The 72,089-nt window shown below is 43.0% G+C and overlaps 1 non-coding gene across 1 annotated transcript; it reads left to right on the forward strand.

Annotated features, from left to right (window-relative positions):
• The first annotated feature begins 42,976 nt into the window (after positions 1-42,976).
• Trnas-gga (transfer RNA serine (anticodon GGA)) lies at positions 42,977-43,060 on the forward strand. The gene is given in 2 exon segments: positions 42,977-43,016; positions 43,026-43,060. It is a non-coding gene; the product is annotated as a tRNA-Ser (tRNA).
• Positions 43,061-72,089: the final 29,029 nt, after the last annotated feature.

Raw genomic sequence — 72,089 nt, forward strand, 5'->3', positions numbered from 1 at the left:
GCCACTACTTAGTCGAGATGAATTCATCTGACGTTTGTATCATTACTCCCCGCCCAATTTTTCTGAGATAAATTTAAATAAAACGAGAAGAATGGCATTCATCTACCTCAGAGGTATTAAATGCAATGTACTCAAGACGTCAAACAGACTAGCTCCTCGACAACGGGATAGAATGCTACGACAAAGGATTATTGGAAGGGCAAAGAAACATGTATTTAAAGCGACATAGGGGAATAGAACTATCATCATTGGATTAAGTGCCTCCGTTGTCAAGAGATTTTGGATCTGGGAACACACACAAGTCATATAGTGTGTACAGGTAAGTCTCCGTTTATTATTACAAGGACAAAGTAGAAGTGGACAGCGTCACCGGCGCTAGGTGATTCTTACATTACAACTGATACATACGCCACAGATGTGTACACTGCATGCGATCAGGCCATAAAGTCTTAAACAACACATCACCTTTGTAAAATTAAATTTTAGCTAATACACTTGAATTTAGACCCAAACATCAGCTTTTACACCTAAATAAACGGGATGGAAAACTAATCAAATCAATGCCATATGTACAGGGTGTCCCTCCGAAGAGTCGTCAGGATCATTTTGTCTGGTGTTTTGATAAATACTTGCGATTTAGTTTTCGCAATGTGTAGCTGGAGTCAGCCCAAATAAAAATTGCTCGTCACGTCTTCCATACAACGTCCGGTGTTGGCGGAAAACGTCTGCCTGTTCCCATGTACATGTTCAGTAAGTATGGAGTCATCGTTCTGCAACATTCCGGTGATTTCATGTTCAGCGAACCTAGTGTCTGCCTGTAAGACAAGCGAGCCGACTAATGGGACAGCTTTGAACAAACTATGGAGATACGTTTACCTCTGATGTTCAAAATTAAATTTGATTAAAATCGTGCTTGAAGGTAAACTGTACGACAGCCCTGATTCTCTCCCTCCCTTCTCCACAAAAATAAAAATAAAGCTAGGACAATGTCATGTGCCACTGACAAAATTCGGAATCGTCTGAAGGGTATATGGTTCCGAAGCAGACTGTATCTGCGTTCATGACGATGCATCAGCGAATGAATATTCGAAATGAATCGACAGCATTAAAATCGGATTTTAGCTTCCATTGATGATTCAAGTTTCTACTGTATACGATATAAAAACGTCGGAGTGTCCACAGGGAAACATTGGAGAAGAAACCCTCTGCAGCCATTATTATAAGAACACAAGGCGGTGTAGATAGCGTTGCGGTTTAGCAAACGATTTCGAAAAAAAAAGAGAGCCGCGCGACCGCTACGGTCGCAGGTTCGAATCCTGCCTCTGGCGTGGATGTGTGTGATGGCCTTAGGTTAGTTAGGTTTAAGTAGTTCTAAGTTCTAGGGGACTGATGACCTCAGAAGTTGACTCCCATAGTGCTCAGAGCCCTTTTGCGAAAAAAGAAAGGAAGATCAGGGTTTAACGTCCAGTCAGGGAGATCATTATAGACAGAGAATGGATTCAAGGAAACGTCTACGGCAGTATGAAGGTATCCTTGAGTATCTATCAACAGTAATGCCGCGCACTTTCTACAATGTGTACTGCATACTCTGTGGAACAGCTGGGAGTCGCAATAATGTGACACGAGTGTGTAATCCGTTTTATTGAAATTACTGTTGAGCTCTTCCTACCTGCACTGCACTGCATTACACGTTCGTCGGCGTGCTGGCCACAGTAGGGGTGTCCGCACGGAGACAGGGGGACGCAGTCGCAGGCCAGTCCGCCGGCCCAACTTGTCCCACAAATTAGCGGCGCGCACGTGCTTCATAATGTGCTCCAACTTGGGCTATGCGCGAGCGCTATTCCGTGCTACCGCAGGAAGTAGAATTGATGAATGGAAAAGTTACTTCCACGATTCTGACCTGAGGTATTTGGCGAGTCTACAGAACTATTAGAAGGTAACTTACTAGGTGAGGCTCACTTCGATACCATATTAGATAATTCTGAACTGATCACTTGAAATGATAGAAAGATGGTTTGCCACTATCGATGACAGCAACGTTGCTGATAGTTAAGTTCTAGTACGTGTGATCAAACTTCCACGTTACCAACATAGCCTCAGCCAGAGCACTTTGCTTACTCCCACGTTTGATGTACGAAAATTATTACTGTGTGTTCGACGAGCCGGCCGGAATGACCGAGCGACCGCTACGGTCGCAGGTTCGAATCCTGCCTCGGGCATGGATGTGTGTGATGTCCTTAGGTTAGTTAGGTTTAATTAGTTCTAGGTTCTAGGCGACTGATGACCTCAGAAGTTAAGTCGCATAGTGCTCAGAGCCATTTGTGTTCGGCGAAAAATTTTGCCGTGTTAAGAGCTGTTCTTTCCGTGAGAAATTTGGGGCTACAAAGAGTTTCATTTAATATGAAAAGAATTATATTACACCTATATTCTGGAGTTCATTGCTTTCTTATTGAGAGCGTGGAATCCAGTAATAGAAATTACGTAATTTTGGGGATAGCTTTTAATTGAAAAGCGAGAACGGAAAATTAAAAAATTGAAGAATAGTGATTCAGTATTGATTAATAAGGGATGTCCTATGTTATCGGTTCATAGGATCGTACAAGGTTTAGCTTCACGATTAAATTCTGAACAGGATACTGTTACAGGCGCTCTTTTAACGTATATTAGAAAAGGAAGGCGTGGTGGTTTCCAGTTGGGGGACTGCTTTATGGTGTTTTCAGATCCTTGCGAAGCAATACCTCACCTCATCTCACAACACACGGCTGCTTAAATTCGCCATTTCTAATAATCACATCGACGGTACATTAAACGCTAACATTCCTACCTTCTGATCCAGTTTTCTTTGGTTTGTCTCTCTTATATTCTGCATGAAGAAAAATTTTCAAATTTTGAAAACAGAGGAAACGTAAGGACCTTCGGAACCATTGTAACGTTGTACACAAGCACTAAAAATGTGCAAACGATACAGAGTGTGATTTCATATTCGCTTCTGTAAATTCACAAGTTAATTTGGTACATATCTATTATATTAACAAAAAAAATTGTTTCATCTCCAGCAGACTATGTACAAACATTTACTGTCACTTTGTAGACACACATTTGCTATCAAGTCCGTCCTGAAATATGGCTCCAGAAATGAAGTAATAAAAAAAATTACTTTTGGACGCGTTCGCACTTATGATTGCACAGCACCCTATGCACAATTTACACCCTCCGAAAGTAGGTCTCAGTCCTCACTAAAAACTGAAATTTTCGTAGACGTCATCCCCGAATGACCATACGCTCTTAACGACAAATCTTATACCCCAAATGACCACTACAGCCGAGCTTTAACGAAATTGTCTGGAGCTCTGTGCTACGTGGCCTCTCGTTACAAAAACTGACGACGGACTCTTTCCGACTCAAGCGCCGCTCTCCTCTACCAGTACCAACATGCATGAAAGATCTCTTCTCCGATTGGCCAAATAACACAGCAGGTTATCAACTTCGTATTATAATTCACTTAACACGGTACTGTCCCTCTTTGGACCAAGCCCCGTTCGGAATTCAGTTTACATGAAATTGCAAAGTAACAAATTCCCAAAAGGCAAATTAAAACAAATTAACCGCATCCTTAAGCGCCTGAAGAAATCGAGTAAATTTGGAATCTCAAAAATAAGAAAACCGCCTGTTTTATCATTTTTCCCATGATTGTGGCATACATGAAGGTTGCATAATGTAATTCCCACACTCACACTTCCTTATTCACAATTTCAGTTGTTCATACTTCACATACATGACACATTCAGACCCTTATTTACTCAGACAACATAACAGATGAAAATAATATCGACCAGTAAATAAAATAATAACAGTAGCCTAAAATTGATACTATAACGTAACTTTTCAGTGTTTTCGTGAAAATTATGTATACTCTATTTAAATATGAGATGTTTAGTTAACATTCCTCTCTGACTTCCACACAAAAAATATTAACGTGTAAGCAAGTTGCTTCTCAAGGAAAATCATAAATTCTGTGTTTTAAGTGTTATTTTTTGTACCAAAAGTTACTAAAAGTGAAAGTCTGAAATGCATACTATTGTAACTGTAACCCTTACAAAATTTTATAGTAAATTGCACATCAATCCGGTTATTGTTCATGTTTTGAATAATTCGCAGCAGTGACTAATATTCGATAGTTGTTCAGTGTATGGGCACGACTTGAAGAGCTGGCTGATTCGCGTGCGAGCATGTGCCACTCTAGGCCTGCGAAAACTTTCTCTGGGGTCGTGACTACGGTTGCTAGGAGCAAAAATAGAAAATCCCGACAACGCGTTATGATTGTCCGAACCTTTACCCCTAAAAGCAGTACTAGCCACTATAAACAGAAGTAGTCAATTGGGCATTTTCAATAGTTTATTAATAAGCCTCAGTAAGTTTCTTCCTATATTAACCTGAAAAGTGTTTAAATTAAAGAAAAACAGCTAGCAGCGTCACAATTTGGTAATCTCGATAGGAACTAAGTAGCCAGTCTTTTTAATAGTTCAGTCTTTTTCCTAAGATAACCCTATGTCCAAATAAACGGCAACTTCTTCATCAAACAAAATAAATATCTATTCTTATGCGACTGAAAACGAAAAGATACTCAATACAACTAGACATTAAAATCAGAGGTAAAAGATATAATAATAATATGTAGTTAAATATTAATAATCTTTATCAGAAGCCATACTATCAAGATCGTTATTTCTCTTGCAAATCGTTTCGAGGAGCTCTTGACAGGATAATTTTAAACGATAACTCATCATATCTGTGTTTGGTTTCAGTTTAATGCGTTTCTTTGGGCGTTTGGTGTTTGTGAAATAGGTCACTCTTTTGGGGTTGGCATTGCAAAGCAATATTCAATAATTCGGAATAAAATTCTCCATTATGCTGCGAATTAAAATAAGCTGTCAACTTCTCGTGAGCCAAAAGTTTAATAAAGGCAGAGTCAGGTTTTCTTACATGAATTTAGTGAATATTTGCCAATGATCAAAAAATTTATTGCAGTCCAGTTTTACGTTTTTCCTAGACAAAATATCCATAGTTTCTGCTACTTGTTCCCAGGTTGGAACATCAGCTAGTGTCATCCATTTAACGTGCTTAAATTGGGAGCTAAATTCAAATTCCTAGGATTTTAAGTAGTTGTTCGTAATTCTGTGCAATTCATTCATGACTACTCTAAATTCTTCCGCCAGATTTTGATATGTCTCTGATAATCACTTTAAAATTCCAAGAACTTCGATTATACAGAAGTTTTGCTCCAGTCTTTCAGTTCTGTTATCCACGATTTGTGAACATTGAGCAATCACTTCATTAACAGAAATGTCTGAAGTTTCAGGGCATTTGTTTCGGCTTTGATATTTAGATTTAAAAGAGTGTGAGAGCCACAAAAGCAAAAAGTAACACTCAGAGACGTCGTCCTTGAAAATATTTGTTTTATAGGTGGGGTAATTAATAAAAGAAAGTATGCTTCGAATGCTTCGCACATTTGTAAAAGTATCTCTTAACAGATTACGAAGTCAGTTATCTACTCTTTGAATGCTAGGAAATCTGTTTAAAATAGACTTCTAACTTGGCGCATACATTTTTTTCAAGGCTTATGTTCGTGCTGTAAAGCTGGCAACGTAATTGTGCATTTGCCTCACAATGATTTCTTAGGAAATGGTAAATATTCAGTAGCGTGTACAGAACTGTTGAACATGTGAGCAACACATCAAACTCCAGTCATATTAGAGGTGTGAGGAACGGATATCAGTAGACTATAAACTTTGTTGGCTCCACCTTTGTCTCTGCCGCCAAAGCTACAATTCATGATGTCCGGGGAAAATGAAATTAATTTCTGTAAAAAGTTTTTCTCATTAATAACACGGTGTTGGTTTCAGCAGTGTCGTGGAATAGGGCCTGTAGTAAGTGAGCTTCAGTTCCCCCCTTCTCAAGGTTAAAATGTAGTATAGGTAGAGGAAGAAGCTTCTGTGGTGGTGCTCGCTCAGAGTGCTTCAGGCCCTGTTTGTTACGATCGTTCAACCTACAATGAAACAGATAGGACACAGACATAAGAACAGTGCATCTTATATAACCTTATCGTATATCTCCTTACCCACTTTTTCCTCGCGCTTACGTCATTAGCTTGGAACGGGCCTTAGTTGTACATTCTCTACCACATCAGTAAAATCCCTAACAAAAGCATGATAGCATGGGCTTCTATATATTAGGGCAGGCACGCTCATAAAACGCCGGACACCCTGGCAACTTTAGTCATGGCACATTGCGTGTGGCAAGAAAGCTACCGTCAGATTCCCAAGGGCCCATATATATTTCCGCATCTCACGTGCTCTATTTCCCCCCCCCCCCCCTCCCACTCTCTCTCTCGCGCTCTGTCACTACTTCTAATTAAAAAGAGTATCCATCTGTATAACCTCGTGGGAAAAATTCTACATAATTTACACAACCGCTTCTCATCGGGGATGTTAAGTTTTAAAATATTGCCTGCCGAGCAAGGTTTGACATTGGTTAACACGAAGTCACATTTGAGGGGAACAGGATTCGATTCTGCAACAGGCTATTTCATTTAGGTCTACGCTTGTGTACTCATGTCACTTCAGGTAATTGCTTGGATGCTTCCTTCGAAAAATCTCCACAATTTTCCACAACATGCTTCTCCATGCTGTTGAACATGTGAGCAACACATCAAACTCCAGTCATATTAGAGGTGTGAGGAACGGATATCAGTAGACTATAAACTTTGTTGGCTCCACCTTTGTCAGTATGCTCCATCTTAATGACCATGTCGTCGTCAGGTCGTTAAAGTGAATCATGCATTTGAACAACAGCTCTGAAATCGAGAGGATTTGATACAACTTTATATACTGAAATACAAATTACAAAAACTGAACTCTAAGAGTGCGCGCATCTCTAATGTATCAGGCCCTGAGAATCATCGATTTTGAGATTGTACCATGTATCCATGCTTCTGACATCTGTTGATCTTACGGTGAACCAGCTTTATCTGTGCTATACCACTATACAGGCATATATGAACATTTTCAAAAAGCTGTCTTCCCGATTTCTCTGATATTCGCTTCCATATGGGCCGAAAGCACTGATTTTAATTGCTGTAGGAATGCTCACTCGCTAAACTGCGATGATGAAATGATGAGGACAACACAGACATCCAGTCCCCCACGACGAGACTGAATGTCAGCTGAGGGTGTTGCAAAAATGTGAAATGGCAACGAAAATAAACAAGCGGAGCAGTTGATGTTCATGGTAACGATGTACATTTCCGAAATTCTCACAGTTTATCATGTCCCCATAATTTGTAGATGCCTTGTAAAATCTAGTGTTCAAACGCGTAGGTGAAAGGCAGATATAAACCTGGAAACACACACTTTAAAAAACTACTAGCTCAAATTTGAAACTCACAGACTTAACACAACTACTAGGTTTCGTGCCTGAAGTGAGCAGACAGTTTTATCTGAACCTTGACCCAGAGAATGTGCTTAATGAATGTGAGGACAACGAAGATCACGAAATGTTGGGATAGGTTATAATTGCATGTGTGGTACATTTATTACCTGTTCTTTATCTTCTGAGCCTAGTTTCGCATTAACTACACGCCTTACAACAGCCTGGAAAACATTATTGGCATTAGTCTATAAATGAAAATTTTGTGAATTAACATTAATAATAGTAATCTCAAATATTAATTAAAAATCATAACATAAAGTGTTTATATTATTTTTATAGGAAATAGAGGATGTTGAGACTTGGTTAAAAAACAAGTCCAACCTATCAGACTGGTGCTTTGCCTACAAATATGATTTTCACAAACGTATATTTGTCTCAAAAACTTTGTTTTTGTGCTTCGAGCTCTTATGGTTCTCAGCGCTTCATATACAATAACAATCTATGCCCTGCAAGTCAATTGTAGAGAAAAGCTGAGAGTAGTTCTGGTACCACAATCATGCACCGGTGAGGGAAAAGATGATAACCACTGCCCACGATGATGATGATGATGTTTGGTTTGTAGGGCGCTCAACTGCGCGGTCATCAGCGCCCGTGCAACGTCCAGTTTTTACGCAGTCCAGTTTTTTACTCAGTCCAATCTAGCCACTGCCACTCATGAGGAGGTTGATGATGAAATGATGAGGACAACACAGACATCCAGTCCCCCACGGCGAGACTGAATGTCAGCTGAGGGTGTTACAAAAATGTGAAATGACAACGAAAATAAACAAGCGGAGCAGAAACAATGGGGAATCATACGGGTCCCAAATGGTGCAATCCACTGATAACGCAGTCCAGTTTTTTACTCAGTCCAATCTAGCCACTGCCACTCATGAGGAGGTTGATGATGAAATGATGAGGAAAACACAGACATCCAGTCCCCCACGACGAGACTGAATGTCAGCTGAGGGTGTTGCAAAAATATGAAATGACAACGAAAATAAACAAGCGGAGCAGAAACAATGGGGAATCATACGGGTCCCAAATGGTGCAATCCACTGATAACGCAGTCCAGTTTTTTACTCAGTCCAATCTAGCCACTGCCACTCATGAGGAGGTTGATGATGAAATGATGAGGAAAACACAGACATCCAGTCCCCCACGACGAGACTGAATGTCAGCTGAGGGTGTTGTAAAAATATGAAATGACAACGAAAATAAACAAGCGGAGCAGAAACAATGGGGAATCATACGGGTCCCAAATGGTGCAATCCACTGATAACGCAGTCCAGTTTTTTACTCAGTCCAATCTAGCCACTGCCACTCATGAGGAGGTTGATGATGAAATGATGAGGAAAACACAGACATCCAGTCCCCCATGACGAGACTGAATGTCAGCTGAGGGTGTTGCAAAAATATGAAATGACAACGAAAATAAACAAGCGGAGCAGAAACAATGGGGAATCATACGGGTCCCAAATGGTGCAATCCACTGATAATGCAGTCCAGTTTTTTACTCAGTCCAATCTAGCCACTGCCACTCATGAGGAGGTTGATTATGAAATGATGAGGAAAACACAGACATCCAGTCCCCCACGACGAGACTGAATGTCAGCTGAGGGTGTTGCAAAAATATGAAATGACAACGAAAATAAACAAGCGGAGCAGAAACAATGGGGAATCATACGGGTCCCAAATGGTGCAATCCACTGATAACGCAGTCCAGTTTTTTACTCAGTCCAATCTAGCCACTGCCACTCATGAGGAGGTTGATGATGAAATGATGAGGAAAACACAGACATCCAGTCCCCCACGACGAGACTGAATGTCAGCTGAGGGTGTTGCAAAAATATGAAATGACAACGAAAATAAACAAGCGGAGCAGAAACAATGGGGAATCATACGGGTCCCAAATGGTGCAATCCACTGATAACGCAGTCCAGTTTTTTACTCAGTCCAATCTAGCCACTGCCACTCATGAGGAGGTTGATGATGAAATGATGAGGAAAACACAGACATCCAGTCCCCCACGACGAGACTGAATGTCAGCTGAGGGTGTTGCAAAAATATGAAATGACAACGAAAATAAACAAGCGGAGCAGAAACAATGGGGAATCATACGGGTCCCAAATGGTGCAATCCACTGATAACGCAGTCCAGTTTTTTACTCAGTCCAATCTAGCCACTGCCACTCATGAGGAGGTTGATGATGAAATGATGAGGAAAACACAGACATCCAGTCCCCCACGACGAGACTGAATGTCAGCTGAGGGTGTTGCAAAAATATGAAATGACAACGAAAATAAACAAGCGGAGCAGAAACAATGGGGAATCATACGGGTCCCAAATGGTGCAATCCACTGATAACGCAGTCCAGTTTTTTACTCAGTCCAATCTAGCCACTGCCACTCATGAGGAGGTTGATGATGAAATGATGAGGAAAACACAGACATCCAGTCCCCCACGACGAGACTGAATGTCAGCTGAGGGTGTTGCAAAAATATGAAATGACAACGAAAATAAACAAGCGGAGCAGAAACAATGGGGAATCATACGGGTCCCAAATGGTGCAATCCACTGATAACGCAGTCCAGTTTTTTACTCAGTCCAATCTAGCCACTGCCACTCATGAGGAGGTTGATGATGAAATGATGAGGAAAACACAGACATCCAGTCCCCCACGACGAGACTGAATGTCAGCTGAGGGTGTTGCAAAAATATGAAATGACAACGAAAATAAACAAGCGGAGCAGAAACAATGGGGAATCATTCGGGTCCCAAATGGTGCAATCCACTGATGTAAGCGACTTTGACAAAGGGCGTATTGTGATGGCTCGGCGTCTGGGAACGAGCATCTCGGCATCCATGAAGCTGCTCGGCTGCTGTCGTGCTACATCGTCAGCGTACAACTGTTCACTTCACAACGTCAGAATCGTGCTAATGTGTTGTGAGGGCATGATACTGATCTCACGTTGTGTCTTGGTCGCCAAATTTGCCTGGTCTGTACTTGGGATACAACTGCTCCAGTATCGAGGGGCCAGATCCGCTCGCAAAAAGAACCGGACTTACGTGACCTATGCGTAGACATCTGGTGCACATACTCGTACATCCGCAAACTTATCGAGGTATTGTCGAAACCATGCCACGCATAATTGCTGGTGTAACTACTCATAGAGGTCGAATGTGGACTGTAATTACCGTATGGCAGCGAAACTTGATGGAAGATAATTAAAGCGTTAATGCAGAACCGATTTACCCCAGAAAATAATTACTTCCCGTTTTCGCCGCCAGGTGCAAGCCTGGCGCTGCGAATGCAAGAAAGACGTGCAGAAATGTTTCGATATGTAATGGATTCCGAACAGAACGTGGGCTGGAGAGGGAAAACAAGTGAGAAAACTATAACTTCGATTTTATTATTAATCGCTGGCGCCATACCGTCATGCAAATAACATATTGCTCCACATTTGCACCTGACAGCCAAAATTCGAACTAATTTTCTCAGCGGAAATCGGTTCCACATTAACGCATTAGCATATCTACCACGTTTCACTGCCATACGATAACTACTGACCAAACTGGACGCCCGTGAGCAGCTAAACTTTAATTATAGCCTCCCAGTACAATGTGCATTCCAGTGCTGGAACAAAATGCTATTAACCAAATGGTCACAATGTTCGATTATCAGTGCAAGTTGTAACAGGTGCACGAGTGCCCTGTTAAAATATCGTGCAAGTAACTGTAAGGGGGAATTGAAATTAATATGAACTATATCACGCTTCGTGCTTTCAGAAAGGTTAAATATTCCAGACGATAAAGTTCAGAAAGAAAACGAAGCGTCTCCTCATGCCAGTCATGACTGATCCCTCGAACTCTTTTATTGTATTGTAGAAAAAGATAGAGTATTTGAAGTCTTCTCCTTCTAATTAAGGGGGAAGTAATTTCCCATAAAAGCTTCTTTAACGTTAGTACTTAAGTGGACTTCTTTTTCAGTTTGCACAATTGATGGGATCGTTGGAAGAAACTAGTAACCCTCCGTTTTGTAAGGATTAGTCTTATCACAAAATGAGTTTTGTTTTCGAAGGCGCCACATGTTGGTAACAAGAACGCATCTGTATACCGCTAGAAAGTATGTCCTATATAAGTCTATCTTATAGTCTTTATGTTTTTGTATTTGAGTTTATAAAACTTACAACATAAAAGAGCTCAAAATACATTCTTCTGGGTAAGCACTACCTTCCGCCGACTCCTTCAATTGATATCTGCCTCAGCACCAAAAAAAACTTTGGAGATTATTCGTACGAATGGTTTTTTCAGCGTAATTCTGTGTTATCGGCATGTAAAAGGGAGATTAACGCCGAACGAAACGACAGGTTTCAGTAGCGTGCTCACAGAACGAATATTGGAACTGGGGGAAGATTAATAGAGACCTGACTACCAAGATGAAAAGACGCGAGTCTCCGAAAGAGATTAGATTTGCTTTTACCGCTTTGAAGTATATGCTTGTGCTTAATAATGTCAAGCGGTTGCGTGGCTGCAGTAATTTCTGTCTTCTCGGCAGTGTGCTAACAAGATGTGGGGTACTGAGGCTGGCCGTTGGATGAAATAAGTCACACATCAGTTAAGACGTACATAAGACGACTCTCGAGTGACTAAACAACTATCGGTACTTTAAAAAGCTAAATGCATAGAAACAATGTTTTTGATGACTTTAAAAACATTCAGTTAAGGTTCGGAGTGCTAAGAGAGAGGCTGCACATATATATGACAACTGTAGTCAATAATCCGAAATGAAGTACGTTACTCGGTCTACAAAACAGTAGCCTAATTTTTCTGCTTTCTGTTTCAGTTTACAGCGGAACCACAAACATAATTCGTCCTTCCTTTCTGCAGGAAATTTTCTTTTTCATTGAATCGTGTCGTGTATACTACTGGAATCCTTTCTCAATGGACTCAAACTATACCTAACACGAGATATCTCACCATACGCTGTAGATTATCCTGTTTAGTTTACTAATTTTGATGCCGTTCTTCTTGTGTAACGTGGAAAACAAGCATGCAGTATTTCGGCAGAGAGACGATGTACTCTAAACTGACAAAGTGAGTGCTTTAGAATTTATGAGACTGCTGTCATTATCTAAACGTTGGTTTACGATACTATTTCTAATATTCCTTCATGTTAGTTACTTTCATTAACTTGTACTGAAATTCACGTGATATCAGAAATTTCAGTGAGATGTGAATGGCCAGGAAATAGTTTGCGTTTCAAAACAAATGTGGCCAAATTGTTAACATTTTTATTGCTATGTTTCAGTCCACCACTGTATCCGAATCTTCTTATGTAGAATATTTGTCACACTGTAAATACGGCCAGAATTTGCGAAGCTGAGAGGAACACTGTGACAGCGTGCAGGACGTGGGAATTGCATCAATCGTAACATCTAACGATGTAAAGAGTTTCAAATTTCAGTGTTATAAGAGCAGTGTGGAGAGAAGCTTTAAAACGCTGCTTGTCGTTCGTTGCGAAGTGGCCCATACTGGTTGGTTTTGAACAGCTGATGTTTGACAAATGCGCGAGAAATGTAAATGACATGACTGTTTAAAATACTCAGTTTCAGTTTCGAGCTAAGTTATCTCGGAATTGGCCGAAATGATCCATGTGTAAATTGTTAGGAAACTTGTGGAAGATATGTGATATGGAACATCTAATGAATCTGATTGCCATATAACAAAGAACTAATACTGATATGTCACGTATGGAAATTGTAAGCCGGCCGGAGTGGCCGAGCGGTTCTAGGCACTACAGTCTGGAACCGCGCGACCGCTACAGTCGCAGGTTCGAATCCTGCCTCGGGCATGGATGTGTGTGATATCCTTAGGTTAGTTAGGTTTAAATAGTTCTAAGTTCTATGAGACTGATGACCTCAGAAGTTAAGTCCCATAGTGCTCAGAGCCATTTGAACCATTTTTTTTTTTTTTTTTTGGAAATTGTAAAGTTGCGTTACAAAGAAATTGGAAATTTGTGGTAAGGGCTTATGGGACCAAACTGCTGAGGTCATCGGTCCCTAAGCTTACACACTACGTAATCTAACTTACACAAACTTACGGTAAGGACGACACACGCACCGATGCCCGAGGTAGGACTCGAACCTCAGACGGAGGTAGCCGCGCGGACCGTGACAAGACGCCCAAGACCGCGCGGCTACAAAGAAAGGCAGGCTCAGAAATCTGAATATGTGGCTTTTTACGCTTAGAGATACAACGTTTTTCATATATTTTGTGGCCCAGTATGTCAATGTTCGAGGCAGTAGGTTTATCTTTTGTGTTAGGGCTAGAAGCGATTTTACTGAAGTGCACTGTAGCTCACACAATACAAAGACACACGATTAATGGAGTAGAGTGTCATGTACCAGCGAATTTCGCTACTAATGACCTCATAATCGACAGGAGCTTACACCATGGTCTCCCATTTCTGCTGATAGTTTCAAAACGTTGTGGACATCAAGGTCAGGCGAAGTACACATCCAATCAGCGTGTAGGAAGGTACCGTAACTGCTGACCATACAAGAAGCAACTCCAGTAATTCAGTAGCTTATGAAAAAAACCAGCCATAATTCGTAAAGATTAGAAGATGGAGAGGATGGGGCACTGGTTCTGCACTTGCACATAAGACCTGTTGGCGTGGGCGCGCCCAAGTAACTGGTGCTACGTGTACAGAATTAGCGTCCATACTTTATGGAGAGCTGTCTGAGTCTCGATCAGACCTAATACAGTTCCTTCGCTAGTACGTTCCGTACGTCCGACTGCATTTGATTTATTTTTACTTTGATACCAAATAAAAAGTGTTGTCTACCAGACACACACGGAGACCGATGAAGAGCCCTTGTCCAAAAGATGTGAGGGTTGTGAAAATTGTTGTTACAGGACTTGGTGTGAACCTTAACAAGGCCGCGGTATGGAATAATAGCTAAAAGTAGAGCGAAAGGAAGACAGGGTTTAACGTCCCGTCGACATCGAGAGATATGAAAACTCCATATAACTCGACATCCGTTCATTTCATAAATATCTAATACTAAATTTGTGCGGCACTGTTGGCTGGAAATACCTAAACCGAGTCACTTTGTTATTCGTAATCATTGTATAATATTGTTTTAAATGCACATGCTCAGTCTAATTCACTATGACGAGTGTGTATAATGTAATTTTATTAGCTTGTTATTGTATGAGATGAGACAAAAAGGAGAATGTGAAGCCGGTACCAGTATATACTTACTCATCATTCTTGGAACCAGTGAGCCTGAAGTACCCGTACCACGCAGAGATAATCGGAAATGTTGCATATCTCCACTCTGTGAGACACGGCGAACATCTTTGGCAATCAATACAGATCAGTGGCGCACAGTACAACACAATTATACTATATGCGCACAAATTCTTCTTCCTCTGTCGGCGAAATACTGGGTGCGATAATGCCTTCCACGTTCAGGGTTCGAACAGGCTACCTGCGGATCGAGCTCATTTATACTTCTCTTCAGTTAGTGGCATCTGCCTACGGCGATTGGACAGTTTTAGAGAAGTGGAGGCACAGCAATACTTTTTACCGAAAGCAGCGTCCATCCAGTCCATATTAGCATAAATAATCTTCCGACTGCGGTAACAAAATACAGTTACTTGTAGTTTCTCTGGAGGGCTTCATAAGTGAGCTGTGTTTTCCTGTCTATAAGTCTGTAAGTGGACTACAGAAGAACCATGTAGCGTACACTTTTATATATAACATAAAACCTCGTTTCCTCAAAAACAGAATTTATGCAACGTGTTTATAGATTCTCTGTGATAAACGTGTTTGCCTGAAATATGTGTTGCCCGCGAGTTTGCAGTTTTAAGTTTATTTCACGAGTAATTCACTTATTGTTTAATAGTTTAGACAAGGTAAGGATTACCACGAATAAATTGAGAAAAGCCTCGTTACACTAGTATTTTGCGTATACTAGTAGCAAACACTGTTCCAGTGGTTCTACATACAGTCGCGAATATGTTTATAGGAAACGGGACGGTGCAGCGAGCACTACTTTGGAACCGAGTATAAATTCTGAAACGAAGCTTCCTTAATTTACGACCGAAATTCAGTAACCTCATTCCGAGGGAATATTGAGGAAACTGCAACAATTATTTGGCGAGCCTTGATGCCGCTGTGATCAACGTCTCCCCTGCGACGTGCTCGGAGCTCACGATATGTCTCATCTGATCACCTCCGCATCAGTGTTTCTGCATCGATTTATTCCTGATGGCAGATAACAGACACATCATATAAAGTAAAGTCTATTTTTCAGTTATCTTTGTACAAGGATGTAACTCTTCAGGCTTTCCCGGCGATCTAATGACATCTTGGGTTGTCGGGTGTTCTGCCGGATATCAGCGTCGTACTTGCACGATATTTCGGTCACGTAGCTCGTAACCTTCATCAGGTGCGACCTGAGACTGCTCCTCGAGTGGACCTGGTCCAGTATTTATGCCTATGGCCTTCCCCCTCCACCAACGGGTGCAGGCGCTTCCTCTGTGGTCCGCGCCCATTCCCTGCGACCTGCTGGAGCGCGGTTGCTCCGTTTTCGGTCCGCTGCGGTTCTACGTGTTCCCTCTGCGGTCCGCGCCCACCAAACCCGCTCCTGGGGGTTTCATCTACGGTCTGGGGTACCAAGCGTTCCCCCTGCGGTCCGCGCCCGCTCACCACGACATGTTGGAGCGTTGCCGCTCCGTTTTTCGTCCGCTGCGGCTCTAGATGTCCCCTCTGCGGTCCGCGCCCACCAGTCCCACTTCTGGGCGTTCCATCTTCGGTCTGGTGCGCCTGGCAGTCCGTGAGGGGCTCGTTTTCCATCTCCATGTCTCTGGTTCTTCTGTTTGTGTAGTGTTGCAGCTGGCCCCGTTGCTCCTTTAACAATTCCAGAGCCGGATCCCATGCTCTGCTTAGTTGGTACCCTGTGTCACGGTTCATAAGATCGTCAGCCATTTTAATTTCTATCGATTCTCTTATAACACTGTCCCAAAATCTGGGTGTTTGTGCTAGAATCTTGGTATCCTCATACTTCATGGCATGATCTAGTTCTAGACAGTGTTCAGCAATGGCTGACTTAGTCACCTGTCTTAATCTAGTGTGCCTCTGATGTTCTTTGCACCTGATCTCCACAGTTCTGGTCGTCTGGCCAATGTAGGACATGCCACATTGACAAGGTATATTGTAAATGTACAAGGATGTTTGCTCCTTAAAAGGAAGGAATGTTAGTTTAATGTCTCATCGGTAGCGCTGCCATTGAGGATCCCAGCAGCCGAGAAACAATGGCATGTAAAAATCTTGGGCACTGCTCACAGCGGCGCATAAAGCTATACGCCTCCAGTTTACCAAGCAACTGGGTTAGTTTAGCGTGGTTCATCTAATAGCCACTTTGCCTCTTTTAAAATGAGAGAAGGCGTCCACTGCGCCAAACCCACAGTCAGGCGTCTGATCCCCACTGAGGGTTCGTGACTTTCTAGGTGCGTGTTTTGTGCTCTGACTTGAGGCCACTTATTCACGGTGCTATGAAAATGATGCAGCACGTTTATTTCAATGTTTTAGGTGGCGTGTGTTTGTCTTTCTTCTAAATTTTCGTTGTTAGTATACTGTGAATACTCCCGCCTTCCAAAACAATAGTCGCGTTCGCAGGACTGCACGCATACGTTCCTGGTTTGACACTTACGCAGCTGTCGCACCTCGACTGGCCCGCTAAACCTGAAGAAACTTGATGACTCTCTTCCTCCTCTAAGTGAGGTCATTATCAAAGTTAGAGACGGTGTTACAGGTGAAGTCTCCTGTAGCTGACAAATATTTTGTTCGGTGCACTTATGATCACTTTGATCTGATAGAAACAAACCAAACATCTAAAAACCTATTACAAACGAAGTCACCACAGAAGAACCGAAAGACAGATTTAACTGAAGAGGCAATCAAATTGTTACTTGACGACGTTTTAATTTATTATAATCTACATGCCATGAAAGGACACCCGGGAATATTTATATGAAAATATTGGCTATGTATTATCGTATAATCTTCGAAACGTGTGGAACGGCGCAAGCAGCGGACCGCGGCAGAAACGAATAAGACTACTTTCTTCCAGTAGTGTATATGTTATCTGCAGGCTCATTATTAGAATATTACAGTTGGAAATTCCAGGGAAGCTTCCATGTCGCTCTCTCTCTATATTTGGAGCGTAAATTTTTGGCCATCGACGGAAAAATTTCAAAGCGAAATAGCAGTACAGTGTATTCCACATGAGCAGCAAGAGGAACTGAGGCCAAACTGCAATCAGGTGGTGCTCAGTTTCATAAATGCCACACGGGCTAGAGTGAAGCTCAAATATTCCACTCCAAAATGCGACGTACATATTTCGGTAGCTTTCAAGGAGCGCGTTCCGAAGAATAATTCGGGAGAATGTAATAAGTGCCGGAATTATTGAGTCAATAAGGAGGGTATACACCGCCGAACGTAGGCCAAACGTGTTATGTCGTCATAAGACGTCTCTGCGCTAATTTCGTACTTGAGTCCTGAACTTTAAAGACAGCGATAGCTCTGTTTTCTAAATAGTTTCTCTCCTACTACTGTGGTGTCCGCCCCTGGTAGCTGAGTGGCTGCCGACACGGTAGCTCAGCGTGTTCGGTCAGAGAGCCGGTTGGCCTCTGTAATAAAAAACTGAGTGAAAGGATCAACCACCGAACTTGAACAGAATATCTTGTGACGTCCGCAACGATCAAACACAACGATCTACAAAGAACAAAATGAAAAAAAGAAAAGAAAAAAAAAGAAGAGTGGTCATCGCGACGGACTGTCATACCTAACGACCCGGGTTCGAATACCGGCTGGGTCGGAGCTTTTCTCCGCTCAGGGCCTGGGTGTTATGCTGTCCTTATCGTCATCATTCCATCCCAATCACCATGCAAGTCGCCGAAGTGGCGTCAACTCGAAAGACTTGCACCAGGCGAAAGGTCTACCCGACGAGAGGCCCTAGCCACAGGGCAATAATTGTTACTACTGTGGTGGGGTTACTGATTTTACAGAATACTTTGTTCTATCTTCCTTTAAGTTAAACAGGGTACTTCACACAAGTTTCATCTTATTCCATAACACTATGGCTTCTATAACGATGGAGACAGACTTTTGGACTAAATTGTGACATACGCATAGCGCTACAAAGTTTTTGTACCCAAAAGAACTGTCCGATTGAATTATCGCATGTACAGTCGTGGACAAAAGGAGCGATACCCCTCGCCTTTTCGTTATGCTGATCCGCACAGCTTTAAAGTCTGCTACGCAGTGTAACAGGCAAGGCGACGAAGTGCTACCAACATACTATGCACAGTCGTGAAATTGACAAACTATCCGAACTTTGTCAGATTGTTTTCAATCATGTGCAAGACTATACGAGGGTTGGAACTTAAATAGTGGCAACTATTTATTCACAACCGATACAAAAGAGTTACATATTTGCACCTGTTACTGTCCTTCAAAGTAATCACCAGCGTTGTGTAGAATCCGGTTGCCATCGATGTGGAAGGCGTAGTATACCGTTAGCAGAGCCTGGCCTGTTGATGGTGCGAATGGAGAGATCTACTACCTGTCGAATCTCTGGAACAGTTCTGAAGCGAAAGCCACGAAGTGGTTCCTTCATCTTCGCAATCAAATCAAAGTCACAAGGACTTTGGATGGTACAGTACTTCCCAGACCCATCGACCGAACAGCGCAGCCACAGCTTGTGCTGTATCCGCCCGCATTGTCGTGCAAAATGATAGATAGGTTGTGCAGAAAGTGTCGCCGTTTCTTTCGCAAAGCCGGTCTCAGACGATGCTCCAAAAACGAACAGTAATACTGTGCGTTGACGGTCTGGCGTGGAGGGACGTAATGCGTTAGGATAACACCATCACAGTCGTACACGAGAATCACCATAACTTTAGACCGCTCCTTTAGCACCATCAGCAGAATAGGCTGTTAACGGTGTACTACGCCTTCCACATCGATGGCAACGGGTTCTACAGAACGCTGGTGACTACTTTGAAGGACAGTAACAGGTGAAAACATGTAACTCTTTTTTGTCGGTTGTGAATAAATAGTTGACACTATTTACGTTCCAATCTTCGTATTAATGCTGATTGGTGTGTTAAACACAGCACGTAAATATAAGATCTAAATAAAAGAAGAAACGCTAATTAATATGAACTGTACTAATAAAAATGAATGTCAGCTTATTGAGATAACACAACTGTTCGAGGAAGACAAAGTACGAATTAGAAAAATATTATGTGCATTTGGCCGCGAAACGGTTTAGGTCAACGTTCAGACCAGTCATAGTGGATTATCGTTGCTGACCTACCATGAAAGTGTGCAAATTTACCAATGCGTGAAGATTCATAACGAAATTCAGTTACAAAATATTCAGTGTTACACGTAAATCAATTCAATTATTGACAGAAGCGGAAAAAGGAAGGCAGTAACAAGTATGAAATTCTACAAGAGGAATTACAAGACTCTCAGAATCTATATAGAGGATTCAAGAGTCCAGTGGATTCAAAAGTTTGCTATAATCGCGAATAATTGCTTTGAATGACTCTTTTATGCCTACGTTTTCACAGTCAGACAGTGTTTGAAACTAGCACAAGCAAGGTAAAACATTTTTACACAAATTGTCAAATTGGAAGTCGAAGAGCAAGTTACATAAATTACGATGACAACAATAGTTTTTCAAGTAGACTGATCACTGTAGACATCCAACGCTTTTGTTGTGTGTTAAATGCGCAGTATGTAAACTGGCAACGCTACCAACACACAATACGACTAAGCTATGAAACAACTGTAGCAAAATAGATCAGCCTCGTTGTCCATGTGATGGATAAGACGACTAATTCGCAACATAAATGTCAATTTCTGTTGGAACGTGCTTCCTGGACCAAATAACATACATTTCCTACATTTTCAGTGCGAATCATGTAGCAAATGTAATTTAAACGACATAAAAATATCGAGTGGATTTACTAACATAACTACGAACGACTCAAGAACGTAAATCGATGGTCACATGGTTGTCAAACGTATTCTACGGTGTTGCCATTGTCCTTTAGACTAGTAGCAGGAAGAAACCGTTCGCTCAGCTGATGTGCTGAAAAGCTCGCGCTTCGAAGGCGCTACAGCATCGTCTTCCACCACTTCGTGGGAAACTAAATACCTCAAGTACAAGCCAATGTGTTGTATTTGCATATTTGTGACTATGACTTGATACTAAAGTGTTGTTATGGATAGTACGTATGCTCAGATTGCGAATCTCACACCATAAATAAAGAAAAGGGGAAATGACTTACGCGTCCTTCATATTTCGTAACATAAAATATATTTCAGTTATTCTATCTTAAATGAACTGCGCAGAAAATCATTCACCAGAAGTGAATAACTTTTTAGCAACACCAGATGATATTAACAGCTTGCCGGCGCCGGTTAGCCGTGCATTCAACGGCGTCATATCGCGGAACGCGCGGCTGCTTGCGCCGTCAGTTCGAATCCTTCCCCGGGCATGGATGTGTGTGATGTCCTTAGGTTAGGTAGGTTTAAGTAGTTCTAGGTCTAGGGGACTGATGACCTACGCAATTTGGTCGCATAGTTCTTAGAGCCATTTTTTGACCTTTCGCGTAAATTTTCTTTACATAAACGGCCGTATCTTTAGATTGTATTGGTACAGAAGCTCCCTTTTTTACACCACGAACCGATCATATACCGCCGGAAGTGCGATACATTTCTGCTTATTATGTCTACACGTACTCGAGCTAAACGGTTTTTAAGGATTGGGTAGACAGATGGACGGTGAAGAAACTGAGACTAGTAGGGTTCAATTTTTACCAATTTAGGTGACGAGATCCTAACAACGAAAATAGCTGCGACAGTTACTGAAGATGATGGCCGCATAAATAATCCTCCCTACTCTTTATTCGAAATGTTCTAGTTGCAGTCGATACAACAGCATATTACTCGTAGCTACACTTCACCCACATGACGTTTACAGGAATCCAAATAACATCCATCATCTTACACACGTGGTAATTCAGATCATAGTATTAATACACCGCGTTTTAGAAGTGCGAACATTCCCATTGCTAGCTAGCTTAAGAAACACTTCGGCTAGTGAACGTCTTCCGGCTGTGGCGAGTCTAATGGAGAATTCGAAACATTGTAGAATATGTTTGGCAGCTATGTAGCCGTTTATTTCCTGGGGTGGTGCAGAGTTATCCTACGATATTTACTTGCTAATAACAGTATTTTGTTATTTCGATAAACATCCCGAATGAATGTCACATAAGCGGTGACATAAAGATATAAAATTCATGTTGTAGAGTCCAGAAAGCTCTATGCAACACAAACTGCAGATCATTTTGCCATATTCATTGCGAAATTTCCAGCTTATTCATGTCTGGGGTAATAATAGAGGGCAGCTTGCCTGGGTTGTCTGCTAGCGTAGTGAAAGGTATTTGCTACTGCAAGGGAGGTCTGGTTTGTTTTCGGTTCCAATCTCGATGGAGGCAGATAGACTATCAGTAAAGCAATTTTAAGAAATTTTTGTGCCCCCAATACGTTCTATTGCCACCTTTAATCTGTACTGGCGCCCTGTGGATGTCAATATGAAACTGTTGTAGAATTTCATACTTGTTACTGCCTTCCTTTTTCCACTTCTGGCAATAATTGAATTGACTTACGTGTGGCACTGAAAGATTTTTACCTGAATGTCGTTATGAATCTTCACGCTTTGCTAAATTTGCTCACTTTCATGGTAGGTCAGCAACGGCAACCCAGTGTGACTGGTCTGAACGTTGACACAAAGCGTTTCGCGACCGAATGCGCAAAATATTTTGCTAATTCGTAACTATCTGGGGTACGTTGTCTTACTAGAACAGTTGTGTTATCTCGATAAGCTGAAATTCATTTTTATTAGTACAGTTCATACTAATTTGCTTTTCTCCTTTCATTTATATCTTACATTTACGTGTTGTGTTTAACACACTAATCAGCATTAATATAGTCTTACACGTGATTGAAAACAGTCTGGCAAAGTTCGGATAGTTTGTCAATTTCACGCCTGTGCATAGTTTGTTGGTAGCACTTCGTCGCCTTGCTTGTTATGCTGTGTAGCAGACTTTAAAGCTGTGCGGATCAGCATTACGGTAAGGCGAGGGGTCTCGCTCGTTTTGTCCACGACTGTACATACTCAGTACGGGTACATTTACATTTTCGTTTACGATCAAAGTTTTAATTCATCTCTCACAAATGTTCATTGTGTTCTCCACCGGACGTACGACAATCATTCGGAACTTCGTCATTGGCCCCGTACTTCTACGAGCAGTCTAGAGTTACAGCATTCTCTGTTGTTGCTGTGCCGTACCACAGTTCTCAAAAATGGTTAGAAGATGAGGCACATCGACGGAGTCTTTCACAAATCCGTGTAAATAAAAGTCACATTCCGTGAGATTAAGCAATCCTTTGAGGTCGCAATGCGATATCTGCAGGCCTCTTGAGACCCATCTGTCATTGATGCAGCTCATTTTTAAGCAAACGCTGTTACATACAAGTGCTCCGTTCCGTTGAAAAATTAAATTTTCGGCATGGTCTCGCAACTGTGGAAATAAGTAGACTTTCAAAATATCAAGCTCCAGGGACGAGCGAACGAGCAAGCTAGCTGCATCAGGGACACCCTCGCCTGAAACTCAGAGCTTTACATCCAAGTCAACATTTACCTGTATACTTTGCAATCTACTGTGAAGTGCATATCAGAGGGTACGTCCCATTGTACCAGTTCTTACGGCTTTCTCTTGTTCCATTCAAGTACGGAGCACGAGAAGAACGTTTGCTTCAATCTCTCTATGTGTGCTGTAATTAATCTAATCTTGTCTTCGCTGTCGTTATGGTGGCAGTGCGTTGGGAATTTTAACACATTCCTATGTTCATTATTCAAAGTAGATTCCAGGATCCTTGTAAGTAGGTCTTTACGCAACACTTTGCGTTTATCTTCAAGAGTCTGCCAGTTCAGTTCTTACAGCATCTTCTTGACAGTCTCCCATGGGTCGAACAAACCTGCGACCATTCGTCCTGTCCTTCTTTCTGTCCGTTCAGTATCCCTTGTTCGTCCTTTTTGATACGGGCTCCACATGCTTCAACAATATTCTAGAATTGGTGGCACGAGATTTGTATGATGTCTCTTTTGTAGACTGACTCATGGCATTTCCCTGATTTTCTACCAATGAACCACAGTCTGCCACCTGAGTTACCTACGACTGGGACTATTTGATCGTTCCATTTCCAATTGTGACCCATTGATATTAAAGTCATAGGTTACGATATTTAATTTTGTGAAGAGCACAATTTTGTTTTTAAAGGAAGTTGCCCGTCTTTGCACAACCTTAAAATGTTATGAAGATTTGACTGAATACTTGGACAGCTTCTATCCGGACGTACTTCACTAAATAGATCTGTATCTGTAGCTCCTATCAGTATTTTCCATTAGGTCATTAATATTCAGTATAAACGGCAAAGGTACCAACACATTTCCCTGGATAACACCCGAAGTTACATCTACAACCGTCGATGACTCTTCATCCAACTCGATTTGCTACGTCCTCCCTACCCAGAAATCCTCAACCTAGTCACAAATTTCATTTGGTATCCGATACGAGAGTACTATCGGCAATAGACGTAGACGTCGTACTGAATCGAATGCCTTTCGGAAATCGGGGAATACTGCAACTACTTGACTGCACTGATCCATAATTTCAGTATGTCAAGCGAGAAAAGTGCGAGTTGGGTTTCGCATGATCGGTGTTTTCGGTATCCACGCTCGTTAGTATGAAGGAGACCATTCTATTAGAGATACCTCATTACGTTTGAACTATAATGTGTTGTAAGATTCTGCAGCCCGCGGGTGTCAAGGGGTATTAAACGGCAATCTTGTCGATCACTTCTGCTATGCTTCTTTTAGATGCGTGTGATCTACGCTTTCTCCCAAATACAGTACATGGTTTTTTGATTGAGGGATCTACGGCAGATAATAGTTAAAAGATGAGTTAACTCAGCCGCAAATTCAGTATAGAATCAGGCAGGAACTTCATTGGGCTCTTGAGCTTTGTTCACTTTTAACAATTTCAGCTGCTTCCCAATGCCACTGACATTAACATCTATTTCACACATGTTTTTAGTGATGTGAGAATTAATTGAAGGCAATACTCCTGGACTGGTGCTAAAGTAAGTGTTTAGTTACGATGCGTAAGATAAAATACAGCCTAAGCTTCTATCTTATTACAAGTAGAAGATGTAGTCATTTGAAATCGGACCGATCTCCTTGAAGCCCTCTCCCTGTTTGCTAATAACTCCCGCAATGCGTGAATACCGAATGTTATGTAAATCGTAGTAGCGCATGGCTTAATACAATAGACACGTCTTACATGAAGGGTCTAAATTCTGATAAGGATATTCTAATTTTAGTTTCTTTCATGTTTTCTAAATCCCTACATACATAGTATACTTGCTCAGCTGTAACGTTTACCGTCTGTAATGAAAACTAGGAGGGTTGGAACTTACAAAGTGGCAAATATTTATTCACGACCGATACAGAAGAGTTACATGTTTGCACCTGTTACTGTCCTTCAAAGTAGTCACCAGCGTTGTGTGGAACCAGTTGCCAGAGATGAGGAAGGCGTAGTATACCGTTAGCAGAGCCTGTTCTGTTAATGGTACGAATGGAGCGGTCAACTGCCTATCGAATCTCTGGATCAGTTCTGAACCGAATGCCACGGAGTGGTTCTTTCATCTTCGGAATCAAATTAAAGTCATAAGGACTTAAGGTCGTGGAGTATGGTGGATGGTACAGCACTTCCCAGTCCCATCAACCGAACAGAGCAGCCACAGCTTGCGCTGTAAGTAACCGCGCATTGTCGTGCAAAATGATGGGTGGGTTGCGCAGAAAGTGTCGCCGCTTCTTTCGAAAAACTGGTCGCAAGTGATGCTCCAGAAATACAGTAATACATTTTGTTACGTTGGACCGCTCGCTCACAAGTGACTATGTTTCCATCCACTGTGCGCACGCCGGTGACGTGGGACGGGCGAGTCCATTTGCTCCGAGGTAAGGTAGGTATGTCAACAACGTGTGCTATGAGCGACAATAGTACATTCCATTACATAGTGGCGCCACTCTTGAGACGTAAAAGTTAAGAAATACCAACATACTCGTATGTTAACCATTATACCAACGATTTCTAATGAGATTTAAGTAAAGGTGGGAGTCTGTCTGTTGTCAGATGGTGCAGCGTCACCCAAGCACTCCATTCTTGTCGCCATCCCGCAACCCATGCACGACTGCGGCCATTTATTGATGCTAGCCGCACCTTAAATGCTAAATGTCTCCTATTTCGATAGTTAACTTTCTCTTGTACAGCTACAGATTAGGTGTTCGACAGATGTGTGTCGGCTGGGTTGTTGACGACATGGCATCTATACCTGGACACTCAACGAAACATTTCATGCATATCTAAATAAGCACAAACTATCGATGAACACACTGCTGTTCACGTCTTACTACAAAAACTACATGGTTGACAGTAATGCACACTTATTACAACAAATGTAACATTCTTAAGGAAAAAAAGTACGTCCGGTTTCAATTACTGCCGATATACGTATAATATCTGACAGGTTGGTCGATGTGAGAACAAGTCTAAACATAGAAAGGGAAATACAGCGTGTTAATAAAGTCCCTTACTATTGCTGCCATAGAGCTAAAAATTTTGACTTTTTTGCAGGTAATATAAAAGAACATACAAGAGAGAATAAAGAACAGCTTTTTCTGTTGATCGACTGCGTTAGGCACTACCTGAATGCGACTTTTGCTAGGAGATGAACTGGCGGTGCGTCGCCAAGACCTCCGCCATCGCGCTTGTCTGATGTGACAACAGCGGACGTTTTCGTTGGGGAATTTATCAGGTCCGAGGCGTATGAAGTGAAAATCAACAATCTTCAACAACTGAAAAGCTACAGTACACAGGGGTCACATCAGGCGAGCGAGAAACCCAAAGTCTTGACAGTTCACAGGCAATCGATTTTCTAGGAAATGTTTCACTCACGTAGGCCCGGACACAGATGGTCAATCTGTTGATATCTTCCTTGCGTAGAGAGCTGTTGTTTTGAAGTGAAGCAGTTCTTCTTTGAACACGCGCAGCCGGCCGGGGTGACTGAGCGGTTACAGGTCCTTCAGTCTGGTAACGCGCGACTGCTATAGTCGCTGGTTCGAATCTTGCCTCGGGCATGGATGTGTGTGATGTCCTTAGTTTAGTTAGGTTTAAGTAGTTCCAAGTTCAAGGAGACTGATGACCCCAACTGTTGAGTCCCATAGTGCTCAGAGCCATTCGAACACGTGCAGCTCGGTCCTCATCAGTCAACTGTAGGAGCTCACCAGATGCGGCCTCTTACTTGAGTGTAGGATACACGAGCGGAGATGCGGTGACGGAGTACTGTCGAGCGTCGGGGCGCTACTGGGACATCTTCAAGTAACAGTCACTTAATTAGCAATAGTTTTGCATTCACTCTGTCTTCCTGCGGCCCTGCCTAGCAACAGCCTTGCTAAGACAGCTTACACGAAGAACCAGAATAGCACGTCAGCAGCCAGTGAGGAATTTGCTGGCGCAGGCTCTGGCGTTGTCGGGGCTACTGATGCCGCCCGGCCGTAGGAGAGTCCGGCAGGCGGCGCGTCGCTACAGTCAGCTGCAGCTGTCGGAGCGACAGCACTCTCCTTGAGTGATGCTGCACGTGGGAGAGTCCGGCAGGCGGCGCGTCGCTACAGCCAGCTGCAGCTGTCGGAGCGACAGCACTCTTCTTGAGGGATGCTGCACGTGGGAGAGTCCGGCAGGCGGCGCGTCGCTACAGCCAGCTGCAGCTGTCGGAGCGACAGCACTCTCCTTGAGTGATGCTGCACGTGGGAGAGTCCGGCAGGCGGCGCGTCGCTGCAGCCAGCTGCAGCTGTCGGAGCGACAGCACTCTCCTTGAGTGATGCTGCACGTAGGAGAGTCCGGCAGGCGGCGTGTCGCTGCAGCCAGCTGCAGCTGTCGGAGCGACAGCACTCTCCTTGAGTGATGCTGCACGTAGGAGAGTCCGGCAGGCGGCGCGTCCCTATAGCCAGCTGCAGCTGTCGGAGCGACAGCACTCTCCTTGAGTGATGCTGCACGTGGGAGAGTCCGGCAGGTGGCGCGTCGCTACAGTCAGCTGCAGCTGTCGGAGCGACAGCACTCTCCTTGAGTGATGCTGCACGTAGGAGAGTCCGGCAGGCGGCGCGTCGCTGCAGCCAGCTGCAGCTGTCGGAGCGACAGCACTCTCCTTGAGTGATGCTGCACTTAGGCTCGTCATAAGGAATCTGAATACCCTGATGTCGGTTTCTAGATGGCGTGTAAGTGGAAGACCCTAGAGCGACACGTAACATAGCCTCAGAGGCAGTCGCAGGATACAGCGGTACTTGTACTGCCAAGAAATGGTGGCACAGGCGCCCTGCTCCCCAGTTGTAAAGCTCGTAGACGGGCAAATCGGTTCTTCATTCATGGAACATCGGCCCAGCCCCAATCTGTAGTCGGCCACCATTGTGACCGGCAGAGTGCAGCTCGCAGAATCGAAGTCCCTTCCACAGCCAGACCGCTGTTGTCCTGTAGCATTGTCTCAACTGTGTCGGCGGTTGTAGACCCCTTGTTGTATTCAGCAGGGCATCCTGCAGGAAGTAGACCTGGCATTCCACGACATCCGTGCTGCAGATGAAGGGCCTAGCTCTGAGCGTGAGTGTATGGAAGGCGACGGTTTTATAGCAGTCGATGGCTATAGTCCCCTTGTAGGGATAAACAAATGTGCTCCCGTTTCATGAACCTATCAGCTCTCTTCTCTTGCCTAACGTTTAACTTCAGGGTTTCACAGCCTCCCTTCTGTTAAGTTTTGAGCCTGAAGGGCGTTCTTGTGTCATACCTAGGTGGAGTTAGTACATGTAGTCTCGTTGCAGAAGAGTGTTGTGTATGCTCTGCACTGCTGACTAAACACTGAATCGGGTGTTTTTGAAGTTCTCCCTCGTCCACTCGCATGAGGCAATAAGATCCCTTTCTGTTTGTACCTCAGTGTTACTAGTGTTGACCTTGGTTGCGCCACCGCTGCATACCTGATGTGCGTGTTCCATTTAGTCCAGCTGGTCGTCACAAATTTTTATTGCTGCATTTAATTACTCCTCTGCTGTGCAACATTAATATATGTTGCGTCCTCAAGTAAGTTGTACATTTTCTCTATGTATACGTCTTTTGGGAGCAAAACAGTTTCATTACAATTGTCTACAAGAATAACTACCCTCTGAGAATCGTTCCAGAATTTAAGAAATGCAATCTCACTAAATTTTGAGAAAACAAAGTATACTCAGTTCTGTACAGTATGCGGCGTAACATCATTGACAAATACAGACTTTCAAAAGAAGTCTGTTGCTAAGGCAGAATATTCAAAATTCCTGAATGTGTGCACTGGTGACAAACTGAGTTGGAAGAAACACATTTATTGATCTCCTGGAACTTTTGAGTTCAGCTATTTAAGGAATTAGAATTTTTGCAAATTTTGGTGATAAACATATCAGTGAATTAGCAAGCTATGAGTATTTCCGTTCGCTGCTTTCATATGGCATTATATTTTCTATTAAGAGAAAAAGTATTCATTGCACAGAAGCTTGTAACCAGAATAATAGCTGGACCCCACCAATGATCACGTTTCAGACAGTTATTTAGTGAATTAGGGATGTTCGCAGCACCTTCACAACACATATATTCACTTATGAAATGTGTTATTATCAACCCATGTCATTTCAAAAATAATAGCAAAGTGCTTAGCTACAACACTATAAGAAACGATGATCTTCATCATTCTGGGTTAAATCTGGCTTTCACGCAGAAGGGGGCGAATTATGCTGCCACAAAGGTCTTTGGTCGTTTACCAAATAGTATTAAAAGTCTGATAAATAGCCAACCAGCATTTAAAAACAAATTAAAAGAAAATTTTAATGAGAACTCCTCAAACTCAATAGATAAATTTTTAGATATGAAGTACTAATTGTACAAAAATGGACTGTGTCGTCTAACGAAAACTTATGTTGAACTGACACGTTCCACATCATTACGAAATGTCGTATTCATGCTCTATGAAACAAATATTAACGTAACGTAGTTCCCTCAGACAAGGATGTATTGCTTTTCTGTGGACGTGATATTGTTAGTTCTCGCCATACTTCACGCCTTATTTCTGCAGCAGCTTCGTCAGGTAGTTTTCTAATTGCTTCTTCAGTTCTACAGATACAAGACGTTAATCCAGGATTTCGGTGTAGGAGCAAAATTCAAGCCCTTTCATAAAGCAGCAATCGTTGAGATGTCCAGGTTCTTATTCGTTAGATTAGAAACTGGGTACTTAAAAGGCCCTTCTTGCTGAGAGAAAGTAGTCACGTGAATCAAACTTTGCAACTCGCCTTGTGGTGGAGTTTTGATGTGTGCCGTCAAATTTTGCCCAAGTTACGCCATCAGTCCATTCCCAGGTAATAGGAGGAATACAAGATGCTATATTGAGACGTAGGTGATACAACTGGTCCAAGGTCAAATCCAAACTCCTACGAGTATATCTGATTATCTCTCGAACCAGTGCCAAGCTTGCTTTGAGGGCAATCTTATTAGTAGCAGCACTATTAGTGAAATGCACAACTTTCGTGAATTTATATATAATAACACGACTGCACAGCCTTCGTAAAGTGCTTTAAAAAGCTTGCAAATGACTCACCTTGAGACTGGGTGAAAGGTTGTCAGCCGAAATATTTGTAGAAGAGTTAATAATATCCCGGATGTGACGACTGAATTTCGTGGAAATTCCTGCCGCTCGTGAAATCGAGGAGTCGGCCGACAGACTCCACAGGTAGAGAAAGCAACTGGTGTGCCTTCTGGGGCGATGGTGGTGATTTGAAGTGTTTAACATTTTTGAAATTGGTATTCAGTGACTCTTCGTAGGGAGCAATGCTACTTATCCAATCCCAATAGTCTACAAGAATTCGACGTATGTCCCAGCGTAAGAGGGTGAAATTCTGCTCAGTAATTATTCGGTTTTCCATGCGAGAGTTACTATTTGGTGAACATGTGTGTGTTCCGTACGAACTGGCCTCATTTGAGGCCACGAAGTAATTACTTAGGTGAAGATGGTGTTAAATAAATTCTTAACTGAATAAAAAAATTAACATTTTTCGTGAAAAATTGTTGCGTCGTGTCTCTGTATGACCCTTTACCTATTGATTTTCAATTGTTATCCTATGTTCTGTTTGTGAAAACTTTAGGAGCAAATTGTTAGAAACCAATCGGAGGCAGCCTATTGAGGTCTAGCGGTGAATGCTTAGCAGTCTACTTGTAGGATCTCGATATCTTGCCAAGTGTAGGTATACAGCTACAAAGCAGTAACTATTTATTTTACGTAAGTGAAAAATTTATTAGTTTATCTATCGAGTCAAACGAGGCTAGCGACTCTTATCTGGACTGGTTTTAATAGAGCGGCACTGCAGACAATTAATCCAACTATAGTAATATTTGATAGTGAATATGGAGAACAATATGTTACATAAATTGCCTGGTATGCCTGTCATCGCAAAGAGTTCCAAGATTCTGGCTGCGGCAGCGAGAGAGACTTTGCGGGTGCTACGACCTCTACGACACGACAAACGCTTCATTGCCTCAGTTTCGCACTGTAACGTGAACTCTCATTGCAGTTTCATTGCCTCGTATGCGCAGCCAGTGCAGTGTATGATGAACTATCACTACACTTTCATTGCACTGTGTGCACAGCTAGCACAATTTACCATGAGCCAACACAACAGTTTCGTCATTCATCTGCACAGTTAGTGCAATGTACGATGAGTTATGACAGCACTTTGACTGCCTCATCTGCACAGCTAGCACAGTGTACCGTGACCTATCAAAGCAATTTCATTCCCTTGTATTGGCAAATAGTGCCATTTACCGAAAGCTATCACGGCAGTTTCGTTCCCTCGTCTGCACAGCTAGCACAGTGAGTTTGAAGTTATAATTGAGGTGTCGTTGTCTCGTCTGTACAGCTAGCATAGCGTATTGTGAGCTGTCATAGCTGTTTCAGTGCCTCGTCTGCACAACTAGTGCTGGGTACCATGTGTTTTCGTATCGATTTCATAACCTTGACTGCACATTTAGCACTCTGTACCGTGAGCTATCATTGTAGTTTCGTGGCCTAATCTGCGCAGCTAAACCAGTATACCACAAACTATCACGGCAGTTACCTTACCTCGGCTGCACAGTCAGCAGAGTGCACCGTGGGCTTTCCCAGCAATTTCATTGCCTCGTCTGCACAGCTAGTGCAAAGTACTATGGGCTATCACGGCGGTTTCATCGCTTCATCTGCTCAGCTAACGAGTATTACCACAAGCTAAGACTGCAGTTTCGTTGCCTCACCTGTAGAGCTAGCACAGTGTAATGCAAGGTATCACTGCAGTTTCTTTACCTCGTCACAGCTCGCACAGTTTACTGTGAGCTGTCATTGCAGTTTCACTGCCTCGTCTGCACAGCCAGCGCAGTGTACTGCGAGCTATCCCTGCACTTTCATTGCCTCGTCTGCATAGCTAGCTCAGTGTTCATGAGCTATAACTGCTGTTTCGTTGCCTCAGCTGCATACCTTTTCACACTACTGGAGCTCCCAGTGTCACTGTTCCTACACGTATGTTAATCCGCACGCTCTGTTAGGTGCGCATTGCAGGCACACTTGTTTTTTGTGCCACCTTACGTACAACATCTCGAGAATACAGGTGCTGAAGTTTATGCTGCTTTTCTGCAAGAGTTTCTCCGCTTACTAGTTTCTTACAAAGTCTCACGTTTACTATGTTCCTGTATTTTCTGAAAGGGTTCAGACGCCCAGAAAACACTGTAGGTAAAATACAAGCAACTTAATATACAGGAAGGCACTGTTCTGAACGTTGCACATCGTGTTTCCGAGACACCGTTACGTCAACAGAATAAGGCTGACGAGCTTTCATGTATTAAGAACTTTTGGAATGAAAATTTAATACTTGCCGTACTTAGAGTTATAAGCCCTGTCGTAGACATAAGGCCAGCTTTTCGAATGGAATGGCCGTGGACATAAGACAGACTGACACACGACGCGTGTCGCTCACCCTGTTAGCGTAATTACTCGTCGGCTGGAGCCGGTCTGTTGCTAATTGGTACTGCCGGGTAGCAGATTAAAGGCTGCGTCTGCTCCATTTTTCTGTCCGATTCACCCTGTCTGTGGGACACGCACTTGCTGTGCATCAGGGAATTCAGTACTTAAATAGCAACAATGTCAAGTCCGACGCAGCGTATTTTTAATGGAGCTTCCAGAAATCCTTTGGAATGAAAATATACGACTGAATTTGTTTTCCAGAGAGAGCATGTTGATAACTGTAAGAGTCGGGAGTTCTGAGGTAAATTGCAGATAAAGTTGTAATAGTCGTTCCTCTCAGCGTTTACGGTATGTAGTGTCACATCTATATTTTTCCTGATTCTTCTTTGCAGTGCAGTATTCTGAAAATAATTCAGATGATAAAAAAACAACAAAGTCTTAGCATCGACAAATGGCCGCAGAAATAAAGCGTATTTCGCTGCAAACTCGAATCAATAATCAAAGCTGCTGGTAGCGCATTGGGTTTGTGGGCTGAATAAATTACACAGATCGAATCAGAATGAGACAATTACATGTACCAAGCCTACATTATTATTCTAGTTACGTATTACTGAAATGGAGGAAAAAAGTGTCATTCACGCATAATGATGAGTGTCAGTGGTATTTAGAATACAGCTGTGATGTAACTGTCAATGGAGAAAGAACAAATACGCTTACCACTATATGGGTACATTCCAGCAGTCATAAGATTAGGGTTCAGAATAAGGTCCAGAAGAAGTTTCATCAACACCGGTGTTGCAAAAACAGCATATACAGCAAGGAAACAACACTGGATTTCACGACTTGAGTGTAGTTCGACCTGGACAGTCCTTTCGGAAACCGTCTCACCTGGGTATGAGCAGAATTAGATCGACTGGAGGTCAGTCAACCATCTCCGATCTGGAGTTGGCAGATCCAGCAGTAGCCTTCAGAGATTACACTCACCTGTGAATCCCACTTACTGCTGCGGAGAACAATATATCATGGAACACCTACTGGTCTTTCAGTTATGTCCCGTAACTTCTTGCACAGAAGATGTTCTGCTCGCAAGTTCGAACGTAACCGATGTGACAAGATTTTGGGCAACAGTAGTGTAGCTTCGTAATTCTAATCCATTCATGAATTTCCATGAATTTTATTTGCTTCTTACTCGAGTAAATAAATGTATTAAAATTTCCGGCAGAATAAAAGCAATATCGACATAAATGAATTGACTGGCATGTAATTATTCTCAAATACGAAAAATCTACTCCCTCTGCCCTACATCACATATGTATCAATCTTCACACCGTTGTCAGATATTTGTAAATAATTGAAGGGCTCACTTCAACCACATGTCTGAACCAAAGTTACCAGGGTCGTGTGATATACAATTTAATAATCAGCTCGGCGTAAATTCCTATTTCAGTGTGTATCTTATGGCGGATAATAACAAAATTGTTCATACAACTTCCATTCTTGTAATTAAAATTGGAAACAGCAATCTGCTGTATAGTTATGAATAATGTTTCATGTTTGCTTATTATGACACTTTGGAAAACGGAAAATCTCTGTAGATATTAACACTGATACGACGAAGAGCCATTTTGTTTAAGTAAGCTCGCTCTATTCATCAACAAGGTCTAATCACTGCCACGGACTTTATAGGTACATATCCCAGAGGTAGGATTGTAATCGGCCTATGTGACATGCAGTAGAAAGCCTTGCACCAGGTAAAGAATGGACCGTAGAATAATTGTACTCATTTTTTCCGTTATTACTGACAAAGTCTGTGTTCAACTTGAAGATAAAATTGTCGTCTGAATTAGCACAAAAGACGGGAATCTCCACCTCACAGCTGTAGCGAGATCAGTAACGAACGTTGTTGCATTCTGATTTAGCAAGAACTTGTAAAGCTGTCGCTTCCAACATTCATTAGGGAACGATTCCGCAATTCATGCTGGGTAATGTGTCCTGCGTTTTCCGTAAATCATCGGAGATGTCCGCGTCCTAAATCATGCACGTATCGTTCCGGATACGACAGAAACGCGATTAGAGTGAGTAAAATATGTAGCTGGTAGTTTCCTGCCGCCAGAGTGGAATTTCCCTCACGAGAAATCAATCTACATATGAAACGTACGCGTTTCTCAAAAGGGACTTTATAGTTGTTATTTAAGGAATAGTTTTTGAAAGCTTCGTTACTTCTTTAAATCGAGAAATTACATCCAATGAAAATAGACTCCTATCAAAAAGTCACAATTAATTGACCGAAATCGAAAATGAAAACCCATGTTTAGAGCAAAAACAGAAACGTATTAACTACTCATAATCATGGAATAAGTAAATTGGAAGAATCCGTGGGCACGTTGAATCAAAAGTTTCTGTTCCTATTACCGCATACGTTTTTAGATTAGAATAAATTAGCTGACAATTTTTTCGCGATAGTTTTGTGAAAATAATGTTTATCTGCCATACGCTTCTACTTCTCACTAAACGATTTTCGACATAGCATTTCTAATAATTCGCCGAAGTTTGGTGCACATTGTCATGCCAAAAGATATGAATCTACAACAAATGTATATTTGCCTGTCATTAGGTGTAAATAATACTATTAAATACGCAGTTTTTAAAACAAGAACATTTTCATTACTAAACTCACTTCATATTTTCATGCAATATATACTAAGAACGTTGCAAGGTGTAGTTTTACAGCGATATGAATTTATTAACTACGTTAAAAACACCTTCAACTGCTGTAAGAATTTGGCGATATTGCAGGTCATCGACAGCGTTTCTGTCCTCAAACAACGAATTAATGATGTTTGGAGATTGTTGTCTCGTCAGTGTTCCTGCTGTGATATTAATAGAACGTGTATAGAAGAATTACTCATTTCTATTTGTTAACCGAGCCTGTCTTACTTGGTTAAGTTGCTGATTCCGGGTTCGTGAGATACTGTTTAGAGAGAAGAGAATTGTTGCGAATTCGGGTTTCCCAGCGAACAGAAAGCTGCAGCGCTGGCTGGCGTGCGCGCCAATCGCGATCGATATGCTCAAGCATTCCGACAATAAATTGCGGTCGTCCAGCAGCACAATGTTATCGTTTTGGAACAGGGAGACGAATTCTGCCTTGTCGGCCGGGGCTCGCGACTCGCCGATTTGCTGGCGCTGTGGCTACGGCGTGTCCTTGCTCAAGTGGAGACGTATGGCGGTTGGCCGCAAATCAAGTACGTTCTATAACTCAGATCACCCAGATTGAGTGTTAATTTTTAAATACCTGTAATTGTGAATAGTTGAGGGATACATTACGTCAGTTCTCTCTGAGCGGAGTAGTGGTTCCTGTTCTATTAGCTCCCAATGAAAATTTCGAAGCACTTTTCATAGGAAAAGGTTCAGAGTACTGATGAGACAACTTCGTTACAATGTCAAATGTCAAAGGAACGTAAAATACTGTTTCAATGGCACAATTGTATTTAAATGAAGAAAAGTGAAAAAAACACCATAACTCGCATAGGAATATCTTAAATTTTCATTTACCTGTCTACTATTTACTGCTTCATAGTGTAGGCTTTGTGGTGTATTTCTTCTCCACGTTTGTCACTTAATATGGGCTGTAGACACACTGTTTCGTTCTACAATCCTGTATATCTAATGAAACCACAACTTACGCTCCGAAGGTTGTAGAACAGTTTTCATATAATACATTTCACCAAAACATTTTAGATCTAAGGTGTTTGTAATTAATGACTCTATGCTTGATCATGTAGTATAAAAGACTAAATTACGCATAATGTGTTACAGCGATCTCGAATTTTGAAGATTATCATTTACTGACATTATCTGACGTCCACTGGTACAGAAAGGCATACTTCAGATTTTTCCGTGCATTCAGATCTTCAGTTATACCCAGTCCCGTATATGTTGTCCTTACTTTCCATTAGATCGTCGACTTGCTCTTTTGTTATCTCTTGGCATCCATCAAAGCACTTCCTTGACCCTTCTATATTTCATTAGCCCGACTCCACCTGTATTTGATTTTCATTAGACCCATAGCTACATCTTCCACTCGTGCGTCCCGCCATCCAGTTGATCGGTCTATCTGTCGCTTCTAGTAGTTACCAACAAATATCTCCCAGTTTCTCACTGAGCAACCGTCAATACTTGAATGGTTTTTGCAGCAGTAGCACATGTGTCAGGCGCTATGTAAGATCTCCTTATGTACGCTATTTGCAGTTTTTCATTCTTATACTCGTTGGGAGTTTATTATTTAAATATCCATTTGGCTTCCCAAAAGAACTCCGGACCACTTTTACTCTTCTGATTATTTGTTTCCTTGTACGTCTAGTCGTTGTGGTGTATACAGAAACACTCAAATGTGTTCCATTAGTTCATCGCCAGTTTATTCCGTTTTGTCTCCTTCTGTTATTTCTACATCAGTTTAGGATTATTATAACTCAGTTTCAGGAATACTTCCAAACTTGCTCTACTTAGTTCTCCAATTCGTTGTGTAAGTTCGTGTGAATTTGCGACAAACTGAACTATCTGCTCAGAAAGACGGTAGTGCTTCGATATATTTCATTTACACTTATTTCTTTAATATTGACTCTAAAAAATTAACACTAAAAATTGTTCGCTATCGAAACGGTTTATTATTGTTCTATGTGACACAAAGTAATTTGTACGATTTGTCAGTCGCGTGTTGCCTATTTACGTGCTATCCAGCTGCCTGTCTAGGCGAGCTGCTTACAGCGGACGGGTACAAACAGCAAGCGGAACAGAAACGTGTTAGCAGAAGCTGCTGTCAGGCTGACATATCTCGGCGCCTTTGCGCTGTTGCTGTCGCCTCGCAGTGTTTGCGTGAGATCTTGCGATATCTCAGCAGGCGCATCTGTCCGATGGGCCTGCTGCCCTCCCGACTTGACGAAAATACCTGCAGGCAAAAGTAGGAACGTCTCACTTTGTTTTTGCGCTGTATGCTTGTTTAAGCAACACACGTAATAAATATTCTTTCTTTTAACTTTCTGCGCTACTACATATTAATATGATTAATCAATCTAAAGTCATAGAATCCATTCATTGCCAGTGATTCAAATATTTCTAAGGAATGAGTCGAGGTTTTATGAACTTACGGGTGTTTAATCTTCTGAAAACTGCACCATTGTTCAGCGTGTGAATTCAAGAATACTGTGGTCTGACTACAAACGCATGACTTTCACTGTTGCGAGTTACATGTAAGTTTGTAGCGAACGATGACTTGTGTACGAACAAGGAATCCCTTGAATGCGAGGTTACAAAAGAACAGATGTGTTTGCGGCGTTCAACGCACCACATGTAGCCTACCATACAACCACAATATCTTTGCTCGCGTATCATGTCATTTCTGGAAACCAGAATCTACTCTGTAGGAATCAACATGGATCCCGGAAACAGCGATCGTGTGAGACCCAACTCGCTTTATTTGTTCATGAGACCAAGAAAATATTAGGTACAGGCTCCCAGGTAGATGCCATTTTCCTTGACTTCCGGAAGGCGTTCGATACAGTTCCGCACTGTCAACTGATAAACAAAGTAAGAGCCTACGGAATATCAGACCAGCTGTGTAGCTGGATTCAAGAGTTTTTAGCAAAAAGAACACAGCATGTTGTTGTCAATGGAGATACGTCTACAGACGTTAGAGTAACCTCTGGCGTGCCACAGGGGAGTGTTATGGGACCATTGCTTTTCACAATATATATAAATGACCTAGTAGATAGTGTCGGAGGTTTCATGCAGCTTTTCGCGGATGATGCTGTAGTGTATAGAGTAGTTGCAGCATTAGAAAATTGCAGCGAAATGCAGGAAGATCTGCAGCGGATAGGCACTTGGTGCAGTGAGTGGCAACTGTCCCTTAACATAGACAAATGTAATGTATTCAAAATGGTTCAAATGGCTCTGAACACTATGCGACTTAATTTCTGAGGTTAGCAGTCGCCTAGAGCTTAGAACAAATTAAACCTAACTGACCTAAGGACATCACACACATCCATGCCCGAGGCAGGATTCGAACCTGCGACCGTAGCGGTCGCTCGGCTCCAGACTGTAGCGCCCAGAACCGCTCGGCCACTCCGGCCGGCTGTAATGTATTGCGAATACATAGAAAGAAGGATGCTTTATTGTATGATTATATGATAGCGGAACAAACTCTGGTAGCAGTTACTTCTGTACAATATCTGGGAGTGTGCGTGCGGAACAATTTTAAGTGAAATGGTCATATAAAATTAATTGTTGGTAAGTCGAATGTCAGGTTGAGATTCATTGGGAGAGTCCTTAGAGAATGTAGTCCATCAACAAAGGAGGTGGCTTACGAAACACTCGTTCGACCTATACTTGGGTATTGCCCATCAGTGTGGGATCCGATAGGTTCGCAGGAGAGCTTCTGTAAAGTTTGGAAGGTGGGAGACGAGATACTGGCAGAAGTAAAGCTGTGAGTACCGGGCGTGAGTCGTGCTTCGGTAGCTCAGTTGGTGCAGCACTTGCCCGCGAAAGGCAAAGGTCCCGAGTTCGAGTCTCGGTCGGGCACACAGTTTTAATCTGCCAGGAAGTTTCAACACAGTCTGTGATCGCAGCTTCGCGGTTGCTGTGGCGCACGCTGGCGCCTGCTAGAGGTTAGCCTGTCACCGGGCGTGTTATTGTGTGTCAGGAGTATTGTTTCAAAAACAAGCGCTGTACTAGCGATGCTGTTGGAGGAGCTAGTCGCAGTTGTTATTCCGGAGTCGTGGGAAGTCATGCGATACCTTCTAATATTATGTCAGACTTCGTTTTGATCGGTGTAGTGCAGCACCTCAACGTGGCACGGGCTCCACAGGTCTTCGGAAGTCTCCTGGGGATATACTGAGCCATACTGCCTCTGTAGAGGTCCATAATTTGGATAGCGTTGCCGACGTACGATTTTGTGCACGGACTGACCTCTCGATTTTGTACCACAAATGTTCGAAGGAATACCTGTTGGACTATCTGGGTGGTCAAATCATTCGCTCGAATTGTCCAGAATGCTTTCAAACCAATCGCGAACAACTGATGACCGGTTGTACGGCGCATTGCATTCATAAAAATTTCTTCGTTGTTTAGGAATCTGAAGTCCAGAAATGGCTGAAATTGGTCTCCAAGTAGCCGAAGATAATCATTTCCAGTCAATTATCGGTTCAGTTGGGCCAGAAGATCCAGATCATTGCTTGTAAATACATTTCAAACCATTATGGAGCTACCACCATCTTGCACAATGCCTCGTCGACAACTTGGGTCCATGGCTTTGTGGGGTCTCCGGCTGAGATCGTGACTCATTTGACTGGAGCACGGCTTCCCAGTGGTCTAGGGTCCAACCGATACGCCCAGCAGAAGCGCTGCAGATGATGTCGCGCTGTTAACAAAGGCATTCACATTGGTCGTTTGCTGCCATAGCCCATTAACGTCAGGTCTCTCCGCACTATCCTACGGATACGATCGTCGAACGTCCTGATTTCTGCGTTTATTTCACGCAGTGCTGCTTATCTGTCAGTACAGACAACTCTGCGCAAAAGCTAGTGCTCTCAGTCCACCGGGGGCCGAACCGGACAATAACCGTGAAAGAGTGGTTCGGTGTGGGGCGGCGGAGGGGTGAAGTGTAGTGCGGTAGTTGTCGTTGAGTTGTGGACCACTGCGGCTGCGGCGGGGACGAAGCCTCTCCGTCGTTTCTAGGCCCCCGGTTAACCTACAATACAATTGGTAAAGTGGCCCATAAAAGCCCAGTTCTACACCTTAACGACCCGTAGCCGTAGATGTCATTCGAGACGGTGCATTGCCCTGGTTGGGCAAGAGTGGCGCTATTTTAAAGAGACTCTTCCAGAAGTAATTCATGGGAACCAGGGAATACCTAAACAAGGGTGACTGGACGTGGTTTTAATGGCGCTCCAGCAAAACACGATGCACTGTATGAGCAACCACGTAACCTTTTTCGGAAAGACTAATGTGGCTGTCATTGTTGGGATGTTCATTTTTTTAAAAAATACAATTTACGTAGAAAATAGTTTCATCATAGCATTTTGTACAGGGGCTCTACATAATTTTTGAATAAAAACATTATTTCGCAGTGGGCCATTAATTATTTTTATTTATTTGTGTGACTGGGCAGTTACGACATTTACGTTATTCAAGTGCGATTTATTGTATATACTGATGAAATGGATTCTTATCATATCAAACCATGAAATGCACATGGTGACCATTCATGTTTGCAAACATGGCATACTTGCATACTTGCTCCGGACACTGCGAGAGGGCTGTACAAGCAATGATCACACGCACGGCACAGCGGACACACCAGGAACCGCGGTGTTGGCCGTCGAATGGCGCTAGCTGCGCAGCATTTGTGCACCGCCGCCGTCAGTGTCAGCCAGTTTGCCGTGGCATACGGAGCTCCATCGCAGTCTTTAACACTGGTAGCATGCCGCGACAGCGTGGACGTGAACCGTATGTGCAGTTGACGGACTTTGAGCGAGGGCGTATAGTGGGCATGCGGGAGGCCGGGTGGACGTACCGCCGAATTGCTCAACACGTGGGGCGTGAGGTCTCCACAGTACATCGATGTTGTCGCCAGTGGTCGGCGGAAGGTGCACGTGCCCGTCGACCTGGGACCGGACCGCAGCGACGCACGGATGCACGCCAAGACCGTAGGATCCTACGCAGTGCCGTAGGGGACCGCACCGCCACTTCCCAGCAAATTAGGGACACTGTTGCTCCTGGGGTATCGGCGAGGACCATTCGCAACCGTCTCCATGAAGCTGGGCTACGGTCCCGCACACCGTTAGGCCGTCTTTCGCTCATGCCCCAACATCGTGCAGCCCGCCTCCAGTGGTGTCGCGACAGGCGTGAATGGAGGGACGAATGGAGACGTGTCGTCTTCAACGATGAGAGTCGCTTCTGCCTTGGTGCGTATGCGTGTTTGGCGCCGTGCAGGTGAGCGCCACAATCAGGACTGCATACGACCGAGGCACACAGGGCCAACACCCGGCATCATGGTGTGGGGAGCGATCTCCTACACTGGCCGTACACCACTGGTGATCGTCGAGGGGACACTGAATAGTGCACGGTACATCCAAACCGTCATCGAACCCATCGTTCTACCATTCCTAGACCGGCAAGGGAACTTGCTGTTCCAACAGGACAATGCACGTCCGCATGTATCCCGTGCCACCCAACGTGCTCTAGAAGGTGTAAGTCAACTACCCTGGCCAGCAAGATCTCCGGATCTGTCCCCCATTGAGCATGTTTGGGACTGGATGAAGCGTCGTCTCACGCGGTCTGCACGTCCAGCACGAACGCTGGTCCAACTGAGGCGCCAGGTGGAAATGGCATGGCAAGCCGTTCCACAGGACTACATCCAGCATCTCTACGATCGTCTCCATGGGAGAATAGCAGCCTGCATTGCTGCGAAAGGTGGATATACACTGTACTAGTGCCGACATTGTGCATGCTCTGTTGCCTGTGTCTATGTGCCTGTGGTTCTGTCAGTGTGATCATGTGATGTATCTGACCCCAGGAATGTGTCAATAAAGTTCCCCCTTCCTGGGACAATGAATTCACGGTGTTCTTATTTCAATTTCCAGGAGTGTATCTGAGGTCATCAGTCCCCTAGAACTTAGAAATAATTAAACCTAACTAACCTCAGGACGTCACACACATCCATGCCCGAGGCAGGATTCGAACCCGCGACCGTAGCAGCTGCGCGGTTCCGGACTGATCGGCTACTGGGAGACCAATTGCAACCATTCATGGACTTCATGTTCCACACCAACGATGGAGTTTTATGGCTGAAAGTGAACCATATCATCGGCTCACAGTTGTTCGCGATTGGTTCGAAGAACATTCTGGATACTTCAAATGAGTGATTCGGCCTTCCAGCTCGCCTGACATGAATCCTATCGAGCATTAATGGGACACAGCCGTGAGGTCAGTTCGTGCACAAAATCCTGCATTGGCCACAATTTGCAAGTATGGAAGGCTATAGGGCCAGCACGGCTCAATATATTTGCAGGATACTTCCAACTGCTCATTAGGTTCACGATTTATCGTCGTTCCTCCAGCGGCATTCAGATGGCACTCTCACCGACAAACTGTGAGCCATAGATTTATATTAAATAACATTAGCTAAGGCTCATCGACGGAAGGTACGACAAGAAATGTCTCTCGTTTTGTAAGTGACCCAACACCTCTATGCCGGCCCGAGTGGCCGAGCGGTTCTAGGCGTTTCAGTCTGGAACCGCGCGATCGCTACGGTCGCAGGTTCGAATCCTGCCTCGGGCATGGATGTGTGTGCTGTCTTTAGGTTAGTTAGGTTTAAGTAGTTCTAAGTTCTAGGGGACTGATGACCTCAGAAGTTAAGTCCCATAGTGGTGAGAGCCATTTGAACCAACAGCTCTATTTTTCTGCTCAAATATTTCTGATGTTGTAACTGGATACGAGATATACCTAACCACCTACAGTTTCCTTCTTTGAGCGAAGCGGAAGACCGGGCCTTCGTTTATTGTATATTTCGTACTAAGTCACACAGGCAGAATCATCTCCGGTTTAGACTTCTCCGTAATTCGCTATCAGACGATCTTTTTAAAAGGGAAGATACCAGGGGTAGTAAAATATGAATCTAGGCGCTTCAGTCTGGAACCGCGCAACCGCTACGGTCGCAGGTTCGAATCCTGCCTCGGGCATGGATGTGTGTGATGTCCTTAGATTACCTAGGTTTAAGTAGCCAAAGTTCTAGGGGACTGATGACCTCAGATGTTAAGTCCCATAGTGCTCAGAGCCATTTGAACCATTTTTGAAGTAAATTGCAGCCGGCCGAAGTGGCCGTGCGGTTAAAGGCGCTGCAGTCTGGAACCGCAAGACCGCTACGGTCGCAGGTTCGAATCCTGCCTCGGGCATGGATGTTTGTGATGTCCTTAGGTTAGTTAGGTTTAACTAGTTCTAAGTTCTAGGGGACTAATGACCTCAGCAGTTGAGTCCCATAGTGCTCAGAGCCATTTGAACCATTTTTTTAAAGTAAATTACAACGGAAATTAAACTATATACGAACGTATGTAATGAAAAGTAAGTATTTTATTTAAAAAGATTTCAGAGTTTTCGCATAAAAAATCGAAGGCATTACTTTCGAGCACTTCCTCGTACATGTACTTAAGTTTGTTACGTGGTTAACTCGTCAAGTCAGCAGTTCAAGGGAGGTGCTCAAAATGTAGTCATACCTGAGCTGTACAGTTAACTACATCATGGAATGGAGTTGCTATCGCAAATACCTGACTAACGCCATTGACGATATGAATCTGATTGTGAGAGGAAGCCTCTTTTAAGAGAAAACTAGAGCTAATTAAAGTAAAAATACCAACGGAAATTTTCTATATCAACATAGCGATTTCCGCAACAAAGCCTTTGTCAAAATATTCTTCGATCTGTTATTAAGTCTTTGCTCCCTGATCTGTTCCATTCCTTTGCTGTCGTTACCTCTTGTGCTGTCTGTCCAGTCACAATTATATGACCACCTGTCAAAAGCGCGTTTTGCGCCGTGGAAGGCTGCGAAACATGCCGGAAGAGAATCGACGAGGTTCTGGCAGGTACCGACAGGGATATGGAGCCACGCCGATTCCCGTGCCGTGGCCACTGCGGTAGACTTCTCGGCTCAGGATCCACGGTTCGAACAGCCCGATAGAGGTCGTCCCACACATTCTGGATTGGGTTTCAATATGGGGAGAGTGCTGGCGAGTGGAGCAGGGTAAACTCGTCCTGATGCTCTTCGAACTGCAGTCAACAAGGGGCATCAACCAGGCGCCTGCTGAGGAGGACTAGACGGAAGAACATTCGCAGAACGGTCGTTGGGGAGACAAGGTTGGTAGCCCCTTGGATCATCAAGATGGTCAACTGCTTAAAAGTTGCACTTCCGTTCACCCGTGCAAATCTCCACAGCCCTCGTTCACCCCTTTGATCTACGGCTCGTGCTGCACCGCAGTTGCCTCGGTGCCGCATTTGGATAGCGCCATTTTGCCATGCACAGTATACCTTAACCATGGCGGCAAGTGAATAGTTTACAAACTTAGCCTGTTCGTAAGCGCTTCCACCCTTGGCCCGAAACACAGGAATTATGCCCTTTTGGACGTCAGATAAATCGCTCCTTCTCCTCATAACGACAACGAGTGCACTATTTTCGGCCCCTCCCCTACACGTTTTATATACAGTACCCTCCGCTGCTAGTGCTGCCACCTGGCGTTTGTGAGTGGTTATTGCACGCTGACGTCGAACAGACGCAGGGGTCACATTAATGTGGCTGAATTGTGTAATTGTCTAATATTAGCTTCATTTACTTTTTCTTTCATTCTAGCAGTTTGTTATACACTTCTACAATTATTTACTTGTGCATCGCGCTTGCAGGCGGGTTTCATATAACATGGTCAGATTATACGTCAAGCTTACCTACACAAGATGTTGCGTGATTTTTCACTGTTTTTAACTGTTAGAGAGCTTTCTCAGACTATCAGATACATATTGTGAGTATTTTAATCTTATACTATCAATTTGAACGTTAGGAACCTCATACGATTAAACACTGTGTAGACTCCGCTCCAACAATCGAATGTTCAGTTGAAGGGTTACTATAACGTGTTGAAGTGTGTATAGTTGTGTAATGAAAGTTAATTTGTTTTATAATTTAGTTTCCTACTAGTTTCCTTCTCAGGCCTCTTTCTTTGATTTCCTTGATCTTATTTGCTGAATTGCTAGGAAGTCGAAACAAATAATGATTCTATTTGAGTAAACGGAGCCCAAGAAATACAATAAAATAAGCTCTTTCTTTCATCGAGGCAGTTTGGCATTCCATAGAAGACGAGATAATTACGGACTGGGCACTAGATGTTTCAATAACAATAACGCACAGTATTAGCAGTAATGTTTTCGGATCAACCATCAACGAATTTGGAGAAAGAGGGCTACAGTAACAATGAACGTGTTATGTAGTGAAAAATACTGTCACCACATGACACAGGGCTACATAGAATAGGATCAGTTCCAACACTCTCACCACAATGTGTCTACATAAATTATGCCGAATTTCTCTGTATTTATATTCGAGTCAGCTAGAATATTGATAGCGTTAGATTTCAATTTAGTCTACGTTTAAGTGTGTTAGCTTACTTGGAGGGGAACTTACCGAAGCACGGAAGCTGCTACTAGGTTCCTCGCACACGAGGGAGCTGTCTTAACGCGCGCGCCAAAGTTCGTGTGGGTAGCGTACTTGCCTATGGCTTCATTAACCTTAGTTAATTAACTGTAAGAAGTACAAGTTCCTTCTCGCTGATCAGGCAGGCCATCCTGTTAATTAAGCTGCCGATGTCATCGTATCTTCTCATATTGCGATACTGTTCCATTTTTAATCGAGACGCAAGTAGTTCACCCAGTTGGGCTTCTGCGATACTTCCTTGAGAAGTTTCAAAGATTTTTGTCTTACTTGTAGACTAAAGACCGTATGATGATGATGTCAAGAAATACACTCAAGAATAATCTATGTAGAAATCGTAATAATAATAAAGGCACTCTTTTCCATTTTTCGACCTATTGAATCCATCTGGACACCATATCACAGGTGTAGTATAGTTATCGTTGCTCAATTTGATATACGGTAGGCAGTCACACCGACGTCCCACGTGACTTTTATTCCACTACTTCGTTTCAAAACGTCGTAGAATAGCGCGTCAGACTTTTTTTTTAGTTTAACTGCCGAGAATCCCCACTTCAGAAGATTCTGTCATGTATTTCTGTTTCAGTCGCATGGTCAGAGACAGCAATGAGCCAGTGATTTGAGTGAAAGCGTCCCACGGAGTGGGAGTAGGGTTTGCGAGAAGCTGCAGTTCATTCCGTTACTATTTTCCAGACTTTCCATCAAAATGAGACTTTATTTACGGTCCTCTGATTTCCCTTTCTTCGGACTGTTTATTCACTTTTATAAATTCTTGTTTATTCTTATGATGAGGTTTTTCTACTGAGTAACTTTCAGCATCCTTACCTTAACTTACTTGTAGAAGTTTCATTGTGTCCAAATGGCTCTGAGCACTATGGGACTCAACTGCTGTGGTCATAAGTCCCCTAGAACTTAGAACTACTTAAACCTAACTAACCTAAGGACAGCACACAACACCCAGCCATCACGAGGCAGAGAAAATCCCTGACCCCGCCGGGAATCGAACCCGGGAACCCGGGCGTGGGAAGCGAGAACGCTACCGCACGACCACGAGATGCGGGCTATTGTGTCCAAATAACATCAGAATTTCTCACTCAGCTCATGCACCTCTTTTTATCCTGCCAACGTTATATCGGAATTCAGGAATCCTTACTGTTACTGTAAATCTTGCGCTATCGCTGACAGTTACCCCCCTGCCTTGGACTCATCTTTCGATATCCTTTTCACTTTTATTCGACACCTTACCGTTCTTACTTCCCAGAAATGACCTCTTCTTAACACTGAGTTGCCAGTATAGATTTAAAATAGTAGCTCATTCTTACGCTCAACAGTTTGATACCATATGTTGACGAGTTAGAAACACACACAAGAGGTAACTCTTTGAGTTACTTCAGCAGTTTGTGATATTTTACTAATTTGTCTCGAATGAATATTTCATCTCTAAAGGACGGCATTATGAGACCTGCGATTATTAATAAATACAAATAAATTTATTGCGTCAGTCACTTCTTTATTTTGCCATTACGCATTCCGATGGTTCACAACATCATCTTCAGGTAGATGAATGTATATTTACATAGATAGTGTAGGTAAAGAGCACAGACGTCTTTTCACAGTAGCAGACCAAGGACAGTGTAGGTTAAGTTTCGTCTTTGGCTGGGCATTTAGTTCGTATGACGTTATATATGCCACAGGCTGATAATTCACCTTGACTGCTTTTTAGTTTATGATGTAGTCTTTGGCGAATTTTATTGTCTGTTTGGAATGAAATTCTTACTTAATGCTGCTTGAAGATATTTGCCATTTTTTAAGAGATATTACTGAGGAAGGGGATGCAAGTTGTTAGTGTATTTTCCTGGTTCTAGTTGGTTATATTGTTCATTTTATATCTGTATTTCTTTAAGTAAATTGTCTATTAGTGTGGGTTTACACCTATTCGCTGCTGATATTTGTTTTTCATTCTGGAGGTTCACTACACTCGGTGTGATGTTCGGAGCTCTATGAACCGTTAAAGAGTGCAAGTTGGGATGGCAGGAGGAAGCATGTATGGTTATGTCCGTGGTGGTTGGTTTCCTGTATATTTGAAATACATATTTATGTTATTTGCAGATGGTTAAATCAAGAAAACGAATGGTTTATTTATTTCTTACTCAGGTAAATTAAATGTTCTTGTGCATTATGTTGAATGTTTGGAGGATCTCTTTGACATCATCTTCGTCATAAATGACGAGAACTATATCGTCTACATAGCTTCTGTATGAAATGAACTTTTAGAATGCATGTTGGCTTTTTGTGAAAAGTTTGTGACTTAGGTGGCAGAGGATTATTTCAGCTATAGTTCTTAATATGCTGGCACCTATAGCTAGAGCACTTTTATCTTTGTAGATTTTTCCATTAATATTATATTTCAAGACAATTCCCACAAGGTTAATGAGTTCTGTGATTTCTGCTGGCGAGAGTTTCTTGCATTTCGTAAGGTTCTGTTTTATATTAGATGAAATATCGTGAGTAGGTATGTTAGTATACATATTTGTTACATCTAGAGAGACCATTTGGCATTTGTTAGTACTGTGTATCTCTTTCCTATCATTGGCAAATGAGAGGCTATTTTTTATTGAGTATTTACTTTCAAATACAAGCTTATCCTGTAGGATGTTATTAAGTTCCTGCAAAATTTTACACCCAGGGTAATTTATTGAGAAATCGGTCTTATGGAGCCATATTTTGTGTGAGATTTCGATTGAGATCTTAGGCGTGGTGCTGTTGGATTCATGCTCAAACATTGGTGCTTGTCTCTTTCAGTAAGCAGGAAGTTAGTATTTTTCAAGAGGGTCTTAAGCTCAGTTTGGAATTTATTGGAACGGTATTCGCCTAACTGTATGATATTATTCTCTTTAAACAACCTCAAGATTTTGTGGATGTATTGATTTTCATATGCAATAAAAGGTGAGTTTCCTTTGTTTCCCTTTGTGACAAATGCGCGATTGTCTTTAAGGTTACTATTTAATGTGTGGAGTGCTGTATTTTCGTTAATGTTGGAGGTGTTTGTAACTGTTTCCCTTGTGGTTTCTTTCTCAATCAGATTTTTAACTTGTTCTGCTACAGCAACTTAAGTGTTGTTATCTAACTTTGCGGATTATGTATTTTTAGTGCCTTCTATTATCTGTTTAATATTTCTAATGTTTAGTGGCTGTTCTGTGTTGTATTTCAGACACGTATCGAGTAGGTCAAGTTCTTCATAACTGAATTCAATTTCGATGGTGTTTGGAAATTTGCTGCCCAGCTCACTACATAGGTTAAAGAGGCCGTAACTTACACAATTGGTTCAAATAACACATGATCTTCTGGTACACAATACGACACGTAAATCTGCAATATTTTCCCACATAAAAGATAGAGGATATGCCTATGACAATGGAGAAAGCGATCTTAAGATACTACATAAATTGAACAAACGACGCAGAATGTCTCTATATGACGAACTAACAATCTATATCCACAGAAAGAAACTTGTGGTACATCTACTCAATGACAATAGTCAAACCAGCTCAACCTAATTTTTCAAAAGCTTTGAGAAAGAACATAAAGCATTTTAATAATTTACAGCTTCAATGCACAACATTTGTTGTAACCACCCCATTTATTTCTCAATAAGTTGCATCTGCAGTATATATGTGTGATCTGTTGTAATCTTTTTGTTTGTAACAAATTAATACAATAATTTAATTGCATCTATATTCTGGTGCAGCCCATACATATTTCTTAAAAATGAAAAAAGTATGTATGTAGAAAATATTTAATATTTATCCTCGTTTCCAGCGTAAGCAAGCATATCTGCAACATGTACTAAATCTCTGAAGTAACACTGCAAACATATTGTACAGTGTAAAGGACACACAACAGGTAGCAGTATACACACGTTTTACGACTCTATCGCCCTTGTAAGTACAATTCACTGTCAGAAATTCGTGTTTCTTAATCTCCACTGTCCTTTTCTGCTACTGTGGAAAATAAACATTTATCCATCTGAAGATGGTGGTGTAAACCATCCGAACGCATAATGGCAAAAGAAAGAAGTGACTGACGCAAAAAAACTTTTTTACTTGAAAATTGTTTCCTATTTAGACAATACGGAGTTAGTCACTGTCGTTGTTGAAATATTTTGAGCCCTTAAAAGAACATGAGGTTCAATTTTTTCTTTAGTAAACAATTCGTCCAATGGCAGCAGAACTTTGGTTGGCGTTTTATTATTTTCAGGATGCTATGTTTCTTCTGGAAAATACAAAATGTTTTCTTGATAGATTTTTATAGCAGCTATGTTTGTAAAGAACTGCAATCACTGTCGGGTGTGACTAGCTGTCATCTTGTTCCTTGCAGAAGGAGTCTGTGGTGGACTTTGTACTTTCGTGGTATGAAACTTGCAGTGTCCAATCGGGTATTTGTACTCCATCACAGATGAAGATTACGTCTAGTTAGGTTTTGATTCTTGATCAAAGCGTTTAGCGCTCGATATATTAAATCACACGAGAACTTCTAGCACATATCTACCATCTACACTAAGGATCTGTGCCTCTGGGAGGCAGTGTGGAATGTAAAATTGTTGCATGGAAAAAAGTTATTCTCTGCACTTTCTCTCATACCTTCTAATTCTGCAGGATCGTGAAAGAACCAATGTTGAGGCTGATTACGCAGGAGCAAAGAACCAAGTTTCCATTTCGAGTGACAGATATAAAATGTTAAATCTTACAAAAGTGGTATATGTCGTTATTCTTGCTGATGACTAGTGGCACATCGATCGACTGCGCTATGGACTGATAGGGAAAGGAATAGGTCTGGAACTGGCCATTACTCAATTGTCTCTCGATGTTGATATGTTTTATTTGAATGTAGCTATATAACTTTATTCTGCTGTGTACACGTATTATCATCTTTTGATAGTGGTGCCGAGTCTTTTCCCTGAAGTAGCCACGTACTAAAAGCCCTATTAACTGATCAGCACGGTCTTCTACATCTACATCTACATTTATACTCCGCAAGCCAGCCAACGGTGTGTGGCGGAGAGCACTTTACGTGCCACTGTCATTACCTCCCTTTCCTGTACCAGTCGCGTATGGTTCGCGGGAAGAACGACTGTCTGAAAGCCTCCGTGCGCGCTCTAATCTCTCAAATTTTACATTCGTGATCTCCTCGGGAGGTATAAGTAGGGGGAAGCAATATATTCGATACCTCATCCAGAAACGCACCCTCTCGAAACCTGGCTTGCAAGCTACACCGCTATGCAGAGCGCCTCTCTTGCAGAGTCTGCCACTTGAGTTTATTAAACATCTCCGTAACGCTATCACGATTACCAAATAACCCTGTGACGAAACGCGCCGCTCTTCCCAACAATTAATTTTATATGATCATTCCACTTCAAATCGTTCCGCACGCATACTCCCAGATATTTTCCAGAAGTAACTGCTACCAGTGATTGTTCTGCTATCATATAATCATACAATAAAGGATCCTTCTTTCTATGTATTCGCAATACATTACATTTGTCTATGTTAAGGGACAGTTGCCACTCCCTGCACCAAGTGCCTATCCGCTGCAGATTTTCCTGCATTTCGCTACAATTTTCTAATGCTGCAACTTCTCTGTATACTACAGCATCATCCGCGAAAAGCCGCATGGAACTTCAGACACTATCTACTTGGTCATTTATATATATTGTGAAAAGCAATGCTCCCATAACACTCTACTGTGGCACGCCAGAGGTTACTTTAACGTCTGTAGACGTCTCTCCATTGATAACAACATGCTGTGTTCTATTTGCTAAAAATTCTTCAATCCAGCCACACAGCTGGTCTGATATTCCGTAGGCTCTTACTTTGTTTATCAGGCGACAGTGCGGAACTGTATCGACGTCTTCCGGAAGTCAAGAAAAATAACATCTACCTGGGAGCCTGTATCTAATATTCTCTGGGTATCATGAACAAATAAAGCGAGTTGGGTCTCACACGATCGCTGTTTCTGGAATCCATGTTGATCCTACATAGTAGATTCTGGGTTTCCAAAAACGACATGATACTCGAGCAAAAAACATGTTCTAAAATTCTACAACAGATCGATGTCAGAGATATAGGTCTATAGTTTTGCGCATCTGCTCGATGACCCTTCTTGAAGACTGGGGCTACCTGTACTCTTTTCCAACCATTTGGAACCCTCCGTTCCTCTAGAGACTTGCGGTACACGGTTTTTAGAAGGGGGGCAAGTTCTTTCGCGTACTCTGTGTAGAATCGAATTGGTATCCCGTCAGGTCCAGTGGACTTTCCTCTGTTGAGTGACTCCAGTTGCTTTTCTATTCCTTGGACACTTATTTCGATGACAGCCATTTTTTCGTTTGTGCGAGGATTTAGAGAAGGAACTGCAGTGCGGTCTTCCTCTGTGAAACAGCTTTGGAAAAAGGTGTTTAGTATTTCAGCTTTACGCGTGTCATCCTCTGTTTCAATGCCATCATCATCCAGGAGTGTCTGGATATGCTGTTTCGAGCCACTTACTGATTTAACGTAAGATCAGAACTTCCTAGGATTTTCTGTCAAGTCGGTACATAGAATTTTACTTTCGAATTCAATGAACGCTTCACGCATAGCCCTCCTTACGCTAACTTTGACATCGTTTAGCTTCTGTTTGTCTGATAGGTTTTGGCTGCGTTTAAACTTGGAGTGAAGCTCTCTTTGCTTTCGCAGTAGTTTCCTAACTTTGTTATTGTACCACGGTGGGTTTATCCCGTCCCTCACAGTTTTACTCGGCACGTACCTGTCTAAAACGCATTTTACGATTGCCTTGAACTTTTTCAAATGGTTCAAATGGCTCTGAGCACTATGGGACTTAACATCTATGGTCATCAGTCCCCTAGAACTTAGAACTACGTAAACCTAACTAACCTAAGGACAGCACACAACACCCAGTCATCACGATGCAGAGAAAATCCCTGACCCCGCCGGGAATCGAACCCGGGAACCCGGGCGTGGGAAGCGAGAACGCTACCGCACGACCACGAGCTGCGGACTGAACTTTTTCCATAAACACTCAACATTGTCAGTGTCGGAACAGAAATTTTCGTTTTGATCTGTTAGGTAGTCTGAAATCTGCCTTCTATTACTCTTGCTAAACAGATAAACCTTCCTCCCTTTTTTTTATATTCCTATTAACTTCCATATTCAGGGATGCTGCAACGGCCTTATGATCACTGATTCCCTGTTCTGCACATACAGAGTCGAAAAGTTCTGGTCTGTTTGTTATCAGTAGGTCCAAGATGTTATCTCCACGAGTCGGTTCTCTGTTTAATTGCTCGAGGTAATTTTCGGATAGTGCACTCAGTATAATGTCACTCGATGCTCTGTCCCTACCACCCGTCCTGTTTAGGAGTGTCCCAGTCTAGATCTGGTAAATTGAAATCTCCACCTAAGACTATAACATGCTGAGAAAATTTATGTGAAATGTATTCCAAATTTTCTCTCAGTTGTTCTGCCACTAATGCTGCTGAGTCGGGAGGTCGGTAAAAGGAGCCAATTATTAACCTAGCTCGGTTGTTGAGTGTAACCTCCACCCATAATAATTCACAGGAACTATCCACTTCTACTTCACTACAGGATAAACTACTACTAACAGCGACGAACACTCCACCACCGGTTGCGTGCAATCTAGCCTTTCTAAACATCGTCTGTACCTTTGTAAAAATTTCAGCAGAATTTATCTCTGGCTTCAGCCAGCTTTCTGTATCGATAACGATTTCAGCTTCGGTGCTTTCTATCAGCGCTTGAAGTTCCGGTACTTTACCAACGCAGCTTCGACAGTTGACAATTACAATACCGATTGCTGCTTGGTCCCCGCATGTCCTCACTTTGCCCCGCACCCGTTGAGGCTGTTGCCCTTTCTGTACTTGCCCAAGGCCATATAACCTAAAAAAACCGCCCAGCCCATGCCACACAACCCCTGCTACCCGTGTAGCCGCTTGTTGCGTGTAGTGGACTCCTGACCTATCCAGCGGAACCCGAAACCCCACCACCCTATGGCGCAAGTCGAGGAATCTGCAGCCCACATGGTCGCAGAACCGTCTCAGCCTCTGATTCAGACCCTCCACTCGGCTCTGTACCAAAGGTCCGCAGTCAGTCCTGTCGACGATGCTGTAGATGATGAGCTCTGCTTTCATCCCGCTAGCGAGACTGGCAGTCTTCACCAAATCAGATAGCCGCCGGAAGCCAGAGAGGATTTCCTCCGATCCATAGCGACACACATCATTGGTGCCGACATGAGCGACCACCTGCAGATGGGTGCACCCTGTACCCTTCATGGCATCCGGAAGGACCCTTTCCACATCTGGAATGACTCCCCCCGGTATGCACACGGAGTGCACATTGGTTTTCTTCCCCTCTCTTGCTGCCATTTCCCTAAGGGGCCCCATTACGCGCCTGACGTTGGAGCTCCCAACTTCCAGTAAGCCCACCCTCTGCGACCGCCCGGATCTTGCAGACTGAGGGGCAACCTCTGGAACAGGACAAGCAGCCATATCAGGCCGAAGATCAGTATCAGCCTGAGACAGAGCCTGAAACCGGTTCGTCAGACAAACTGGAGAGGCCTTCCGTTCAGCCCTCCGGAATGTCTTTCGCCCCCTGCCACACCTTGAGACGACCTCCCACTCTACCACAGGTGAGGGATCAGCCTCAATGCGGGCAGTATCTTGTCGTGGGGAGTTTGTGACTATATTTTCATTCAGCTGAAATGTCTTTAATATGATTTTTCGCATATGTTGCCGGCCGCGGTGGTCTAGCGGTTCTAGGCGCTCAGTCCGGAACCGCGCGACTGCTACGGTCGCAGGTTCGAATCCTGCCTCGGGCATGGATGTGTGTGATGTCCTTAGGTTGGTTAGGTTTAAGTAGTTCTAAGTTCTAGGGGACTGATGACCACAGAAGTTTAGTCCCATAGTGCTCAGAGCCATTTGAACCATTTTTTTCGCATATGTTATTCAGCGGAAGATACAGCGGTTAAAGTCCTAGTCTGCACGCCTCTACTATATTTAATTTGAGCACTGTATATGATTTATATATGAGAAAAACAGAAAGCTGCATAGTAGTTCGCCGTCCATGTTACCCTGAAGATCCATCTATGACAGGTTGGGTAAGATAGTTCGGACAATGGTAAGCTAACCACCTCCACTGGAATGAGTCTATCAAAACACTGTGATCTTCAATCCAGCCTTCTCGTGGACTACAGCTATACCTTCTTTTCTATCGATATCCTGTAATAACACGTAGCTACTTGGAGGTGGCGATTAAAGCCAGACACGTTCAGCAATTATTTTCTGAACATTATCTTAAACAACACCCATAACAGTATTAGTATAAGCGGTCGTCAGGTTGAATGAAGTGTAGGGCACTGACGCCCTACGAGACTATTGTCCGCACCACTGAAACAAACTTTAGTAACGGATGTGGAAGAAAGACAGAATAAAATTTATTCTGGAAGAAAACAATGAACAACGGTGCTTTGTACTTTATTTCACAGGTTGAAATCCGTGTGCTGTGTTAAGAAAAGAAGCTGCTGTCTCGGGTAGTTAGCTAAAGCACTGATGTATTAAGCTGCACACTTTAATACCAATGTTTATGCACCTTCATACACTTGCAAATGCAGTCTGATCACAAATGATTGAAGAAATAGTCACAGAACACAAACACACACACAAACACACACACACACACACACACACACACACACACACTCACTTGAAGTATGTGCAATGGTAATGAATTTGCATAGCTATGAACTCTAGCACTCAGTATTAGGTAATCACACTTCAGATCCTATACACAGACTTTTACACTTACAGCTTATAGCCGAAAGTGGTGCAATGAAGTTGCTTTCTCGTATCTGTGATCACTGAAATTAGACTCGAAAAGAATGATTACCGAGGATGTTTCATTGAGCGAATGAGATCACGACTTAACTCAGAAGCAAAATATGCAAATGCTATTACAAATACGGAATGACTCACTGTCATCTGTTTCACGACTTATATCACTCTTTCACAAAGGTCTTGCATAGAGAACAGCATTCCAGAACAGCGTCCTGTGATCTTCCGTTCAGCACCTGTAAATTACTTATGCCAAAGAACGTCATTTTTATTATTAATGGACTTAAATAGCAGCGTCAGACTGAATTATTTGACTATTCACAAACTGACTGAACACTGAAAAAGAGAGTGACGACAGGTGTGTACACGATGGAGGTTTACCAGTACATGACAAATGTAATAAAGGAATGATGGGGCCGAGCGATGTAATTAACAGAAATATCACACCGAGTTGTTGTACTGTTCTTAGAACTGTGCAGACAAGTCACTAGGACCACATGGATTCTCAGAACTGAAATTCTAGCAAAAGGTAAGAAATTACGTGGTCTCGATATATATACATGAAATGTATTTGCATTTGTGAATATGCACAACCATCACATGTGTAATCGAGTGAAGACAATGAAAATTTGTTCCGGTCCGGGACTCGAACCAGAATTTCCCGCATACCACGAGCGGTCGCCTTACCATTTGGTTATCCGAGCAGGACTCACGGCCGGACCCAAACTTCCATATGTCGTCAACCATGCGTCTATTACCTGTACTCGTACATCTATTATGTATATTCCAGTACAGGGGTGCCACATTTTGAAAGTCGATTGCTCGCTGTCGGCGGATAAATAAAATATTGCACTGCCTGCATTATTCCGAATCACGAGGTAATGTTCCTTCGGACATGGATGCGTGTTCGAAGGAATAGGCTCTGCGGTGACTACATGAAATGTATTCGCAGTTGCGAATGTGGACAACCATCAGCTGCGTAATGGAGTGACGAAAATGAAAATTGGTTCCTGTTCCTTCGGACACGCCTACATGTCCAAGGTAACACTCGGAATAACACAGGCACTGCGATATCGTATCGTTCTCGATATATGTCTTCTAGAAGGGCAATAAACCGTTTGCAATGTAGGAGAAGGCGATGAGATTGAAAGTATAAAGCAGAGGATTAGATACATATATCTCTATCCGATATATCAGATTCCACGTTACGAAAGATGAGCGACGTGTGAGAGTTTGCGTCGCCTTATGGAATGATACTGCTTCAAATTATAATTCACTCAAGTCCTGTACGCGTAATGATTGCAGAATATCTATGCGAATCTGTTTAGATCACATGACTGAAACGATCCACAAATCGGCTGTTAACCACCACTTCAAGTAACTATAAAGATATCACCTAAAGTGTGCCGTCCGGAGTGGCCGAGCTGTTCTAGGCGCTACAGTCTGTTCGCAGTTTCGAATCGTGCCTTGGGCATGGATGTGTGGGATGTCCTTAGGTTAGTTAGGTATAAGTAGTTCTAAGTTCTAGGGAACTGATGACCTCAGAAGTTAAGTCCCATAGTGCCCATAGCAATTTGAACCATGTTTTTTTTTTTTTTTTTTTTTTTTTTTGGATTAAAACCTATGGCCACATCCTGTAGTAGGCTGTATACTAGTCCAGAAATGTCACTGCCGTAGCGTTGAAGGCGTTAAAGTGTTCCATGGGCAATAATACCAGCATTTCCGCAGACAGCTTTCGCCGAAACCCGAACAAATCGGGACGGATTGCAGCACCTGCGGTCAAGGGCTGTTGAATACGTTTGAGCACTATCCCCTAGTTAAGATTTTCCAAATTCGGTATGGGGATAATCCTTGCCGTTTTCTAATTTTGCGAAAACTAGTGTAGCTGTAAACATCTGTTGAAGATCCTCGTCATCAGGGCGAGAGGCATCGGCAGCATCTGTTACAGAAGAGTTTGTGATGTGTTCCACTGTGGGCTGTAGGCGCTTTTCCATTAGCTCATGAGCTATCTGATCTCTGTTCGGCTCGTGAGGAAGTACTGGGTGGTCGCCGGACGCCATCTGAATTCGTCAATGAAGACTGCCATCTGGGCCGTTCACATCGCCCATCTTCATTAAATTCGTAGCGTGGCAGAGTGTTCTGCCACTCGTAGGCCTCTGCGAAGGCTTCATCAAGTCAAAAATTAAGCCTTGGTCCATGTCTATGGCATCCGTGAGCATGGTAAACGCCTCCAAGTCGTGTTGTAACGAGTCGGCACGTAGGCTTAGGTATGTCGCCACAAAGTTTACGTTGCTGGAGTTCATACGCATCGTTACCGCCGTGGTTTGTATGTGACTATGGCGCGATATCTTCTGTTTCGTGATGAGAGACCACCAAAGGAAGACTGACAGGCGTCCCCTCCATCTGAGTTGACGGTCTGTTCAGTAGGATATCATGTTCAGCAAGCTGAAAGGCTTATTCCCACAGAGACGAGTTCCGTTGACCTTAAGTACATTTACACTGTGTTACATCATGTTAACACGCCATATAGTCGAAGGGAGATAAGCAGGAGTGGTCCTGATTTCTGTAGCCGTTTGCTTAATTTTGCCGGTAATGTCGTCTTTGAAGAAAGAAGCAAAGTGATTTGCTTCAGGGCGACTCCTATTGGGGTGTTGTTGATGTCTGCTATGTCGGGGTGTTGTCTTCACGCAGCGGTGCTGGCGTAGGGGTCATTGCTGTCTCAGTGGATGAAAGTGTTGTACATTGCCTGATGGCGGTGGAAAAGGGGCAATCGCTGGTGATTATCGGCAGGGAGGAAGTCCTCTCACATTAACAAACAGCCGGAAAGACCTAAGGCCCATTAGTATTCTGAGGAATCGCGAAAGCTGGTGGAGTTGGTATTTCCGCCGCGTATTGAGGATGTTGCCCCATCATTTGAGGGCAGTGTGCATGCTGCTGACGCTCGACAAGCAGCGCACAAGACGCGCTGGGGTGGGAGATTACAGTAATTCACCGTGTGTCGAAAGCGTTGGTAATTTTGCATTGGGGTGATCCATCACGTGGCTCCTCGTGTAGAGATGGTATCGATCATTACATATTACCTCGATTTTCTTTCCCCTGAGGAAGGACACAACGAAAACCAGGATGAGTACCAGTTTCTTCGTCTTCTTATCTCGTTGTCTGTACTAATAAGTATCTTTAATTTGATTACCCTTTTCGGTCAAGGCTTGGCGTACCTCCTGGACAGGCACCGTTTCTGGCAGCCCTCTGACGACGACTTTCAGGTTGCGGTTCTCTGGAACTTGATTCGTCTCGTGCCACATCATGTTGCGCACCAGAAAGTTATTGTCTTCCCCGTAGCCCTCCATGGTGTCGAATGTGGTCGTCTTTGTACACAGGGCGTTTAATAAGTAATGGCATATGTTTTTTCTTCCTCGGCCAATTTCGGGTGAAAAATACGGATCGTGGAATATTCCCGCTTCAGCCCCTATAGTTTCGTTAAGCGCCGATCAGTGGCGGCGCTGTACATCGCCTTTAAAATGGCGCCTGTGACGGAGGTGCTCTCCAAGCAGAGACCTGTAATTGAGTTTCTTTTGCGGTAAAACCAGATCATCGCAGATATTCATAGGCGCTTTCAGTATGTGTACGGAGACCTGGCAGCGAACAAAACCACGGTGAGTCGTTGGATGAGGCATCTGTCATGCTCTCAACAAGGCCACGCAGATCTGTCCGATCTCCCGCATGCCGGCCGGATGAACACAGCTGTGACTCCTGCAGTGGTGGAATGTGAGAACACTTTCATTCAAGGTCACAGGCATATCACAATCAGACACCTCGCTGCTCAGCTGGTGGTCTGTGATGGTAGTGCTGACACACTCGTCCACCAGCTGAGGTACTCAAACTTGTGCATCCTCTCGGTTCTTCGCTAACAAAAAACAATATAGAGCAACGAATGCTTGCACGTTACGAGGATGGTCGTTACAATTTAATGTCGGACATCGTCACAAACGATGAAACATGGGTACATCACTTCCAACCGGAAACAAAACGGCACCACTCCACCTCTCCGCCGAAAAAAAAAAAAAGTTCAGAGCTGCACCCTCAGCCTATAAAGTCATGACGACAATCATCTGGGACACTGAATGGGTTATTATGTTTGACGTCCTCCCTCATGGTGAGACGATGAGCTGTGAAGTGCGTTGTCCTACCCTCAGCAAATTGAAGAGAAGACTTCAGCGCGTTCGTCACCACAAAACTAAAAACCTACTTCTCTTTAAGGCCTCACATACGTCCACGCACCCCAGAAGTTCTTACAGAACTTCGTTGGACTGTTGGTTCTCAAACACCCTACAGACCGGATCTCGCACCTACAGACTTCCACCTGCTAGACGCATTCAATGATGCGCCCCACTGGAAGCTGTACGTGGATGATTGTTGATGCAGCAAGACATTGGCTCAGACGTCGTCTGGAAGAGTGGTACCATGCGGGCATAGAGGCCCTTTCAGTATGGTGGCGTAGGGCCGTCACATTGAACGGAGATTATTTTGAAAGATTGGGTATTGTAGCCAAGACATTAGGAAACAATATGGTTTTCAACCTGCTTTCTGGAAAATAATTGATGCCTTACTTACCGAACGCGCCTCGTATATCGTCCTTAAGGCCCTTTGTCGCGCTCTTGGCAGCTGTGTCAGTTTAGAGATAGTCTTGCGTCTCGCACAACACACGCGGTGGTCACCTGCTAACGTTCGTGGTAGTGGCGACCGTGGTGGTTGTAGTCTCACACCATTGGTGAGAGATTATCGGCAGCAGACCAGGGAACTACCATTCCCTGTGTGGGCTGACATTAACACCACTACACAAACAGTTGCGTTTGGTGTAGTGCCCTGACCGGGACGCGTTGTTTGCTATTACGTAGTATCGCATTATGTCTAGTGATGAATCATTGTTCTTATCTACCCTAGATGACCATCGTCGGCGAGTATGGTGGCGACCTGGTGAAAGGTAACATTCTTTTAAAGTATTGGGAAGGCACGGCGGTGTTACTCCTGGTCTCATGTATGACTACAGGGCACGGCCGGTACTGATTGAGAGCTCTCTAATGCCACGACAGTCCTTCGCGGCCATCCTGCGTCGTCCTGTGTTATCTCTCATGCGACAGCATTACGCTGCCGTTTTTCAACAGGACAATGTTCGTGCACACATCGCACGTGTCTCTACAAACTGTCTACGTAATGTTGGGGTATACTGGGGCCAGCATAATCCTCATATCTGTCCCCCATAGAACAGATGTGGAACAAGCTCCAATGTGAACTCCGTTCCAGTGCCAGTAACCAGGATGTGCAGGACTGCTTAAAATAGTTGTAGGGCTGCTTGCCTCTGGAGGAGCTACAACGGCTTGATAACACGCTTCCCAACCTAGTCAGTGTATGCGTCCAGGCCAGAGAGGGTGCAATGTTACATAGACAAATGGTGTCATGCTGGCAAGTTGTTGGTAAATTTCACTCGATTTTGTAATTACTGGAGTAACATTGGATGCATTCTTAATCTGTGATGTTTCATTTCGTATTCTCCTCGCCTTCTGGGAACCTCACCTTCTTGTCAGGCAGTGTACTGTACATTGTATGCATTAGAAAGACCGCCTAGAAAATATCTTACATTTAGCCCCACAATACCAAGAGGTGGGGGAGGCACTTTATGCCAACTTTTTGTTACCCAGGCATGCACATTATATTTTAACATTTTGGAAAAATAGTTATTGCTTTCAATTATTCCTAATACTTGATTCTGTAGTTGTTTGAAATATTTCAGTAAAACTTACCCCAAAAATTTACAACTTAGCAGTGAATTTGACTTTTCGCACAGATATTTTATTAATATTTTCAGGGTTAGGACACTTCTTACACGTCTATATAGATTTAAATAAATGTTTTGAATAGAAGTCAGTGACAGTTAACTAAATTTTTTTTAATTTTTTGTTGTGATCATAAAGTAAACATCCCTCGCGGTACACAGTACGGAAAATGCTTTGCTATAGCTATGGTGGAGCTAGAAAATATTTTCTGGTTCACCACGCTACTTATACATCAGTAACTATTTAGACAGTATACTGTTAATAAAATTTAACAACAACTAACGAAATATGAGTTTTTTCTATTTTTTTATGGTGGGCATATAATACCCTCCCCCCCCCCCCTTGGTATTACATGATTACACGTTATGGAAAACGTGCTGGTAATGTTAGGGTTAATATGGTATCCAACACCTAAATTAGCAGTAACACGGACAGTGGAAACTGCAGTATCTAGAATAGAGCGTGAGTACAAGAGGCACGTGATGTAAGACAATAAGACAAGTAATGAGGATGGAGGGAAAGATGACGTGACAAAATGGAAAGCAATAAGAGAAGGAAACGTAACTGAGGGGAGAAAAAAGGGCTTGCTTTACTTTTAATATTTATCATTAAACATATGAGACTGGAAAAAGTATATGCTTCAACTTTTCCTCGAATACGTAAGGGCACTGAAATCTACGCATAGTGCAAGGTAGCTCGATCCAGGAGTGAACAAAAGAAACAGAGAAGCAGCTGGTGAACGATTTTCTTTTATGCAACCGAGCTGCTATTATGCTAGATAAGTGGGACTTCGATTTGTGATTCCGATGAAATGAAGGATACCTGATTTCTGGTACGAGGCACTTTAATGGATGCACGCTGAAGAGCAGATGCAATAGACATTGCATATGACATTCACGTAATTTGTCAGGGCACAAACATCCTAACTGAGCGTTTGAAGAATTGTCATGGCCGATCAGGCGAATGTTGCAGCTGTAACATGCACAAGGTTAGTTCTAACGGTCTAGAGTTGTTCCTACATGTGCTTCATTTTGACTTACGGAATTATAACCAATGGCAAGACGCATCGCTATGAGACCCGCGGAGCGGGGAACATTGAGAGGAGCGGCTGTTTGTTAGGAGCAGAGGCACACGCAAGAACGGATGCAGAGGATTAATAGAAATTCCAGGCGCCCGGCTCGGAGAGAGCAGCCGTCGCATAGCCAGGCACCCCGGAGGCTGACGAGGGAAATTAAAGGGGAAACGTGCGAGTATTTCATCCGCAGGCTGCCGTATTACGTGTACCGGCTGCCCCCCAGTCACTTCATTACGGCAGCCCACGGCGTGGCGCCAATCTCACGGCTTGTCAAAGCAACGCCGCGCTTACGCTGTCCGGCGGTTTCCCGGGCGTGCAATGCCTTCTAAGAGAAAGCTAGGCGGCCTTCCATCAGTGAAACGAAACTGTGCGCACTCTCTCAACTGTCTGCTGTTATTTAACACCGTCCAAACACCTAGTCTCATGTCAAAATGTTGACACGATGACGACATCACAATTGGCGCCAATGTAAGTTTCATTCGATCATTTACTCTAATTTTCCTTTTCTTTCGGAGACACCCACTGCCGCGACACATCAAGACAGCTGCTTACTACACTGCGCAACAACCTTAAAGGATATTTTTTTGGAAACCCCGTATTTGTCTCCCATTCCAACACATAAGTTCGAATTTTGGCGCAAAAGTGCCTACATCTTCCCTCTGTAACGACACAGAGGCGTGGCACTCTGCGACGTCACCCTCAGGCTCAGTGATTCTTCAAATAGCAAGGTGTCCATAAATGCGAAAAAACATTAACATGTGCTTGAATAGAACCGCAAAGCGTCTCTATACGACCTCCAGTTCGGCAACACCCTCGATGCCACCCACGCACCTTTTTTGAGTACTTCAAAACTGTACATGTCGGTAACTTCGACACCAAATTAGTCTCCTGGCTGTTCTAGTGCCTGGACGTAGGCAAACCCCATTTAAGATATGTGGAAAGTTCTGCCTAGCCTTTAGGCGTTAGAGAAGCCTCGAGGCTGACACAGTGTCGAAGTTTCCGACAGATACATTTCTGACGAGCCCACCAAAGGTATGTGGGTGATATCGAAGGTGTTGTCGAACTACGGGTTTCCGAGAGGCCCTTTGCTGTTTTTTCTCTCTCCACAAAGCCCTTTTGCTACTCTGGATCACGTTCAAATTTCGTCGAATGGTTTCTAACGGCCCCTGTTGGTTCCAACCTGTATACCGGAGGAAAAACTACGGTCGCACTACATTCCAAAAGGTGTCAGATCACCTTCAGTGGGGCTGCAACCAAACACTGCCGTTGGAGCGGGGTTAAACCACAAAGGCGTTTGCAGCAGTGTGTAAAGTTCACAAGTACGGCGCTCTGTTGCTGATCGCACTGAAAACTGTCGTTGTCGACAGCGAAATTTGTGGCTATCAATGCCCTAAGGTAAGGGGTGGTTTCATTGACGTCCCTTATGCCACCCCGTGATACCTTTACTTGTTGATTTTGAGCATCGACGTGTCTGTAATGTTTCCTTCGGCGTGATTTCAACGCTCGGTTTCGCGGTTCTGACCTCCATCGCAGAGGCGGCAAAAGAACGGGTGAAATGTGAGCAAGAGGGGTGTGACGACCTACCCAACCTGTGACACGTCCCCGATGGCGTTTGGTAGAGTTGTGATAAAATTTGGTACTAATGTGACATCATTAGCTCTCGTTAAAGCTCATATGAACTTCTGAGTTGTGGCCTTTTTTTCGCATGTATCGACACCTTGCTGTTTGAAGAGTGGTGACCTACCAGAGCGCTATGCGTTTGCACCACTACAGAGACAGGTAGTAGCTACCTTCGAGCCAAATTTAATACTTAGATGTAGGGGTGATACACGATTACGGGTTTCGAAAATTTTATCCTTTAATTTTGTTGCGCAGTGCAGTATACAGACTGTTACAACCTGTGACGTGGTCCCGAATAAAAACAGCGCCATGAAGAACAGAATTTCTTCCTCTAATTCTCTCGTGATTCCCAAACGAATTCTCGTCAGACTATCGATTTCCACCCCTAAGGGCCATGTTCAAACATAAATAACAGCGTCTTACGTGAAAAGCAACGGAGTTCATATGATGATTGTCCCAGCACTGCGGCCTGGTGTGCACTGCATTATTATATCCGTTCAAAAATACCAGGGTAACTGTTTTATATCTTATGGTCATACCACTTTGGCTTAACCATATTAGGATAATTTAAGATCTATTCTGTTTTATTCAAATCTGAAGATGGCCAACAATGTCCAATATCGATAATCTCACGACAGTTTATTTATGATCATCGACTGGAGTTAAAGAAAGCAAACAGTTCAATGTGAAGAGTAACTGCGGGTTACAACTCGGACTTGCGGATGTCCATCCATCCATCCTATGAAACAGAGAACAGGGCTTACCTACTGTCTGCTGCTGTCACTCGACCGGGTACGGTACACGTAAGTCGTTTCGTCGACATACCGTTTATAACGATATGTAGTGGAAACTACTCATTCTGATTGTCCCAGATTTATTTGAACGGTCAGCTATTCCACTGGTTAATACTGTTTACTGGTTCTTACCTTGTCTTTCTAAACGTAAGTTCGAGAATCATTTATTCCTAACGAGAAAACCTCACATGCAGGGGTCTCGATTGTAAGTAACTTAAAATTTCCTCCAGTGACTAATCGCAAGGTTATTAAGTGGATTAAAAAAAGGTAAAAAGGTTATAAATTGGTTAACTTCACTTCTTCATTTATCTCAATAAACTCTTCAACATGGCCTCAATGATTATAAAATTAGGCTTCTGCCCGATATCAGTTCTCTCAGCCGGCACCACACCTGAAGGTATTATCTACAGCCTTTCCTGACTTCAACAAACAAATCAGTTGCGGGCAGCTAAGCATAACAGTTTCGTCCTCTCGTTAACGTTAAACAACTGGGTGTCCTAAAAAGTTTTACGTTTTAAAACTGTAGCTAAAATTTTAATACCATGTAAACTGGTGATCGTTTTGTTTCGAAACTCACATCTCTTATAACAAGCAGTTCATTTACTTCCTACCTCACATATGACTAGTATATTCACTTTTTTTGTTTTAGAGATAATCAAAATTAATTACGGTGCCAAAAATGTATGAAAAATAAAGTTAAACAAGTTCTGTGCTTTCTTTATGCCTCTTGAGACAAATAAAATTATGGTAAGAGGAACAATTACAGAAATAAATGAAATTAAACGTAAAATAACTGTGATTCATTTGAACGTTTCTTTCACATTTGAGTGCATTCGACATTGTTCGTGGGGTCCCACTGAAATAAAAGATGGAGCGTTTTCGGCCTACTTTGTAAGGTACGACTCCTATAAAATGATAAATGAATTTTTTAAAAAATTTCTAAATCTACAAAATAACAGTGCGTTTGAGTTGCATGTTAAGTCTGTGCAAGTTAAGTTGGAACAAGGTGTTATCTCGTTTACACCGTTAGATACTATACACAATAAATAATTTTATTTTTAGCAGTGTAGCATTAGGTAGAGAAATTATATTAATACGTCTGATACATAACAATATTTATAATGTCTGTGGCAGATCACACTGCGTTGTTTGATATTATTTCAGTCAACAACATAGAAGGGCGGAGCGAGGCAAGGGAAGCTTGTTTCTGTTTCATTCATTTCCCAGTAAATGCTTCTGTTGAACTTACATATTTCTGTAATTGTAAAAGGTTGTACGTTTCGAGGCAGCTGAATCGCCTGAGAAGCCATCGAAAGAAGCGCTAACAGATCCATTCTATAATGACAGAAATGTTCTCTGGTACGAAAAATACTACAATGACGCGTAAGGAACTAGCATAAATAAGGACGTATTTGTCGTGGCGTGACAGTATCTGCCCCTGAACTACGCTGTTACATTGGGACTAGTTCCAGCCGAAACGATCGGCCAACTGGCAACAGACGTGCTCTAGCGTTTTGCCGCAAAATGTTGTATAAGATGACTGACAAATATGAATAGAAACTAATAGCATATTTACGAATATGTTCAATTACTGATGGTTGCCATTAGTAAAAGAACAAATTTGTAGCTTAATTATTTTTGTATCGGACTTGGGGCAGTACTTTCTCGCTGGAACGCAGAAACAAGTATATCACTACTGTCAATGAATTGAACCACTCTGATGAAACTTCCCACAGAATAACAATACAGTTCAAGCCCGCAGAAAATGACAGTTCCGGCGTAATACGTCTATCCAGATAGTTCTCTAGTAATCTGAGGAGCCCAAGCAATTTTGTTTCGTGTCCAGGTAGCGGTGTCACACAGGTGAGTTGCCATCGCGTGTCGCTTTAACCTACCGAGATCTGCGCTCCGAGTTTCCAATTCACTGCGCCATACCGAGCAGCTGTGTGAGACGGTCCCTCAAGCCGGGATCGTACATCTACATCTATACTTCAAAAGCTTCCCTACGGTGGTTCGTGGAGGGACTGTGTAGCTGTGTCACTTTCCCTTTTCCAGTCGCGTAACGTTCGCGGAAGGAACTACTTCTGATAAACCTCCGATTGAGCTCACTTCTCTGTAATTTTATCTTCACTACCTTTTCAAGAGATAAACGTAGGAGGAATCAATATACTGACTGACTCTCCTAGGAATTTACGCACTCGGAAATTTAAAAGCAGCCCATAACGTTACTTAAAACGCCTCTATTACAGCTGGCTGAGGATCTTCGTTTTACTGAAAGGACATGTAAAGAAACATGCTGCTCTTCTTTGGATCTTTTGTATTTCTTCTAGCATTCCTATCTGGTGCGGATCCCATACTGAAAGGGAATAGTCAAGAATGGACGGATGAGTGTTTTGTAAGCTAAATCCTTTGTTGATGGACTACGCTTCCTGAGTATTCTTCCAGTAAATCTTAGTCTGGCATTTGCCTTACTCGTCACTATTTTATGTGTTCGTTCCACTTCAGATCACTCCGAACGCACTCTCCTGGATATTTTGTGGGATGAAAATCATCCAGTGATTGTTCTGCAGCCGGTCGGAGTGGCCGTGCGGTTCTAGGCGCTACAGTCTGGAGCCGAGCGACCGCAACGGTCGCAGGTTCAAATCCTGCCTAGGGCATGGATGTGTGTGATGTCCTTAGGTTAGTTAGGTTTAATTAGTTCTAAGTTCTAGGCGACTGATGACCTCAGAAGTTAAGTCGCTTGTGCTCAGAGCCATTTGATTGTTCTGTTACAAAAGTGTTTCACAGCGGAGGTTCATACTGTAGTTGCTCCCCTAAATCGTTGCACGAACAACAAAGTGACAGATATCGAAATAAGTGACCAAGGGACAGAAAAAGAAACTGAAATCGCTCAAGAGAGGAAAGACCACTGGACCTGACGGGATACCGGTCCGACTCTACACACAGTATGCAATAGAAATAACTCTCTCTAGCAGCAGTGAACACAGCAGGTCTCTTGAGGAGCGAAACGTTCCTAATGATAGGAAAAAAGCACAGGTCATTCCCTTATTGAAAAAGGGTCGTAGAACCGATACATAGGCCTACATGTATGATGTCGCTCGGTTGTCGAATTGTGGAACGTGTTTTACGCTCACGTATTCAGACATTCCTGGAAATGGAAATTCTCCTCTGTAGGAACTAACATGCGATCTAGGAACTACGATCGTTAGAAACCCATCTTGCTCCGGTCCTCTACGAGGCGTAGAAAGCAGTAGATACAGCCGCCCAGGTAGGTACCGTGTAACTTGACTTCCGAAAAGCATAGCACACACATAAAAAAAAGTTTTACATCAACCCGGTTCCCAGAAGAACACACAGAAAGATATTTTCTAAGAGGCGAGTATTACAGCATAGTTTTAGCAGCAGAATTTTAAATCTAGTTCTTATTTTCGAATTTTTATGCTATTTCCAAAAACATTATGCTGTTTGAGTAAATAAGCACATCAGATAGTTTCAATACGATGAGCAGAATTGCACATCCTTCTTACTCAACAAAACACTTCACACACAGTCCTTTAATGTAATGTTTTGAAGTTTTAAAAAAATTATACACGTTCAGATTTTTCAACATGTAGTATATCTGGCATTATAGTTCGGGATGTAGTCCAACGCACTGACTTATGCACACTAGAATATGTTAAACCAGAAATTTGACGAGAATTCGTAAATTTCATAACAGAAAAAGAGACATACGTTGAAACAAATGTTGAAGTAACACTATCAACTTTTCTTGCATTCGAAGATACTCCTCTTCGTTTAACTTTTTTATAATATCGTCTAAATTCCTGACTTGGACAAAAACATCCTTGAGCCGAATGCTACAATAGCTCAAATTGGATGTAATGAGGTACATCAGCAGCCAAAAGCGATAATGGTCTTACAAATACATCGAATCCAGTATATAATAGCGCAAAGTCATGGAACTCAGGAAGAAGCGTCCCAGTTATTTAAACGCAGTCAATTGTGTCCGATCCACAACTGACTGCTTTGAGTTTCGAGGAATGCTGCACGTCATGAAATCGAAGCTGTTTTTTTTTCCAAAGTTTAAATTTTGTTTCAAAACATCCATCTCATTCGACACATCTCTTATCAAATGATTCTTCTATAGCACTGAGAAAATTAATAAATTCAAATAATTGACGATGTTTACCATAGAAGCTAGGTCATGAACCGAATTAGGAGCACGGATACGCCTGTCTTCTTTTCCACTCATCTCCATCAATGTTGCGATTTTTTCTCATAAGTTAAGGAACCGCTTCAGGACTTCTTGGGGACTTAATGATATAACTCGGGAGTGGTATGGAACGTCGACGAATTTGTCTTCGACGTCAGCCAAGGATTCCTTAAATGCGTGATGTCTCAGTCCTACGAACTGCAACTGTCAAGTAGACCCTAACACATTGCTATTTCTCGCTTATGATGCAAGTAAGACCACGTTACTCTTCCCGCATTGGCGGTACACAGCCTGTTTCTATAATGATCGCCAGTTTCAACTCCATTTCAGAGGCATCAGTTACCTTCTCCATCATAATCATCATCATCACTATCATTTATTGCGTTAACGGGCCTTTGGGGCCTACAGCAGAAGAACAATAGGAAAAAAAACATTACAAACACAAAAACACCAATAAAAGGAATGTGTGTCAATCACAAGAGAGGAGGTATTTGCTGCAGATGGCACTCCATCTCTTTAGGTCTCTAGCATCATCCTCCGCGGCCACTGGTTCCGCTTCTTGAAAGACTGTCATCACTCGATCCTTCCATCACGTTCTTGGGCGTCCTCTGGGCGTTTTACCGTGGATTGAGAGTGGAGGACTCTCTTAGGAAGGGATCCACCCGCTCGTAAGATGTGGCCAAACCACTGTAGTCGCCTCTGTCCCAATATTCGTCCAATGTGTGGCTTTCCAAACCTCTGGTACAGGTCATCTTTCTCTCTTCTTTACCATTTACCTTCTATGTTATTGTAGACGGGTCCATAGATCTTCCGAAGTACCTTTCTTTTAAACGCACATGTTGATCTTCTGTCGTTACTGATGTCGCCCAAGTTTCACAACCGTATAAAAGTACTGGCCTCACCAGTGTCGTGTACGGATTGACTTCGTTCTTCTGAGATATCAGACGAGATTTAAAAAGTTTGTTCAGACTAAAGAACACGCGATTAGCACTTGTTATGCGCTGATGTACTTCTTTAGTCACTTAATTTTTGTTGGTTAATATTGAGCTCAGGTACGTCAACTCTTCAACTCGTTCGAAGGTATGCCCTACAACAATGGAGGGAGGGAGAACTTGACGACGTGATACTCTAAGATATTTAGTTTTCTCCTCGTTCACTTCCAGCCCAATTTCCTTTGCATTCTGGAGGAATCGGGAAGTACCTTCTCCATAACATCAAAATTTTCCTTGCCACTAATATTATCTTCTAGTGAGGTGAAACTCACAAGCTCCCTCGTCACCTCTAACTGAGGGTTTCTCTCCACACGAAAATCGTTATCTACGTTGTGTCTGAGACGTCAGTGGAATTTTCAAGTACGATTGAAATTGCTATAATCTTGGATGCCGTTTTGAGCAAGCTGGCGCCGTACATCTGCAGCCATACTAGCAATACGTTGTTCCTCAGTATGACTAGAAAGTCTGACGTTTTGGAACGTTCCCTGGTGACACATCATTCTTTGCCCTTACCATACATTCCTTAACATACGCCGCATCGAAAAATGACCTTCAATATCCTGCGATTCTGAAAGCTGTTTTGAAGCTCACTTGTAGCTGCGGCCGCTTGATGTCATATTTCTCCAGTAGGAAGTTTACATTTTTGGTCAATTATAACTGCAAACTCTACACAAAACGTTGATTATTTCCAGTTTATCTTTGTGGCGTTCTTCCGTTACTGCCTTTATTTAGTCACATATTTAAATATGAGGGGCTTTGGAAAAGTTTCTGTTTTAAGGCATTGCAGTGGAGTATGTGCGATGCAAGGCTTCTCCGAAGCGGGTATATAAACACCGAAATGCAGGAAAGGGATTAGTGTGGCATTCGTATATTTGCGACGTGCGTGCGGTAAATGTGGAAACGTGAACTATGGCGACGCTATTACCAAATGTGTCCAAACAGAACCAACAAGCTGTTATTCTTTTCTTGGCTGAAGAAAGGACAAACACAGGGAGACAACAATCGGTGAGTGAAAAATGTATATGGGGGAACATGTCTACCGAAAATGACTGGTGTGGAATGGTGGGCGAAGTTCGGTGGTGGTCGCGGCTCGACACAAGACGCCGGTCGATCTGGGAGATCAGCGTCTTCCATCACGTACCGGCTCAAGCGGGACACACTCGAGACCCGCCCTATGCGATTATCACCCTCTCGGTCCCCTGAAGAATGCCAAGAAAGGTCAGTGGTTCATGTCGGACGAAGATGTGCAGCTGGAAAATACGGACGTCTTCACACAGCAGGACCTAGAGGCTATCTTCAGCGTGGTGCGGCGGTGGGTGATTTTGCCTGATCGACATACCGATTCTGGACTCTACAGCTACCTACGGAAACGTTTTGATCGTCCCGCACAGGTGTTTCTTCAACCATTCATAAGATGTAATTCATAAGATCATTGTCACTTCCTGACTTACCCTTATCTCAGTTTTTGTCCTAAGGACTGCATTAAGTTCTGCAAGTATTCCCTCTCGATCCTCGGATGACAAGTGCACCGTACTTTTTTTCTGGTGGTGAAATTACGTCCCAAAAAAAAAAATCAAAACTGTTCGATTAAGAATTTTTCATGGCCGTCAGACGATGCGGAACAGCAAAGCAATTCAAGTTCGGCATCACACGATGTGCCTTCTTCCCATTTTCTTTCCTAATCTTTGTTTGGGCAAATAT

The sequence above is a fragment of the Schistocerca nitens genome, chromosome 3 (assembly GCF_023898315.1).
Source record: "Schistocerca nitens isolate TAMUIC-IGC-003100 chromosome 3, iqSchNite1.1, whole genome shotgun sequence".
NCBI classification, from domain to species: domain Eukaryota; kingdom Metazoa; phylum Arthropoda; class Insecta; order Orthoptera; family Acrididae; genus Schistocerca; species Schistocerca nitens.